This window comes from Ictidomys tridecemlineatus, unplaced genomic scaffold (genome assembly GCF_052094955.1).
Source record: "Ictidomys tridecemlineatus isolate mIctTri1 unplaced genomic scaffold, mIctTri1.hap1 Scaffold_93, whole genome shotgun sequence".
NCBI classification, from domain to species: Eukaryota; Metazoa; Chordata; class Mammalia; order Rodentia; family Sciuridae; genus Ictidomys; species Ictidomys tridecemlineatus.
In genome coordinates this window covers 648307-720395 of record NW_027526152.1, presented here as the reverse complement: position 1 = coordinate 720395, position 72089 = coordinate 648307, and positions in this window count along the sequence as shown.

The following is a 72089-nucleotide window of genomic DNA, read 5'->3' as shown; positions in this document are numbered from 1 at the left end:
AGAAAGGACCCAAGGGCAAAATGAGCTGAAATTAGTTCCCTCCAGCCCTTTAATGAGGCATTCATCCATTTTTGAAGCCATAGCCCTCACGACAATCACTTCCCTAAAAGCCCCACCTCTTAATATCACCCCAGTGGGTATTAAATTTCAATATGAATTGTGGAGGGGACATAAACATTAAGCCATAACAATGAGCTCCAGCAAAGTGGGGTGGTTAGCATGAATGCTGAAGCAAGACCACCTGAGTTCAATCCCATTTTTACCATTTACTAGCAGGATGTGCCGGTGATTGTCTATTGTTCACCGCACTAAAGGCATCCTTCTATGGGGTACCACAAAATCAGGGCTAGTCATCTTTAAACTACATGTTTCCAACTTCTGAATTTTTTTGACACTCAGGCATTAACCTCAGCAGCCATGCAAGTGGCTCCATTTCACACCTGTGATTTCAGTACCACTGGATTTGCCTTTTTTGGTATCACCTAAGGCTTTCTGCTTGCATGATTCTGTCTACCTAAAACTGAGAGCAACAAATAGTTGTGCCTCCCCCAGAGATATGAACAGCAGGTCCCCAAAACTCTCTTCCAAAAATTAACCACTTGGTCCAGCATTTCAGGAGGCTGAGGCAGGAGGATCGCAAGTTTGAAAGCCAGCCTCAGCAATAGTAAGGCACTGAGCAACTCAGTGAGACCCTGTCTCTAAATAAAATACAAAAAAGGGACGAGGATGTAGCTCAGTAGTTGAGTGTCCTTGAGTTCTATCCCCAGTACCAAAAAAAATTTTTTTTTAAAAAATTAACCACTTGGCCTGAAGAGGTTTTCTCTCCAAGCTCCCAGCTACTGGTAATATTCCCTCTCTTTTCCCCAAGCAATTTTGGAGTCTCATCCTCAGAACATCTTAATTAGTAGGTCTTGGGTATGGCTTGAGCATCAGGATTTTTCAGCACACTTTTTGTAGCCAAAGTGAAAACCCATTGCAATGAGGCATTCGACAAATAATGAGAAAAGTTTTATGCAGATGCATCCACATCTTATCCAACTGGCTCTGTAAGCCCATCAGCACATTTGCAAAAATGTTGATCACAAGTAAGGTGGAAGCAAGGGTGGCTGTGTAATCAATCCTTGAAATCAGAAGGTAGCTATCAAAATTCCACCAGCACAGCACTAAGTTCAGTACAATACTGTGGTGAGCCGTTTCTTTGAACTGTGGCCGCCATTACAAGATGGCGCAAGTTTCCGCTGTAGTCTGTGACAAACAACTCCTTATCAGAATGAGTTGGCGAGCTGTGACTTGGCACCTGATGAGAAAAGTCCACGTGGCAGTTGTGCATTGGGTCTTGATGTGCTTTATCAAGGCTGGGGCGCTCGGGTGAAGGAGGAGTAGTAATAGTAGTAGTAGTAGTAGTAGTAGTAGTAGTAGTAGTAGTAGTAATAGTAGTAGTAGTAGTAGTAATAGTAGTAGTAGAAGCTAGAAGACATGTCAAAATAAAGGCCTGAATAAACTGCTGAAGGAAGAATCCTGTGTCGCGTCTTCCTTTGCCGGCTGGGGGTCGCGGCACAATGCAAGACACAGAGAAGTAGAAGATATGGTCCCTGGTCATTAGGTCACTTTAATTTCATAAGGGAAATTAAGGTTAATACTCCTGGGAAAAAATTAAGGAACTATGCAGAGACAATAAGGGGATAATTGGCATAAAAACACAAAATGCAACAAGATAATTTGATTTAGTGTTAAAAACAGTTCTCTCTGCTCTTCAGACCTCTCTGCAACAGGTGAACACATCTGTCTCCACCTACACGTCTCAAATTAGACTGCAGATACTCTGCAAACAATCACCAGGTTTATTTTTTACCTTGGGATTCTCAAGCCCACCCCTGAGTCAGGGGGACCCAGCCACCCATACTTCAACACACTCTCCAAGCAATGATACAAGTAGTTTTCAATAATACATAAGGGTGGGGGAGTCTTAAAAATTTACTCCAACCCATTTTTTCTTTAGCAAGCAGTACCCTGTAATCTGGGGTCCAGGTATTGTGGACTCATTTCATTATCCCACAGCTCCTTGCCTGAGCTCCTTGGGTCCTGGTCACAAACTATCATAATGGCTTTAGCACAAAATTGCTCCTTCAGGATTGACCAAGAACACTGCATCAATCTGGGCCCTAATGTGTGCCCTCACCTGATTATTGCTGGCCCTGGATTCTACCACACATCCTTCAGGCCTCTTATCTGTCTACACTCAGCCTGGCCTGTGTGTACTAGTCTTGCCTCTGAAGCTCACAGCAAGTCTCCCTAGTGACATATGGGCTAATGTCATCTGAGCTGGCCTGTCTGAGAAGTGGGCTTTGTGTGTAACTTGCAATGAAGCTAACCACCCCTCCCAGAAAACAAACCCTTTAGGCTTAGACTCATCAGTCTAGAGTTCTGAGATAAGAAGCTAAAGGCAGGAAGGTATCCTCAATCATAAAAATGACCAAGTTTTTATGCCTTCTCCCTGTTGGGAAGAAAAGTTCAAGTAGCTCACGGGCTTCATGCCATTCTAAATAACATCACACAGGTGTGGCCCTCAGTGCTTCACCAAACCTCTCATGAATCTTACCTCTGTTTTAAGGGAGGCTATGCACCTATTAGGGAAACTGAGACTCTAAAGGTAAGTTTGGAAGATTTAAGACCCTCTAAAGCACTGTGGTCATCAACTAGCATCCATCTGTTTCCACACAGCCCTGCAGCAGGAATAAGAGTACCAAGCATGTGCAGGGCATTTTAATCATAGTATCCTTCTCCTACCTTCTCAAAGCATTCCTGCCAGCCACGTTGACGTCCCTGCTGTTCCTCTGATGCAACAGGCACCTGCCCCTGTAGGACTGTTACTGTTGCAAGTCTCCATGTTTTAGATGCTCTTCCGCTAGCTATCTGCAAGGCTGGCTTCCTCCCTCCCTGCCTTCTTCCTTTCCCTCTTTCCTCTCTGTCAAGTCAAATATCATCTCTTCCCTGCTATCTTCCCCCCTCTTTAGTATGCATCACCATTTGGCACACTTACCTATGTTCCTTATTGTCTATCTCCTCCACAATGACCTATAAACTTCATGAGCGCTGATTTTTGTCTATTTTGTTCACTGCACAAAGTAGGTAATCAATAACGTGTTGAATCGATTATATCCTCTAGGTCTTCAGTGTCCCTGCAAGGTAAGTGTCATTGTTTCACTTTAGAGACAAAGAAAACTAAAAAGAAGAGAGTATAAGTAACTTCACCACACATCTAGAGCTGCCAGACTAAGCAAATGAATTTACAGGATGCTCAACCAAATTTGAATATCAGATAAACAACAAAGAAAAATATTTAGTATAATGATATCTGGTGCAGTATTGGGGATATAACTTTTACTAAGAAAACTATTTTGTCATTTCCTTGAAACTCAAATTTAACTGGGCAATCTTATATTTGATCGGGCAGCCCTACTTAAACCACACTACAAGTAAGAGACAGAGCTGAGACTGTAATCCAGGTTTCTAGGATGCCAAAGCACTGCCACAGTCTCTCATTCTGTAAAAAGAGGTCATTCAAGACAGGTCCGTGCATTGTCAAAAAAAAAAAAAAAAAAAAAAAAAAACACCAATGAAGAAACTGGCTTGACAGGCCTTGCCAAAAGTTTGGGTAGCAGTCTCTGATACAACACTACCATGCCATCAGAGGCGGGGGGAAAAGCCCACTTTTTCCTCCTAGGTTGTAAGTCTTCTTGCTTTCATAAGCATTAAATTAATTTAAAAATCTAGAGCCTCTCAATAGAATTACAGTCCTCTAATTCAGTTGCCAGTTACTTATTCTGTATTAATAATTCCATTCTATGACCGGCCATTGGATATAGAGGAGTTGATCTCATAAAATTTTAAAGTAAACCTGTTTCATTCCCAGGAGGGCTCACTGTGACAGAACGTATTACAGAAGATTGACAAGAAAATATTTGGGTAGCCAGGACATTCTCTGGAGCAGCATAAGATATTTAAATGATTTATTGGAGTGAGTTGATACTTCTAAGAAAAGAATAGGCTGACATAAAGGAACTTTTTTCTGTGAATAAGATATTCCTCAACCAATAATGTAGGAAAACTAACCAAATCTAATGGTGTTTAGCTTCATCATCCCTCATTTAGATTTTCATTAGTGAATATTTTTCCTCACCATTACCAGATAGCATCATTTCCTAAGGATGAAGCTTATTATAATCGTGAGGCCAAATCTTAGAAACAGCAGAGTTTAGATTTCATAATTTTTTTTTTTTAGGAACTCCAGGGCCTCAGAGTTTCTGGGTCTTTCCTATGTAGAGTTGCTCTCACCAGCGTGTTTAATAAATCACCAAGCTCTGCACAGACCCAACTGAGCTAAAAATGATGCACAGAGGACCTTGGGAAGTCATTCTGCTAGTGAAGCAGAGGGTAGGGGACCCATAAGGCACCTCCTGTAGAATTAATCACATCTTGCTCTTTTTATGAGCCCAAGAATTAGTTCCACAGATGCTGGTTTATTGTGAAGACATTTGAGTTATTCCTCAAGGTAAATTGCAAGTTCAGAACCTCTCCTGAACTATATTTTATTAATTCTTAGAATATTCCCATAGCATATAGTAAATGCAGAAGCCTTCATTGTCTTCCTCAGTTTTACTCAAGTTCTAAAAGCACTTGTACACATGCACACACACACATACCACATGGTTATGCACAAAACCCTGACTGACCCATCGAAGCTCCCATCCCACTTGTTCAGAGATGAGCATTTGACCAGAGACAGACCAATCAGAGACTCTCCCTGAGATAATTCTAACTGAAGCTAGTCGGGAGATCTTTTATCTCTTATTTCTCAGAGCTGAAAGGGGATGAATGCAAAGCTAATGGAAACCATAATTTTTTGCCATGTGAAGATAGCTGACTGCCACAGGAGATAATGAAACCAAGCAAAGACAAGCTGGAGAGAGACAGAGAAAAAGAAAGAAAGAGAGAGAGAAAAAAAAAAACCTTCCAGAACTGTGCCCCCTGGTCTAGTCCCAGACTCCATAGCAGCCACCCCTACCCCAATCTCTTGCTTCAGACTATGAACTGACCCATATATCCCTCTAATACTAATACCTGGACCTTGCTTCTCCTATAGCAGTGACTTTCAGATACTTTTACAATTCACTGCAAGAAATGCATTTTTACACTGCAAACTGGTCTATGTGTGTATGTATGAAACAAAAATTTCACATAATATTTGCCCTTATTAAGTGTGATGCACTCTTTTATTCTTTATTCTATTTCATTCCTTTAATTCTGTTTGTTACCCACTAAATTGATTTCACATCTCACTAAACTGATTTCATAACCCACTAGTGGGTTAAGAATTGTAACTGTTTAAAAAATTGTACTATAGCCCTTTTCACAATATATTACTAATTAAATAATCTTTCTCCCCACTATAAATTTCCCTTAGGTGAAACTCGAGAATATGTAGATTTACTTCTGTATTCATTTTGGCTGGGACATATGTAAATTCCAAGTTGTTACTACTAGGAATGGTTAGAAAAGGAGAGAACTGAGAGATAGAGAAGAGAAAGAGTAGTAAAATCCAAGAGCAGGATTTTCCCATCAAACTATCAAAAAGATAAATTGAATATGTTTCTGTAGCACTGACTTGGTCTGACCTCACCTCCCAGGTCTATCCATTTCTACTCATGGGCCTAAATTTAACTTAGATAGTATGTTAAAACAGATATTAAAACCACTTAGGTATTAAGTTTAAAAGGCACACAAGTTTAACATGTTGAAATCAACATTTTTGGTTTTCCCTCCTGCTTCTTCTCCTCTTCTCATCTTCTGAACTCCATCATGGAACAGAATATTCAGCCCAAAAGACCATTCTCCAAACCAAGTTCTGACTTCAAAACATATCTCATGCTAATTCACAACAAGGCGGCAGGGAGAGGGAGGCGCTAGGGAAGAACAGCATTACCTTAGATTAGGTAGAAGGAAGTGATGGGAGAAGAGGAGAGGGGAGGTGGGGATAGAAAAGATAGTAGAATGAAACAGACATTATTACTGTATGTATATATGTGACTACATGACCAATATGATTCTATAATATGTACACTCAAAAAAATGAGAAATTATATCCCATCTATGTATGATAATGAATAAATGCATTCTACTGTCAGGTATAACTAATTAAAGCAAATAAAATAATTAGAAAAAAAATATCTCTACTCTTACTGGCACTTCCACAGAGCACACCCAAGTTGACCAGCATCGTCTCCCTCTGACTTCTACGGTAGACTCCTATGCTGATCCCAACTCCAGTTAGGCTCCTCCCATCTAGTCTTTAAGGAGCTTCCAGAATAATCATTTGAAAATCTAAATCAAAGTGTGTCACCCCCACCCCCACCTTGAATTCCTCTAAAGTCTTCCCCTTCACATTTGGAACAAAATCCAGCCATCTCACCACAGCTCCCTCTGGTGTCTTCCAAATGGTATTCCTCAGTTCTTCTCCTCATCATGCTCCAACCTTCTTGCTCTCTATGGAGTGAAACGCAGTCATTCCTACCTCCCACATTTTACCTGTGCTGTTCATTTCAGTTAGAACATCCTTTCCCCAGATTTTCCCCGTTGGCAAAGATCTTGGCTCAAATGTCCTGTCCTCTGTGAAGCCATTCTGAGAGCCTAACCTAAAGAAGCCCCTTACCACTCAGAGTTCTCTTTCCCCTGTTTCATCATCCTTAATTGTATTTACCACCATCTTAAACTATGTATGTTTTGCTTATGGTCTGTCTTCCTCAGTAGAATGGAACTTCCATGAATATAGGCATTGACTGTAACTCCCTGAAGAGGTCATCCAATTTTGTTGTTTATCAACAAAAGCCAAGCTTATTGCTTATTAGAGCAAGGGAGTCCAGGGTCTTGGCAAAGTCCCAGTAGCATCTCAGAAGGGAGAGGTGAGAACAGGATATTTTAAGACTTGGGAGTTCAACTTACACCAGGTATTTTTTTTTTAAATTCTAAATTGTATAACCACAGATATTTTGACTAATTGGAATTGAATAAAGTTGGTGATAGAATAGTTTAGAATTAGTGGATACAATAGATGAAAGTATTGAAGTGAGCCTTGGGGAGTAAATAGTCATCCTACAATCTAGTCAAATATTGTTCCAAAAAGGTCTAACACTGCTCTGGTCAGATGTAGTTTACTAGCTTATTTTGAGGGGTAAGGCAGATTTTGAGATTTTCGAGAAACAAATTTACTTGAAAATTTACCTATCTAGACAAAAAAAAAAAATCTCAAATAACAAAGTCATACTAATGCAGTCTTAGTTGTTAATACTGTTAACTGTGTGACTATATAGGGTATCAAGTCTTAGCTGAACCTTGTTTGTCTGAGCTAATAAAGTGCTTTGAGTCATTCCTGTCACATAGTGGGCCCTCAATTGATATTTGCTATTTCTCTGTAGTTGTTATTTCAAATACCTTAGTAGAAAGTGCCTGTCAGGCACACAATAAATGTTTGGTGAATTAGTTAATTAATTATTATAGTCAAAAAGACAGAAGGCAGCTAAATCAAACATGAGAGAGAGAACTTTGATCATAGTGTCCTACAGTCTCCCTACATGTTCTGACATGGAGTCATTATGAGCAGGGATGATAGGAAGAATGTCAGATAAATCCTTCTCAACCAAAGCAAGCTGAGTGGATTAATGGAAAACTCCCCAGCACTTTATGGAATATGAGGGGGCTGAATGAAGGAATCAAAAGTTAAAAATATAAAAATGTGAACTGAAGATGTAGCTCAGTGTTAAAGCACTTATGTAGTTTGTGTGAGTCCTGGGTTTGATTCTCCAGTACCAAAAAAATAAAACCACAATCTTTTAAAAAGTAGTAATACAAAAAGTCAAAAGTGCTCAACATCATGGACTATGAGACAGCAGATAACTGGGCCCTTGGTTGTCTCTACCACAAAGCAAACAACTTTCTACATGTCTCATTAAAACTGCAGGACAGTGAGATCCTGGAAGTTTGCTATTAAGCAAGGATGGTGAATGGAAATTGATTTTGTCCTGATAATAATGTAAGATGTGTAAAATGTTATACATACTGTCAAAGTATAATTTTTATAGTTGAAAACATGACTCTCATACAAATATAAAATGAGTGCCTGTCAAAGATTTATTAACTCATTAATGAGGGAGGCAGTAAGGAAAATCTAGTTCAGAAAGCATTTTGAGGACCAGAGTATTTATAGGCATTTAAAGAGAAATGTTAGAATTATATTGCAAGGTTAGATACAAAACTGATTAATGTTCTACAGGGCAATAAAAGCCATAACCTTTGGAGTTATCTTTGCTACTGGACAGAAATTATTTGCATCTCTGTTGTACAAGATTGACTAGTTAACGTGGAACGTCACAGAATTTGAGCTCTTAATTAATAGTAAATACCAAAGTCAAGCCAAGGTACATTTCCGAAGATAATTAATTGTCCCTCAGTGGCCTTGTTAAGCAATGACTTTGACACTGAAAGGACATACCATATTTCCAACCTTTGAAGATTTTTTTTAAACAATACTCTTTTTAAACGTGTGCTCTCTTTTTTTTCTTTGGGAATGTACTGTGAGATGGTCTTATTGATCCTCTCTCTTTGATCCCATGCTCTGTAATTCCCATATGTTTGTCCACCACAAATTCTATCATGAGAGAGAAGGAATTTTTTTTTTTGCTTTGTTTTATTTTTTGGTTTGGTTTCATTGTCATTTTTCATTTTGTGTTCTTTTCCAGAAGTATCACCCTTGAGACTGAAAAGGACTGCATGCTTATATGTACTGGACTCCTTCCCCAGAGTGCAAGCTCCTTAAGGTTAAGCCTAGGTCAGTTCCTAAACCTCAATGTTTACTTCCTCGGCTACATATTTGAACTATCTAGAGATGCCTGCTACATACTTGGAGCATGATAATCATACCTAAATAAGTACATGAATATAAATATTTTTTTAAATGTTATTCATAAGCAAGAAAGAGTTTTGAACTAGAGACCTAGGTATAGACCATGGCAGTGACACAGCAAACCTGGTGTAGCCCCAGGGCTGCAGGAGGACACCATCATTCTAGAATGATCTGAAATCAGCCTATGAGGAGCAGGCTTTATGGTAAGGCAAAGACTGCTCCAATTAGCTCTTAGCCCAGAAGACCCTTTCTTCTTCTACCTAAAATAACTGAGGTTTATAAAATCCAAACCACTAACTTACCAAAGGATCTGAAAGAGAGCGGCCCTGGAGAGTGGATCTTCCTAAGGTTTAGTTTTTTATCATGAAAGAATTAGCCCAGTAACCATGAGGAAGTAAAATTATTACAGACTCTATTAGTTTGTTCATCTTACTTTTACAAGGCTTTTTAGAAGGACTGAAGTTGGCACCTGTATCATAAACCTAGCCCCGAGCATCCAGGTAGCCAATGCTAGGAAGAAAATTTTTACAGCTTACCCAAATCCCATTTACTAATACAAAAATTACCAGAAGAGGGAAATTTTCACTAGCATTAAATTTTATGAAGAATTTATTTTACAAACTCTTTTATAGGGTCACTAGATATTACAGTGAAAGCCTTCAACACAAGTATTACAAAAATTGAAATTACACTCTTTATATTTCTATGATTTTAATATTACTGCTTGCTAAAAGCTAAGGCCATTCAATTATATAATTCTATATTCAGACATCTAGCATATGAGTGGTCGTACCATATACCTTAGAGAATCTACAGACATGAAATTAGCAAATCATTTGGTTTATCTACTTTAAACATCGATTTTTTTATCTGTACTGTGAGTAAAGAGGCGAATTCAAGACAGATATGTTTTTATGTCACTAATATTTTGTTTTCTCTGAGTGAGAAACACACTCTGCTTTGCCTCCTCCTACCCCACCTTTTTCTCATGGTGCCTGGGACATAATAGATGCCTAGTAACTACGTGACAAAGCACCAGTTCTTAGTAATAGAGTTGCCAGAGAACCATGGTGTAACAACTGGATAAGAGGTGTGTCGCTCTCCTCAGCCTGTAGCTGGTGTATCTAGGATATCAGTGTAACTTCTCTTCTGGTTCAGACTTAGCACAATCATACAATAAAACTTTATCCAACTTGTAGCACTATAAGGAAGCTAACGGTTCAAAATCCACTTGCAGTCTATTCTTTAACTGGGGTTTAGTTCTTGCCTCCTCAGGTCCTCACCACTGAGGGCTTGAGACCCAACTCAGGGACCTGCATGTGCTAGGAAAGTGCTCTGCCACTGAGCTAAATCCCCAATCCCAAAATCATTATTGTTGACTGTATCTGGGTGACCAGGGGATGCTCCTCAAGTACCTGGCACCCTCATTGGTGGAACAGGGAATGAGGGCTGACAGCATTGGGGTCCTCATGCAGGCACCCGTATGACACCAAGATCCAAGTGAAACACATGATCTACTGGATGGTTAAAACAGCAAGCACGGGCATCTCTCGTGCTTCACTAGTTGATCCATTTTTTACATGGTGCACAAGACTGAACCTCCAAAATATCACTTTGGGCACACTCTCCCTTTGTTCCAAAACATTCCACAAGGGAGAGATGCAAAACAAACAAAACAAGAGAGTTGGACCATAGGGCAATGAGGAGGATATCCTTTAGGGATCAGTCCTTGTGACTGCCTATGCCCAGGTGAAGTGTCCACCAAACCCCTGGACTGCAGATGGGTCAGAGCCCTTTGGGATTGGAATGGGGACTTTGAAAACACACACTCTGCTTTGCCTCCTCCTGCCCCACCTTTTTCTCAAACAATCTGGAAGGCAGAAAAGGCAGGGTCTTCCCAGAAGTGTAGCAGCATGATAAATGCACCAACAGCAAGACCACTTCTATTTGTAGAACAATTTATAGTATCATGTATAATTACCTCTTGATTCTCACAGCAAATCTCAGATCTCATGGGTCAGAAGGCACTAATCAAAGCAGTGCTTCCAAAACCGTCTTAATGACAGACCACTTTATTTTTCTGTTTCTAATATATTGCAATCAATACTTTGGTAAAATAGCATCAGAATGAATTTTTAATTTTTATTTTTATGATAAAGACATACAAAATGTAAGCCCACATTTCCATTACTACATTCAACAGAGAAAAATATGCTCTTTTTTTTTTTTAGTTTCTGAATGTTTACTGGCAGTTTCTAGACTTGTCACACATCAGTAACATTCAAGGACTGGCACTGGTCAGGGAACAATACTTTGAATAACACTGGTCTAAAACAGTGTGCAGGAAACTCCCATACAAACGTTCCCCTTTTTCTCAATATAAGAGACAAGCATCAGCAGATGTCTTTTACTGGCTTTGAAGAAACAGTCACTCTGTACAGAGGGCACAATGGCAAAGGATGGTGGGCAGTCTCTATTCTTCTAACAACTACAAAGCTAGGATGATGACTTTGAATCTCAGGTGGAATTTTATCCTTGGCCAATACTCTGATTACAACCTAGGAGATCCCAAAAAAAAAAAGAACTCAACCAAACAGTTCCCAAGCTTCCCACCCATATAAATTATTAAATAATAAGTGCATTTGTAAGCTGCTAAAAAAAAGAATAAATAAAACAAACTCCCTCCTCTCCCTTTCTCTCCTGGCACTTGGCTGGAAAACAAGTTTTACATGAAGAAAACATAAATTGCTTATTTGTCTATTGTTTGAGATTCATTGACAATCTCATGTGTGTGTGTGTGTGTGTGTGTGTGTGTGTGTGTGTGTGTGTGTATAAAATCAAGAAAAGGTCAGTCTTGGGATACAGACACTTTTGTTTCTTGGGATATATTAACAGATAATTCCAACTACTGCATTATTGATCATCATAGAGAGTGTGAACTTATATAAAACTTATTTAAAGCATCACCTGCTTAGGTCCAAGGCAAGTCCCAAAACAAAAGCAACACCTTCCACCCTCACAGCCAATTCCAAAAGAGCTCTCACCCTCCAGTGCTCCCTCCTACTTTGAATCTGAGGCACTGTGGTCATTTCCAACTTCATACCATCAACAGAAAACATTTTATATTACCATCTATAACAAACAGTTTAGCATGTTTTCCTTCAGTAGGTAGAAGAACAAGGGCCTGCTTCCTAAACCGACAGTTATTTGTAACCCATATTTGAATAATTTTTTATTCACCAAAATTGTTAAAGTGGTTTATATTCCTGGCTTCTGGACTCCTCCTATGCCTGGTCATAAATTCTATCTCCCCTCCTCAAAGCAACCTTGGATACTATGAGTTAAAGATAAGATAATTGGAAGACCCAGAGTCCCTGAATCAGCACTTAGAAGTGTCTCTCTCCAATCAGGAACACTCATTCTAGACATTGAGATTGAAATCTGTTATGGAAAATGCTGGAGAGGCTGTGGAGAGAAAGGAACAATTTTACACTGTTGGTGGAACTATAAATTAGTACTACCACTGCTAGGAAATTGGTATGGAGTTTCCACAAAAGACTAAGTATGGAACCACCATATATATGACCCAGCTATTCCACTCCTCAGTATTTACCCTGAAGAACTAAAGTTAGCATACTATATTGATAAATGCATACCCATGTTTATTTATAGCAACACAATTCACAACAGCCAAACTATGGAACCAGCCTAGGTGTCCATCAATATATGAATAGATAAAGAAAATGTGGTATATATATATACACACAATGGATTTTTATTCAGCCATAAAGAAAAATGAAATCATGTCATTTGGATAGAACTTGAGAATATTATGTTAAGCAAAATAAGCCAAACTCAGAAGGTCAAGGGTCATATGTTTTCTCTCATATGTGGAAGCTAGAGAGGAAATGGGAGAAGAAACGTATGGCATGATTGCATGAAAACCAAAGGAAAATCAGTAGAAGAAAGGGACCAGGGGTGCAAGAAGGGAAGGGAGAAAGGCAGTGTTAGGGAGTAATGTTGACCAAATTATAGTATTATTTTGCGTGCATATACTAATATTTAAAAACAAATTCCACTATTATATAAAAATATAATGCACCAATAAAAATGTGGAGGAACAAAAAAATTTTAAAGGTTAAAAAATGTGATATGAGTTAGTACATTGAATTTCGGGATTTGCCTGTTATAGCTAGCAGCTAATGTTATTTTATGCTAATGTTATTTTATCTACTAAAGTTATGGAACTACCCTACCTTCCTGATCAAGGATGTTATTTACTTTTCCCCATCATTGTGTAAGTTTGGCCAGTGAATCAGATCTTCTTCATGTATGAACTCTCCTCCCGATGCATTCTGTGGGCTCGCTCTATATCTCTATTCACTCATTCAAAAATTATATATTAAGCTCCCACCATGTATCTTCACCGGGCACAAGTATAATATCTCAGAGTCCCCGAAAAAGGATCTCAACAGGGACAATTCTTGCTTCAAATTTGAGTCTAGTCAGGTTTATAGTTATCATTATAAAACAGAATACACCTGTTGCCTCTCTACTGCCCACCCCGTCCCTCTATTCTCCCTACCACTTAAGGATCTCTATATCCCTAAGCAACAAAGTAGAGAAGCTGTTTCTGGCTGCATGCTTTTGAAGAAAGAAAAAAGAAAGAAAGAAAAAAGATTTTCCTGCTCCTCCTCAGTTCAGATCCACGGTTTTACAGGGACTGCAATCAGGAAGGACACCATTGTCATGGTGCTGGTAACAATAGAGTCATCAAGAAGGGAAATGGTTGGCCCTTCTAAAATTAGATATTTAGATTCTTTTATTATTTTTTTTAATGTAATGCACCATGTAACCCCCTCCTCTCATTTCTCAAAAGCATTTCACTAAACACCAGAATTATTTTTTTAAGGCTTTTCAAAATCTGGTTTATTTCTCAACTCTCGTGTCATAGCACTGAGATAGGACTTGGTGGGGGGAGCAAGTGAGCCCAGGCTCTTACAATATATCTGAACATCTTAAATACAAAATTGACCTGTGCACCTTACTCAAGATCCAACCCCTGAGGAGGCCTGCTCTGCTTCTGTCAAGCTTCTTAGCTGGGTGTTTTGCAATCTTTGCAGAAAGTTACCATCTCACATGAACCTTCCCATACAGCCCAGGCAGCTCCCCAGTGCACTATCAGATTTGTTTACTTGAAAAGGAAAGTTGGGATTTGCAAACCTATTTTGATTTGATTTTTTTTTGTAAGTTAAAAGAATGAAGCTTAGATGAACATAACTTTATATATTTTATTCTTTCCTGCTCCTCAAATCCAATCTGTGGTCCTATTTCTCTAAGAAAAGATTCTTTTATGATCCCTTTGTCCCTCCCATACTTCTCCCTTCTTCACTGTTTATAAAAACACTGCTGGGAAATTAAAACAAGAAATGCTATTTTCCAAAGAAACTAAAACATATCTGAGATTAGGTAAACAATGCTGTTTTAAATGACATTAGAAACTCAGAACCTAGTACAGAGCTTTGCAAACATTGTGCAAATGGTTAATTATGATGATGGAGATGGATAAATCCACCTAACCCATCAGAAAAATATGCAAAGGAAAGAAAACCATCGGTTTACAGACCGCAGACCCAGCTTAGCCAGCAGTGCTCTGTGAATTCGGATTTGAGGAAACTTCAAATCACCCTTCATCTGCAGGATTTATGCCCCCAAGTCTAGGAACATCTATTTTTCACATTGATTTGGGCTGGGACCCAGGGCTGACATCAGGTATCATTACCCCTGCTCCTCACCACACTCCCCTGTGCCTCTACAACACTGTTATTTCTCCTATTAATATTTCATCAGCATCAGGCAGGTGCTTCCTGTAGGGAGGTTCTTCATTAACAAGTTGTCAGTGGGACAAAGAGGCAGATTCCCACTGCCAAAAAAAAAAAAACTGGCATGAAACCCTGCAGGAGAAGGCAGAAGAGCATTCCACAAAATGATTGCGCTTTCTATTGGGTCTGTTTTCCTCTCAAAACTTAAATTTGGACTCACCTATCTGACTTCCAAAAACTTTCCTGTAACTTCCTCCTTAAGCAAACATTTGTTCTCAAATTAAATCTATTTTTATGCTCAATGTAATATCTGAATCAGCAGTTTTTAAATACTCAATATATCTTTAAATGCCAACAGACAACAAGTATAGCAGGTGTTTAATTGTGGTTTAAAGATCCACATTGTTCACATTTTACAATCACAATTAAAATTAAGCAATAACACCAAAGGAGTTCCGGTATACAGCAATAATACTTACCCGTATAGTGAAATTGATAAGCATCCAGATATAATGATGCCCATTGTAGTAACCCTGTGGTGACTGATTGCTATTCTGCTTTTAGCAAACAACCAAGAAATACTTTATTTTTTCAGAATTATCAATTTTTTTCTAGGGTATGTGAACAATGGAAACCTTAAGGGAGAATGCAATAGTTAGTGAGGTATTAAAACAGATATATAACTAATAAAAACACTAAATCAACTTAGATATGCAGCAGTGTGTCATTTTCATTTTAATAAAAAAGTACATTATTCTCTTCCCGAAATTACAAAATTTTATTTTTTTTACTCCATGCCAACATATTTGGAAACTAAAAAAGTCATAAATATATGGTTTCTGGAATTGTCATTTATGTGATTCTCTGGTCCTTAAAAAAGATAGAATAAAAACAGGCATTTTCATAAAACGATCGATTTGAAAAATTATTTGCATTTGCTGCTCGCAATTTTTTTTCTTTGGGAGGTTGTGGGGTGGGAGCACAGGGACTTATAAATAAAACACATTTGATTTTCATAGCATCCCTGTATGCTGAGCGTTAAGATCTCTGAATGTGCCTGCTCAGAAAGGCAGTGTGAGGGGGGGATGCTTTGTTTAGGGAAGCTCTCCATCCTTTGCTGTGCAGGCTGCATGGTAACAAAAGCCCAGGCAGAGGGTCAGACTCCTGTTCAATTAAATCCAGGCATGGGCCAGATGGGAGAGTGTTGGGAAATGGAGCCAAAGGGCTGCAGCAGGCTCTCATGTCTGTGGGCCTGAGCTGCCTTGGAACTTGTGTTTCCAAATCTGGGCAGAGCTACCCAGATCTTACATCAAGAAATTGAGATGCACACAGTTTTCTTCTCTTAATACATGGCAACGGGTTTATTGACAGAAGCCATGGGCTGGTTCCCAGGCCTCCTTTACAATTCTTACAGATTTATCGCCTGAATTGCTAGTGAAAGTCCTCCCATGGGAAAAAGCCAAAAGTAACTCTTGAAAGACCTAGACCTAGAATTTTAGAACTGCTAGAATAAACATGAATAAAGAGTCAAGAGGAAGGTCAGAGCTAGATAGGACCTGTGAATTCATCCATGGAACTGAGTCTAATTATTCCGCCCAAATATCCCAGAACGTTAATGTCCCATGGAGAGAGTTTAAATACCTACATGTATTGATGCTCTGCTCCAGGATAGTTGAAACCAACTTCCTGGAAACAGGACCTAGTCCCCTCTGGGTGATGCTGACATATGAATGCATACCACCAAGAAACTTGGAGGTGGGCTCCCTATTTGTCAAATTTGTGCACGTTTTATAATTTGGTTCAATAAAACATTTTGCTTTATTAATGATATGGGTTGAGATGGGTTTCCTTCCCCACCAAATATTCAAGTAAAAATATATCAATAAACCAGGATAAGACGCCACTCACCCTGTGGTTTACCTGATTCCTAAGGGTGTTATGAATGCCAGGGAAGCAAGAAACTAACGCAGTGTAAATGAAGAAACTGAGGCTAAGAGAAGTAAAGTCCCTTGGGACTTCTGCCTACACCCCACCATCTGCTATTTTGTAGCATATGTAAAGGGCAACAATGATGAAATACACTGGATTCTTTTCAAGGGAACATAAGGAAATATGAAATGGCTGGAAAGTCTGATAAGAGAATGCTACAGCAATGGCAACAGCCACCGCTTAGTAAGCCCCTGCTAAATATCAGAGATTTGCATATTCATGCATTCATTCATCAAATTTCATTGAATAATAGTATAGAAAAAAATGCTGTTTGAGCCACTTGGGGGTGAAACAGATATCAACCAAGACATGATCCCTGATTTCTTAAAATACTATTACTGGGAGTGAACAACATTAATGAAAAATCATACTAAGAAAAAAATAATAATCAGGCCCAGTGATGAATGTTCTGAAGGGATTGTGGTTATAAGAAGCAACAAAGAAAGCTGATCTATGCAATGGACTCAGGAAAGAAGAGATACCTGATTTGAGAGCTTTGCAGGATGAATAGGAGTTTACCAAATGGTAGAAGAATCGAAAAAGAACATGTGCAGAAAGAAGAGCAGGTACCAAAGTGCTGTGGTGAGAGAAGACCAAGAACTTTGGAAGAATTGAGAGAGAGAGTTCGAGTGACTGAAATACAGAGCGAGCACAGCAAGAGCAGACCAGATAACAAGCAAAAGCCAGATATTTATTAGATCTAATCTTTATTCATCTTATAGGGAGGATGTTTGGTTCCCATTTTATAGATGAAAAACCAAGGCCTGGAGATTAAATAACATAACCCAAGATCATATCACTATTCAGTAGAAATCAAGCAGATCGGCTTCCCTGGGTTATGCCTCTTAATGCCCACTCATAAATACTCAGTGTGAACAGACGAGCTTTAGAGTTTGTCTAGTACCTCCACATAGGTCATGTGTCCCCTCTGCATTGCACCAATGCATCATGCCCAGGGGCTTGGATTGCAAAGTCTACCAGTGCTGAATGGAGTACAAGGGAAGATCATTCAACAAGAATGAATTGGCCTCTCAATGACCAAATATAAAAGAGCAGCAAAACTAGAAGGGAAGGAAAAGAGGAACTATAGAACGGACAGGGCATCCCTAAAATATGCATAGAATATTCATATTCTTATAAACAACTTTTAATTGCACCATGATGTTTTTATTTATACCTAACAGAAAACTCAACTCAAAATGGTTTTTGAGCAGCTGGGTGCAATGGCACGTGCCTGTTATCCCAGTGGCTCAGGAGGCTGAGGCAGGAGGATCGAAAGTTCAAAACCAGCCTCAACAACTTAATGTGACCCTAGGTAACTTAGCAAGACTCTTTCTTCAACATAAAAAAGTCAAAAGGCCTGGGGATGTGTCTCATTTGTTAAGCACCCCTGGGTTCAATTCCCAGTACCCTAAAAAAGAGTTTGAACAATGAAGATATTTTATTTTTTCAAATAGCACAAGTTACCCAGGAGAATTAACTCCAGAGCTGGTTCATGCAGAAGCTCAGTGAAATTTCTAAAGACCATTTTTTTTTCTATTTCATCATCCTTATCTGGTTTGCTTTGTCCTCAATGAGCTTCCATCACGGTCATAAGAAAGACATTGCCACATTTAGGTGCCACATGCAGACAGGACAACAAAAACCAAAGGAGAAGGGGCTATTTCTTTCTTGTGTTTTTTTCTTTCTATCTATCTTTCTTTCTTTTTTTAAGAGCAGGGATACTTTTACTCATATATCTCTGCACCCGTAGGCTTATCCTAAGATCCTGGTAGCTATAACTGGGTTGCATGCCCACCCAACCCCAATAACTGCCTTTGGCAATGAGAAGACCACACTTGGCTTAAACTAATCAGGACTTACCACTGAGCCAGGGCCAATGTCCCCTGAATGGTGATTATCTGAACACAGTTGGACTTCTGTCAGCAAAGAGTTAGAGGGATTTATCTGAGGGAAGTAATCAATAGCATTGTTTTTCTCTTATTCAATTTGCTCAGAAAAAGTCTCACTTTCTGGGCAGCAGGAATTGATGATGTTCCTGATAAGCTCAAAGTGGTGTAAATAAAGCAAAAAACAACTGATAGAAAGAAGACAGTCTAACTTTGTGTACTGATTTCTTCATGCTGGGAGGAAGAAAAGAGGACCATATCTTAGGCAAGCCCTAGTGACAACCAGGAAGAAGTTATCAGACCTTTATGCACATTCCTGCCCTTCAGTGCCTGAGTAAATGTGCCCACCAAAGGGTCACAAGCCCTTTCAGGCTGGCCAGCCCTAAACCCAAGATTGGAATTTAGATTATGCTGAGTCCCTTATCAATCACCGGGATGAAAATCACAATGCAATTGTTTTGCACATCTCCCCTCAGGGGACCAGGGTAAGCTATAAACATTAATTAGGAAAGACCTATGACAGTCCTGATAGGATGGCAGCACTGGAATCACATCTGCCCATTTCAATTAGCTCAGAGGACAAACAGGCAAACCACCTAGCATCTTTCCTGGGCTTGGTAATAAATGTCATTGAGACTCAACACTAGTGGGCAAACAGGACCAGCCTCCAACCTGTGGTCAGGGCTTTTTGGTAGCATTGCAAACCGTGTCTCTAGAGATGATATCCTTCTGCTCAAGATCCCTTCATAATTCCTAGAGAATAACTGCATGTTTTTTTCTATAAACATTTAATAAAAAGCTACAGTATAGTATGAAATAGAGGTTGAAAATAAGGCTTTAGGAGTCTGTTATGGGATAGAATATCAGCTCTGCTACTTGCCAGCTGTGTGACCTACTTGTATCTCCAAGTTCCCATTTTTTAATCTGTAAAATGCAAATTTTAATGGGGTTGTAAAAATTGAATGAGAAAATGACAGAGTGTCTGACACATAGTAAGTACTCAATGCCCACCAGGTCTTAAGATAGAGTAGTCATGACAGATAATACCACATAGGCCATGTAGGAAGAAATAAATTCTCAGGAAACAAGGATCCAAGAGCCAGCAGACTATGGTATCACAGCTGTGAAAAAGGTCTCAGAGAAAATGTACAGCCCCTTCCTCATACTACACTCTAGGCAGAGCAGAATCTTCCAGCTCCACAGAAATTCAGAGAGGTTCACACCCCTAGAAAACTTATAAAGGTCCAATCCACAGTTACAACTTTGGAAATTAGTTTTTAAATCTCAAAATGTGACATATCTCACCAGACTCCATTCACACACCCAACACACAGTTATCTAGTACCTGCTGAGGACCAACAATGTAGACAGGACTTTAAGACCCCATTCTCAGCATTCTACATATATAATTGCTTGTCTTGATGATGTTAGAGACTACTGACCCCATTTTAAATGTGAGAAAACTATTCCAAAGGATCAGTGTAGGTCAGAAACACAGGTGGTGAGTTTTAGAGATCAGATGTGAACCCTAGTCAGCCTTTGTATTAAAATGAAAAACAACAACGAGCACCTATCAGTGGATTAAACCTATATTCATCTATTCCCTGTGATCTGCAGATAAGTTCATGGCCATTCAATCTACACTGGGCTTGATTAAGAGTGACTTCACTTCAAATGTCCTTATCTTTATGGAAGCATCAGGCTCTCCTAGGCAAGCTATTCCATCTTGACTAAATAATAAAATTCTATCTGTGCAAGCACCTTTCAAATTTTCAGTCACATCATTTGTGCTAACTGAAAAAACTGGCCAAAAAGCAGTTACATGGACAAATAGCTTAGATAGGGAGACTGTGCTCCATCACTCTTAGTTGAGGAACATCAAAGTCATGCAGTAAAGAGACAAAGAATTGGTACATTCAGGCAATCCACTACAGTGTGACTTCAAAGCATGCATACCTTCTTGTAACACAGCAGCCTCCAAGAAAAATAAAGAAATACAATGTCCTGTACAGATTTAATAGAAATATAATCTCAGACGTCAGGGAAATATGGTAGAAGGAATCCAAAGAGTAAGGGAATATAAATTATAAAGAAATGTCTCCTGATTGAAAGCAAGGAGAGGAACAGGCAGGTAAAACCAGAAGTCAAGCAACAATTGGAATTGAAACTCTAGGTGGTTTGCCTAACTTGGGCATTAGCTCGCTGGAGAGAAGAATGTTGTAACAGTTAACAATTTCACCAAACTTCACCTTTGGGCAAAGCTAGGCGTAATAATTCACTGGTAGGACTTTAGCAGAGAGAGGTGGACAAAGAAAAACTGACAGAAGAGTGGCATCCAGTGGCCAGGGGTTCAGTTGCAAGGAGTCACAGCTGCAGGCACCCAGATACAGCTGTTGCTGGCTAACCACATGCCAGGGGAGCTTCAGTAGACCACAAGAAAGGGTGGAAACCAGCCTGGGGCCTGCAGAGGGAGAGAACTCAGCCAAAAGGGAAAGGAACTGATATTGCCATGTTCCTCCTGGAAAAACCCAGGATCCTCCTGAGTCTGCCTCATTTCTGGTCCTCCCTTCTGATCAGTTCTACCAGGTTGTTAGTAGTTCTGTGCCAATAACTCTGAGAGAAGTCCAGGGCCTCCGTTGTTAAGTTGGAGAGAAACACATCTAATTAATGTGACACAATTAAGGAATGACAAGAGCACTATATAAAGAGTTATGTGAGGGCTGGGGATGTGGCTCGAGCGGTAGCGCGCTCGCCTGGTATGTGTGCGACCCGGGTTCGATCCTCAGCACCACATACCAACAAAGATATTGTGTCCTCCGAGAACTGAAAAATAAATATTAAAAATTCTCTCTCTCCTCTCTCACTCTCTCTTTAAAAAAAAATAAAGAGTTGTGTGATACTGATGGAACTGCTTGCTGTGAGGCTTCAGAGCAGTGGTTCTCAAAGTAGAACAGCCCATCAGCATCCCCTGGGAACTTAGAAATGCAAATCCTCAGGCCTCAGTCCAGACCTCTGGAATCAGAAACTCTGAGGATAGAGCGCAGCTGTCTGTTTTCACAAATCCTCCAGGTGATTCTGAGAGCCACTGTTCCAGAAGTCACTGAGAACAGAGAGGTCCAGTGGGTCCCTAGAGGAAGTATACCTTCAGCAGGGACTTCAGAAAAACTGGAGAATGGGAGAGGCCTGGTCCACTGTCATCTTTGGAGGCAGAGAAGCAGGGAAGAAATTTCCTCAAGTCAGGATCAGGGAGAGGAGCTCCTGGAGGGAGGAAAGGCTAGATAGAAATAAGGTCAGCTAGGCTAGGAGCCTTGAAAATTAGGCACACACACACACAAAAAAAATATCTGGACTGGTTGCAATACAAGACTGGCAATTTTTACCCAGAAGAATGAAAAGAGCAAGGGGATAGGAGAAATAAGGGGAACAACCACTGCCCCAAATGTGTCTTCAAAAAATGTATGAAAGTGAAAGCCAGCTGTCCAATAAGCAGTTGAAACAACAGAGGTCAGATGTTGGGAACCAAAAGGATCAAGGGTGTCATTTTGCTAAGCACCTAAGTACTTCCCTCAGCCACTGGCCCCACCCCATGCTCTGTCCCAAGACACCCCCAACCACAGTAGAAAAATATAGTTAAAAGGTCAAAGAAAATTAGGAAAGCAATAATATGAAGCCTGGACTGAGAACATGAGAGATATTCAGTTCTGGAGGAAGCTTCTAAACTCCCCTTTGAGAAACTGCTGAAAGTAGTCAAAGAAAAGAAATAATAAATTTTAAATTAAACCAAACCAAAAACTATATTTATGGGTGTTGATAGATTAAATTCCTGTTCCCTTCCCAAACTCAAAATCAATTGAAAAATAGATATAAACATCAGGTAGACAGAAAAAAAATATCTACCTTATTAGTAACATAACATTCATATAATATACATGCAGTCATATATTCAACATTAAATTATGGAATAGAAGAGTGTGGTAGGATAGGGTATCAGAGAAGAATAGAGGGAAGAGAAAGAGGAAAGAGAGAGGAAGAGGAGAGTCTGAGATTCTCCTATCAAGATTAGTGATCACAGCAATCTCCTGTCTTCCCTTCTCTCCTCTTCCTGAACAGTTTGGACCTAGAGCCACTAGGATCAGGTTGGCAGGGCAAAGTAGGTTCCCACATTAGGGACAGGATTATTGGTTCACAGCAGGGTATTAGAGGTCAAGCAGAGTGAATTAGTAATCATGTGCAAGTGCTGCCCAGCACAGGGGGTCAGAACCTACTGGGGGTGGGAAGGTAGCCTAATGTGCTGGCAGATCTCACAGAGAATGGAAAAAAAGCAAGCACACAGAGAGTGGCTGTAATAGGCAGGGTTCTCTAGAGGAACAGAGTCAAGAGGAAGTATCATTATAAAAAGTAGATTTATTAGGTTGGCCTACCAACCACAATGGCCATCTGCAAGCTGGAGAGCTAGAAGAACCAGTAGCTGTCCTGTCCAAGAGGTCAAAGCCCCAGAACAAGAGGGATCGATGGTGCTAACCTCGTCTGAGACTGAAGGCTTCTGGAGCATCATTGAATCCACTGGGGAAGAGTGAAGAAGCGAGAGTCCAATATCCTCAGACAATCACAGCAGCAATCAAAGACCCCTTTCAAGAAGAATGCACCTTGCATTTGATGCTGCTTCCTTGTTCTTCCAACTTTTATTCCATAAAAATCTTAATCCTATTGGGCCAGGCTGCCCATGCCTGGAGAGGGTATCTACTTCAGTTGGCTATCCCACATGCCAATCATCCCTAGATACACCCTCATTGACACAGCCAGAAGCCTTAATCATCAGACCTCTTAATTCAATCAAGTTGACAATTCAAACTAACCATTTTTGTCAAGCAGGAGAAGTCAGAGCCCAAGCAAGGTGAGGAGGGCATCACCAAAAAGGGTGTTCTGGTGCAAAGTCTCTGAGCTATGCTGGCAGAAGGGAGAAGAGACAAACTGAAATGAGAGACAGAACCCAAGTGGTCCCACATGGGGAAAGAGGTGGCATTAGAGTGGGAGATTGGTTATATACCAAAGATGCATAACTGAATCAAATCAAAGGAAAACATCACACAAGTCCAAAATGAGGAACAGTTCACAGAATAACTCCCCCTCCATCTTCAAAAGTTTTAAGGTCAAGAGAATTCAAGAAATACTGCAAAATTGTGGGAGGCCAACCTTACACATGACTGAGTTACACTTCCCGGCTGCGTGCTGAGGCTCTCAGTCACAGAAATGTGGCACCCTTCATGGGTGCGAGGGTCAGTGTCTTGTGCCTGGCCATGTCTTGCTACAGCCCCATGGGTGAAGCTATGCTCACTTGTTTCTTTGTGATATAACCCATTGCCCTGTTTAGGATAGAATCTTGCATGGAAGTGCCTTGTGTGTGTCTCCTTCTCTTACTGTGCCCTTGAGTGTGGCCTACCCAGGTGTCAGTCAACCTGCTGACAGTGAACATCATGAATATAGACTCAGCCCCCTGAAACCTGACCCCTTGCCTCATTTGAATAGCTTCTCCTCAATAAAAGGGGTCAGCACTACTCTTGCTCTCTCTCTTTCTGCAGACCCTTAAGGTCAGAGGAGCCATCACAGCAACCCCCCCCAAAAAAAGGTATTTGTGTCTCTTTTGTGGTTATTTTGTGCAGCCCAGTTAGCACAGTTTAACTAGAGTGACCCCTGAGCCTTTTAGTCTCGAGAACAGAAACCCGACACAAAATTATCCTGGATTACAGGATACTTTACAACACATGTCATTTAAATGCAGCTATATAAAGTATAAGAATCTGAACTAAATCATTTTTCAGAAAAAAGACATTATTGCCACAACTAATGAAACTTGGACAGAGTCTTGAGGATTAGCTGGTAGTAATACATTAGTATTAACTTTGGATGATTATATTGTGGTTAAGTTGGAAAATGTCCTTGCTAGTAGGTAAAACACTAAAATATCTGTTAGTGTTGGGGCATTAGGTGACTAACTTACTGTAATGTGTTTAAATTTTTTTAAATGTCATTTGAAATTATACCTTCATTTTTTTCCACCAGTTAGTAATTGTTTCAAAAATTTTAAATCCAACTATGTTATACTAATATTAAGTAATGGTATTATATGTTTGGAATAGATTAAATAGCTTTGGATAAAGAAATTTTTATAGAAATCTCTAGGGTATAAAGCACTGTTTTCTTCATTTAAAAGGTTTACATTTTATTCAAGGACAAAGATAGTGAAGGAAGCCCACTAGCATATCTAACTACTTCCCTTTTACAGTTCTACTGCCCTCAATGCAGATTGGATGATAAAATGGTGTTACAGCTTTTAGTAAAAATATATAAATTATATAAATATATAATATATAATTATATATATATAATAAATATATAATCTATTTGCTACTTTAAATATTCTTGAGCAGCCCTATCTAGTAGAACTTTCTGCAGTGATAGAAATATTCAATATTTCTTATATCCAATATGGTAGCCACTAGCCACATGTAGCTATTGAACTCTTGAAAAACAACTAGTGCAACTTAGCAACTGTTTTAGTCAGCTCTTCTGCCAATGTGACTAAAAGATCTGACCGGAACAATTTTAGGGAAAGAAAAGTTTATTTAAGGGCTCATGGTTTCAGAGGTCTCAGTCCATAGACAGCAGGCTCCATTCCTCCAGGCTCAAGGTGAGGCAGAACATCATGGTGGAAGGATGTGGCAGAAAGAAGCAGCTCACATAATGATCAGAGAGGAGAGAGAGAGAGAGAGAGAGATCTCCACTTGCCAAATATAAATATATACCCCAAACTATGCCCCTAATGCCCCACCTCCTCTAGCCAAACCCTACCTGCCTTCAGTTATCACTCAATTAATCCCATCAGGTGATTAATTCACTGATTAATCATAATTTATAGAATCCTGATGGTTAAGGCTCTTGTAGCCCAATCATTTCTTCTCTGAACTTTCTTGCATTATCTCACATGTAAGCTTTTGGGAGACATCTCACATACAAACCATTACAGCAACTGAATTTTCAATTTTAAGTGTAAACTAAGTAGTCATGTGAGGCTACATACTGGACAGTTACAGTTGTAAATTACAGAGAAATCATGAAAGTTTCCTAATTCCCATTTTAAGGTTAACGTACCCTTGACACCAAAACATAATAATTTGAACCCAAAAAGTTTAGAAGCCAATCTCACTTATGATGTAAATTTAAAAATCATAAATGTAATTTTAATTTATAGAATCCAGATGGTTATTTTAAACATACACACACACACAATGTAACTAACTTGGAATTATTCCATTTGCAGAAAAGTTTTTTAATGTGACCTGTTACATTAATAAGAAAACAGAATACATATCTTGATAAATGCCAATAAGATATGTGATAAAGGGGCTAGGATTGTGGCTCAGTGGTAGAGTGCTTGCCTACCATGCTTGAGGTACTGGGTTCGATCCTTAGCACCACATAAAATGTAAAATAAAGATATTGGGTCCACCTAAAACTAAAAAATAAATATTTTTTTAAAATATGATAAAATTCAAGATTAATGGCTGATTTAAAAAAAACTCTTAATAAATCAAAAATTTAAGACTTTACCTATGTAGTACTATTAGCTATCAAAAATAAACCATAAGCCATTTATACCTAATGATGAAACACTAGAAGTTGCCCATTAAAGAACAAGAAAAACACAATTGTTCTGGCAGTGTTTGCCAATGTTATATAACAAGAAAATAAAATTATGTAGACGTTAAAAAGGAACAAATAAAATGATCATCATTTGTAGATTTTATTGATACTCAGGAAACCCAAGAAAATTGACCACTAGAAATAACATGAAAAATCAGCATAATTTCCAAATAAGACAGATATAGAATTACCCATCTGTCACCAATCTGAGTCTTCAGAGCCTGAAAGATATGGCCAAGCCTGTTTCATTTGTAGTTTCATTTTTAGCACCTAATAAAATCCCTAGAATATAGAAAATGCAAGTATTTGTTGAATTAACTAGTTAATTTGTTGACTAAAAAATATCCACAAATTCTATTAGTTGAGCTTTATTATTTCCCCCAAATAACCAGTTTTCAAAATTTTTAGCAATATATGCAGAAAAAAAATTACAAAATTTAACACTATTCACAAATTTTAGTGAACTAGGAATAAAAAGAAAGCTTCCCAAAACAATAAATTTATTTGTAAAAATAAACTGGGTTAACATCAAACTTAATAAAATTGAATGCCTGGCTTTAAGTCCACAGGATATGTTATGTTCACCCGCAAACTACTTGTTATCTATAAGAGAAATGCAGGCCCCAAAAGGCCAATAAGAAAAACACAACTTACCCTGAATGGGAACTTTTGTGACCCTTACACAGACCAAATCCCAGAACTCAGGGAAATGAGGATAATTCCTCTTAACTATAAAATCTGTAAGAACAGGTTCTAATTAAAACCAGTCAACAGGGGCCAAAGTAACCTAGAGTTTTTGTGGCAGTGGGAACTTGAAAGTCTAATTTCATGTTACTGTTGGTCAAAAAAAATGTAGACCTGGGTGGGATTTTCTGGAATCTTCCCCAGTAATCCCTAGTAAAACTGGAGGCCAGTGGAAGCAATGCTGTTTCTCTCCTCCTTGAGGGTACCCATTCTCTCCCTTGAGAGTGATCCCTTTTCCCTTTTGAGCAGCATGTCAGAAATCTTTTCTGGAGTGATTGCAATAATTGGGGTGAAAAGGGACTTCATGCTGCCTCAGTTTTGCAGAAAGCTTGTGTTCTATAACATCACTACACCTACTCAATATTGTCCTGAAAATCTGTATAACCGATGTGATTCTGCACTCTGTATATGGGTAAAAATGGGAGTTCATAACCCACTTGAATCAAATGTATGAAATATGATATGTCAAGAACTATGTAATGTTTTGAACAATCAATAATAAATATTAAAAAAAAATCCTAGCCAGGGCAATAAGGATAGAAACATAAACAAACAAACAAAAAAATTCGACAGGTAAGAAACAGTCCCATTTGCCAACAACATGATCATGTACGAAATGCCAAGAAACCTAATAATTTTTTTAAAGCTCCTAGAATTAATGTGAACTCAGGAGGATTAAGTTATGTAAAGTCAACATAAGAAAATTATACTTCGTTTTCTGTAAGCCTCAGCTTCCTCATCTGTAACAAAGGGAAAGTAATTGAATTTTCCCAAAGAGTTTACTATAAGAGATCCACAGTGATTGTGTGCAACCTGTTCAGCCGAGTTCCTTGCAAGTGTAAGTCAGTCCTTGGTGAAAGTTAGTAGTCACTTCACTCGTTAAGTATCGAAAGCTATGTGAAGCTGGGCTTGGTGGTGCACAACTGTAATGCCAGCACTTGGGAGGATGAGGCAGGAGGATCATGAGTTCAAAGCCAGCTTTAGCAATAGGAAGGCGCTAAGCAACTCAGTGAGACCTTCTCTCTAAATAAAATACAATAGAGCTGGGGATGTGGCTCAGTGGTCAAGTACCCCTAAGTTCAATCCCGGGTACCCACCTCCAGCTAAAAAAGAAAGCTGACGTGGATGCATATGAAGTTGATGTAAAAGAGAACTATGAATTTTATGAACTAAAATCTTGATATGAGGTCAGTGGATCTAGATGCCAAAAATAGCTAAGGCCAGCTTGGGACTAACTTCTGAAGTCTACATAAAAAGGATCTATTAGATGTGTATCCAACCCCCAATTTGAGTTCTGTGTTTAGTTTTGAATGCCATATCTCAACAGGTACATTGAGAAATCCAGCCACCTCTAAGAAGATATGAAGCAGAAGGATAACAGTTTGGAAAAGGGTGACAGCAGAGTTTCCATTGTAATCATGCCAGAGTCACATGACAGCAGTCCACAAATATGTAGAGGTCTGTCATGTGATATGGAGATAGATGTGCTCCAGGGGACAAATGAAAGACCAGAAACTAGGAAGTATATATTTATTTAAACTTCATATTAGAAATAGCAATGAAAATTTCTCTCAAGTGGGGTTCTTATCTTGTGGAATACATAAGGCTTCAAATATGAGTCCCCTTTTTATAGATAAGAAAAACAAAGGCTAAAATTAAAGTCCTTGACCAAGATTTTATAGTTAGCCAATTCAGAATCATGATTTAGATCTTGGTCTTTTGACTCTGCATGATGAGCTGCCATGGTTCTTTAGCAAGTCAGAAAGAGGCTAGGACTAGGGTCCACAGCCTTTGGCTAGTAATTTGGTCAAGCAGGCTGGGCCTCAGGAGTGAGGCTGAAGCCTTTTGGCCACTGTTTTGAAGTGATTCTGCTGGAGTTAGTCTACAGGGCTGAGTTGATGTACAAAAACGTGCAGAAATCTAACCATCCAGTCAGCTAGAGCTATCAGCTGAAAGTGGGGTAGGGTGACAGGGTGTGAGCAGATGCTATTGATGTTTTCTGCCGTGTGTTTGAAAACCCAGTATAAATACTGATGCCAAGAGCTTGTTGGTAGCTTTTAGAAACAAGCAGAAGATGGAACAGCCATTTCCCCCTCCATTCAGGATACTGTTAGCCAAATATAGAATTTCAGTTTGGTTAAGAAATGAGTCCATCACACACTTGCTCCCATTGTTCAAATGTGGTTGTTGATGCTTCAGAGAGTGGACGCTCCCAAAAAGGTGACACTAACCACGACATATGGCACTCCAGGCATCCAGACCACATGTGTGAGGATCCTTGTCCTGACAGCCAGTGGATGGATTTTTAAATGATTATTTAATCTCTTCCAACAGAACCTCATTAGCTAACGGCCATTGTCACCTTCTATCCTGCCAGTGAATTGGGTTTTCAGTTCAGTAGATGCTTAGAATTTTCCTACTCATGCGGGCAGATTAAAGTGCTCAACTAACTCATGTGTAACCTATTTAATTCACCACCCAATTAATTACTGCAGATGCAGATAAACCAGGCTAACAGGAAAGAATCCACTTCCCAAAACAAAACAAAGAGCAAATAAGCATGTTTTTCAATACCCAGCAAAGGATGTGTCAGATGGCAGACATCTTAAAAAAGCAAACAAATGCTCCAATGACTCTGAAAATCAGTGAGTTTCAAGAGGAAAAAAAATTAAAACGAGTTCTTTGTGTATGTGGGGTCTACTTGGTTCGACTTTGAATGCCATTTAACAACAGAAGTCGAATCAACTGTTTCAGTCATGTGAAATTCGAATTTAGCAGGTTCTCACACAATTTCACTTTAAATACTAAGGGTTTTTTTTATTAGAACTGAATAAACTATGGAGACTGGAATTAAGGACATTATTGTAAAGTGAACTCTCTGTTCTTCAAAGAGGTTAACTTTTAAATATGAACTTAATTACAAGTCTTTTGCTCTAAAGAACATTAATTGGATGTATCTTATTGTGGCAAAAAATTATGTTTCAAAGGTAAATAAATAAAAAATATCAGATTTTTGTTTTGACAGGTCATTTTTCTCAAAAGGCATATTCAAGAAATCAGTTATTTGAGCATATAGCTTGAAAAGAATAAAGAATTAATCTTAAACATCCTCTTAATTCATTTTTTCATTTACAAAATTATGAACTAAATAAAAGGTTTTTTTTTATATTAGCAGAAAATATATATTTACCTATGGAAGGAAACCTCCATACAATATTTTTCTAAGTGACTATTACATTGTAATATCAAGTATTCAATACCCCTACTAACCCATTATCGTGAGATATTTTTGGAAATATTTCATGGCCTCATCATGCAATCTTTACAACCCATGCTGAGAAGTATGACCTAAGAGGATGAGCCTGGGCATTAGAGAAAAAAGTTCACTAATGGCACCCCATTCATTCTCTGTAACCTAAGTAAATCCCTCACTCTCAGGTACCCTCATCTAGAAACTGAACAGAAATTAGCCTTGACAAGCTAATTCCACAAAAATGACCAGAGTGTAGGAGCAAGACTTGCCATGAAAATCTTGATTCATTATCAGTAACCCATTCCGTCTGGATGTCTATGCAATGTGTAACAAAACACAAGGGCATGCTTGAAATTAGAAAAGATGTTAAACTGAGTTTTCTTTTGTTTCTGTGGGGAGAACTACAGATTGCATCACAACCAATGAACCAGTTGACCTTCAATTCTTCCCCTCCACCCCCGACCCCATCCACACACCCCCATCTGCCCCCCCACATTCCCCCCGTTCCTCCTCACCCCTGTCCCTCCCATCTGCCCCACCATCTGCTCCCCCTCTCCATGCTCCCCATCCCCCCTTGTCCCCCTCTCCCTCTTATAAAATCTATAAGTTTCCTAGTCACAAAAGAGAGGAATAAATGTTGTAAAACTCTTTGGTACAAATTTATAGCCAGCTTGAAGAAGAAATCAACCATCAAAAATTTGTTGGCCTGGAACACAGATGCCATGAAAATTTTCCTGAGCAACCCTAACTCAGGACATCTCCAGAAATTTATTCTTCAGAACCAAATCCTAACAGGTTCATGAAAAAAAAGAAAAAAAATAGGCAATGGGCTATACAGTTCAATACCTGGGAAATTTTACATACTTTATACTCCTTTTGGAAATTCTTAATTCCTCTTAGTTTAAAGGAACTTATATTTGCAGGAAATAACTGTTTAACTTTGAAATAACCTGGCATTTCACAAGCATATGTGACCTTGTGTTCATAGTAGCTATTTTAAAAATCTCACTTTAGTATTCCTCTTAACACACCTGAAAAATTATTGTTCCATCGATTGGTGCCCAGTATCACAAGGGCCACCTTTACGTAGACTTTAAAGAGATCAAATGAGAGATTCTAAGGGAAACATATTTTTTCAAAGTTGTAGTCCTTATTCATTTTACCCATATTGTGTTTTTGTGATGGTTCATAGCAATTTAAAAAAGGAAAGACAAGCAAAAAGAAAAGAAATCTATACCAAAATATGAAGACTCTTAACCGTTGTGTATGTTGGAATTTTTTCCATTACAAGCAATAGTGAAACCAGAGTTTCAAGATGAAACCCTCAGTTCACTGCTTCTGCTGGCAGGTGGGGTCTGTACAAGTTGTGGCAGCTCTCAATGGCTGTATGCCCTCCAGTGTTGCAGCTGACCCCAGGAGCTCACCATCAATTTCTTCTTCCTTCAGGGTTCTTGTCTCATGAATTTGAAGAATGAAATTCACGAACCAGAATGAATAAATATAAGAATAGGATTTAACAAATATATTTTGAGTACCTAAGAAGTGCCAAGTTAAGTGCTAGGAAGTGATATTTGCCAAATTATATTGTTATATTGTGTGCATGTAAGAATATGTAACAACAAATCCCTTATTGTATACAATTATAATGCATCAATTAAAAAAATTAATTTCAAAAAAGGGGCTAGGGTGGTGGCTCGGTAGTAGAGTACTTGTCTTGCACATGTGAGGCACTGGGTTTGATCCTGAACACATAAAAATAAATAAATAAAGGTATTGTGTTCATCTACAACTAAAAAAAATGTTCTTAAAAATGCATAAAAAAGAGGCACCAGGTATTATTCCATGTGCTAAACATATGTCAGTAGACAAAATACAAAAGTCCCTGCCCTCGTTTAGCTTACACTTCAGCACAATTTGCATTCAACTTTTAGGTCAACAATTTACTAGCTGCATAAACTCGAAATTTTGTCATCTGTAAGGAGATGACAACCCTTTCCTTAGAGGCATGTAGACATGCGATGAAGTGTGGCATCTAGGACACAGCCGACAGGCACTAAAGGCTGCTGTTGTTGCTATTATTCCTGTTTATACAAATGTTTGAATATCCACAAAAGAAATAATGTGTTTGCAATAAAATAGTAAGTGTAAAATTAGATATAAGAAATTATAAATGGCCTGCATTGTGGCCCACCCCTGTAATCCCAGCAGTTCAGGAGGCTACGGTAGGAGGATTGCAAGTTTGAAGTCAGCATCAGCAATTTAGTGAGGCCCTAAGCAACTTAGCAAGACCCTGTCTCAAAATTAAAAAAATAATAATAAAATAAAAAAGGCTGGGGAAGTGGCTCGGTGGCTGAGCAAATCTGGGTTCAATTCCCAGTACCAAAAAGAGAAAAGAAAGAAATGAATTCTCCCAGTAGAACAACAACAACAACAACAAGCCATTATGTTTCCTTATATTAGCAAGAATCATTATCTGATGGTGACATCCACTCTTGAGGACAATTCTCAAACCTGTACCCAGTCCCAGCACTGTGCTCTGCAATTTCCAGATAATAAATACTGTGCGATTTTGGTTCTAAGTTGCTGTTCAAGAGTAAATTACCAGAGAACTCTAACTTCAAAAAAGATATCTACTCAAAAAAAAAAAAAAAGAAGAAATGATACTCTAAGGAAACTGTTTTTCACAGCCGCATAACCCTAGCAATAGAGCAGTAAGAGCAGTTAAATACTAGCCTAATCCTACAAGTGAACAGATTATTAAAAATTTCAAAGTGACAGCTTTGATTTGAAGATTCACCTCATTGACTATCTAATTCATTCCTAATGACATAATCATTGGTGAACAGTAAACGCAATTCAGAGGGTCAGAGCTCTCCTATTAGTCAGCTTTTATATCCAGAGTGCTGTTTTACTACTGAGCCTCGTATTTTATTATTTAAAAGGAGAAGAAAGTATCCCTATTTCCAAGGTGATGATTATTAACGTGCTACCACAAACAGCACGTGGTTATTACAGCACAAATAGAGAGCCTTTTGAAACACTCACAAAATATATTTAAATTTGTATCACCCCCAAAAAATTCACAAATAAAACTCAGCTAGAGATAAATTAATTACCTTATTATGTTCCACAACTAAAACAAGTTTTAGGTACCCTGCTGCATTGTTTGTGGTACAAAATCAATATTTTACTGTCTAACCATATTTAACTTTACGTGTATATCTAAATCTCTTTACTACTAGGAATTCTAATACAATACTCTAAGCATAACTCATGGCCATATTCAGGTGAATTAAAGATTCCCTGAAATACATCACACTAAGGAAGTCATATTTCATCTGCATCTGTTTCCCTTATTCATTACCTAATCTTTCAACCCCCAATTCTCTCTACAGTTCTTTATTAATTTAAACAAAACATGTTCGATTTGGACTTTTCTAGTAAGGTATAAATCTGTACATTTACCCTATCACAGTCCATTAATAAATACAAAAATTTTTGATAGAATGTGTACTTATATCAAAATAAATTTCTAAAATCATATATTATTAATTAAAGAATTGTTCTTGCTTTTACTAGACTCCTTTGAAAGGTTTGCCTGGAGCTCATATATTGTTCTGCTTCCTATATTCTGAAGATAGATGAGACAGGACTCTAGTGTTCGGGTTTGCAATAGTTAACCTGAAAGCCTTTTTAAAATGTGCCTAAGAAATTGTTGAGTGGTAAATTCAAGACCTCTTTAACCATGGGGCGAGGAATCTCCATGCCTACTATGTGTGGGTTGCTTTTTTTTTTATGCTATCAATGTCTCTATATTTCAAGTCTCAGCAAAGGGGCTCATACTTAAGAAAGAATTCTGATGAATGAAGGAAAACTACATAATGATGATAGATTTATTTCTGTATGTATACTAATGTAATGCATACTAGGGAAAAATATGGTAAAAAAAAAACCCTAACTTTTGGGGTTATCCTGAAATACTGGACTTGATTTATTTTGTTTTACAGTTCACAGGATTAAAGAGTAATCCTCACTTTATGTGACACCTAAGGTTTAAACTTAAAAAACATTTTCATCTCCATGTCCATATGACTGCTATTTCCCTTTCTCAAAATTTCAAAGTTGAATATTCTCTTAGAGCTTAATTCTCAGTAAACTCTAAAACCTGGACCAATTTTGGGCATTCTCAGGAGTCACTAACAAAGTCTCAGAGAAAATCAGTGAGTTAATATCCTTTGCTACATCCATCCAAACTATGCACAGAACTCCTCCCCATCTCATCTGGAGAGATGCCAAAAAAGTAAAAGGCAGTGTTTCCATCTAATGGAACCAAGTGGACTTGGTACCCCAATATAAAAGCATTCATTAACCCAGACAGATTAGTAAAAACAAACAAGTTATTTGATAGGTAAGATATAATATTAATGATACTCTTTTGTAAACCTCAGAAACAAGGACTGGTCCATTTATCAATGGGAAACTTTTTTTCAGGTTTTCACCAAAGGCATAACATTCTCAATGTACTGTTTTTAAAAAAATTTTATATCAAGGTGCTTTTATTGGAGAGGTTAGGGACAAATGCAGAAAATGCCAGAGCAGGAAATCACTGCTTCTTTTTACCCGTTTATAAAAAAAAATACAAGTACAGATTATGCAAAAAAAAAAAGCCTTCAGGAATAATTCAACCTCAATCCAACTAGGGAATACCAGATTTCATAATTGAAAAATAATTGTAACATGTGAAACTGAATTCTTCTGAAATATCAACTGTTGAAAGTTCTTAGAAGAGAAGTGACTTACCAGCACTATCTCATGCCATTGGAGATGAGTATTTGGCCCTTTATCTATTGTGTGTGTGTATGTATGTGTGTGTGCGTGCGTGCACACACACATATGCAGGTGCATACTTGTACACATGTGTGGTGTTGGGAGTCAAACCCAGGGTCTTGCACATGCTAGACAAGTGATCTACCACTGAACCACACCCCCAGTCACATCTTCATCTTTTATTTATAGAAAGCAATTGTTTAGTCACTTTGGCAATGAAGATCATAAATAAGGGGAAATGCATGGGTTAAATTGAAGCCTTTCCTCATTCTATTCCAAAAATGTCTCAAAAGTTGACCATATTCTATGGACTTCTCATACAAACCACATATATCACCATAACTCTACTTTTTTTTTAGGCTCCTACTCCATGTATAGCAGTATTTCCTAGTATTTCCTTACTGCCCAATTTAATGGCAATTAACTTCATCCCTTTGTTCTGCCCTGTCTGGTTTCATCCCACCTTGCCATTAAGTAAGGCCCAGAGAATGCCTGAGAAGTCACAATGAACTCCCCAAAAATGTCCAGGTAAAATCAGATGCATCTCATTTTAATAATTTTCACAGGGCTCAATAAAATAATGTTACACCACTGTCAAAATTATATCTCTGAGATACAACTTTGGTGCTCCATCCATATTCCCACAGATTTTTCAGGATTTTTCTTGAAGAAAAAATGTCCTCAAGCTACTAATACACATTTGTGTATTCTAATGGTTGGGAGGTTCAGTAGTAGGAAAGTCCAGCTTCTTGGTCAAAGGTTATATAAAAGGTGCTTTTGTAAAGCGAGAATGAATTGTCATAAAAAGGAACAGAGAGAAAGAGATTTGGTCTATTAAAAGTATGATTGCCAGGCTGGGTGCAGTGGGGCACACCTAATCCCAGTAACTTGGGAGGCTGAGGCAGGAGGATCACAACTGAGGTCAGTTTTGGCAATTCAGCTCAATCCTGTCTCAAAAAAATAAAAATGAATCATAATGTAGATCAATGGTAAAGGGCTCCTGGTACCAAATGTTAGAATATGTATGACTGCCATAAAAACACTAAGAAAAATTACAAAGAAATGGAAAATATGCAGAGAACTAATTGAAAAGTTCCATGAATGCAATATAAGAAGAAATTAAGAAAAGGGAGGAAAGAAAAAAACTCTCAATCTAATTATACCCAATGGACATAAAACATAAATTAGTTGAACATATTATGCATTATGGGTCAATTCAATTTGGACTATTTGATGATGGGAGATCCTACTCAGTGACAGCTTTTTATTGGCAAAATGGTAAGTTCCTATCAAAAGGAAGTCATTTGGCCTTATTAAGACTCATTTCTCTTCTTCCAGTTGCTGTGGACAAACCTCTTGGAATCATCCTTGATTTCCCTCTTGCACATCCCACATCCAACCATTAGCAAACCCTGACAGCCCTCGTTTAATATAACCAGAATTCAGCACCTCTCTACCTCAACAGCCAGATCCTACAGTCTCAAAGCTGGTCTCCCAGTTTTCTTCTTACCTTCTCCATTATCTGTTCTCCACCCAAAAGGCCAAATGATGCTGTAGAAACATCACCATATCACCTCACTCCTCTATCTCCAGCTTTTTAATGGTTTCCAACCCTCTAAAAGTCAAAGACCTTGTCATGGTCTAGAAAAACCCTTCCTGGCCTAGGTCCCTACAACCTTTCTGGCCTAATCTTCTTCTATCTTTTCCCTCATTTATTCTATTCTAACCACACTGGCTTTCTTTCTACTCTTCAGATACTCCAGGCTTCCACCTCCTGTTCTTGCCTTAAGGTCTTTGCACTTAATGTAATTTTTGTCTAGAATAAAGTTCCATAGGGTAGCCACATAGATGGTTCTCTCACTTCACATTTCTGCTCAAATGACACCTGAGCTGACCTCATATAAAAAAGCATATATACAGGACTGGGGTTGTAGCTCAGTGGTGGAGTGTTTTCCTCAGACATGTGAGGCACTGGGTTGGATCCTCAGCACCCCATAAAAACAATAAATAAAATAAAAGTATTGTGTCCATCTATAACTAAAAAAAATTAAACACATATACTAAATCCAGTTTATGTGTCTCCTCAGTTTCCATTTTGTCCTGTATGTCTTCAGGCATCAGGCACTTTACATCCCAGATGCAGTAGCAATTAAAGCCCTGCAGTTCTTAGGATCAGGCCCTGGTGGTCACCATCATTTCCTCATCTCTTACCTGTGTTGGCTGAGTTGACTTTCCTGGAAGGGAAAGGGCCATCCCTCTTCACCCCAAAGTCTAGATCCACCCTAATTGTATCTGAGAAGCTTCTGGCCCAGTAGCTATCCAGAGAGACCAGAAGTGGAAAACCCTGTTAGATGACCTTTGGCCAGTGAGAAACAAGAGATGGCAAGAAACCAAAACAAATTGTTCTCCCTTCCTCCCTCCAACACAGTTTTGAAGTACAAATTCCATATGGTCCCTCTGGAAATGTATTTAGTGACCAAGAATTATGGTTTGTTAAAGTTCTGGTTGCCATCCTGAGGTGTTGTGGGGAAGGGGTAGAAATTTTAGGATGTGGGATCTATTGCAAGGAATTTAGGCCCTGGGTCATGTCTCTGAAAAAGATATTTGTGATCCCAGCCCATTCCCCACCTCATCTCTTTGCTTCTGGGCCACACAGGGTGCAGTTTCCTGCATCCCACATTCCACACCAGGATGTACTACCTTGCCACAGGCCCAAAGACAATGGAGCCAACTGAAAATAGACTGAATCCTCTGAATCCTTGAGCCAAAATAAATCTTTTCCCCTTTTCAGTTGTTTAGCACACAGTAATGGAAAACTAACACACCAAGCAAATGCCTGTTTTTTTTCGTAGGCTATGACCAGTTCAAAACTGTATCACCTTTTCTTTGCTTTTTTGATTTCCCTTCTTTATAGTCTTTATAAAGTCTTTAGACTTCTTTATAGTCCCTTTTCCTTCCCTTTTGATGATCTGGAATTGCACCTTCCAAAATGTATTAGAATGTAAACTGTCTCTGGGCTCTGTGTTCTAGGGAATCTAATGCTTACACACACACACACAAAAAAAAAAAATACTTCAAACCCTGATCCTACTTTCTCTTCTTTATCCCTTATTATTTTTTTTTTGTAGCTGTATATGGGCAGAGTGCCTTTATTTTATTTGTTTATTTCTATGTGGTACTGAGGATCAAACCCAGTGCCTCACATATGCAAGACAACCACTTGGCCACTAAGCTTTAGCCCCAGCCCTTATTTTAACCTTTTAAATTTAAATTTATATTTAACTGATACATAAAAAATGTACATGTTTATGTGTAAGACATGATGTTTCAATTCTGGCATCTACATTGTGTAGTGTATCTTTGTGTCTATCACCAACCATAGAACATAAACCCCATAAACCTGTAACGATTTCTTTTGTTTGTTGCTGTTTCTCAATGCCTGGAAAACTTACTAACATGTATTAGGTCTTTAATAAATGTATGTTTAAAAAATGAATAAATGAGAAGTTTCTATGCAAATATAGAGTTAAATACCATTTATGTTTTGGATGTGAGGTATCTCCCAAAAGCTCATGTGTGAGACAATGCAAAAAAGTTTAGAGAAGAAATGATTGGGTTATGAGAGTCTTAACCCAATCATTGAATTAATCTTCTGATGGGATTGAGTGGGAACTAAAGACAGGTAGAATGTGGCTGGAGGAGGTGGGTACTTGAGGATATGCCTTTAGGGCATATATTTTTTATTTGGTTAGTAGAGTCTCTCTCTCTCTCTCTCTCTCTCTCTCTCTCTCTCTCTCTCTCTCTCTCTCTCTCTCTTCTCTCTCTCTCCTTTCTGATGATCATGTGAGCTACTTTCTTACCCCTATACTCTTCCACTATGATATTCTGCCTCACTTTGAACCCCAAGGAATGGAGTCTGCTGTCTATGGTTGAGACCTCTGAAGCTGTGAGCCCCCAAATAAACCTTTCCTCCTCTAAAATTGTTCTTGTCAGATCTTTTAGTTACAGCAGAGAAAAATCTAACTAAAACATAACCATTTTATGTTTGAAAAAGAAACACAGAAACTAGAGAAGCTTAGGTCTTCATGCATTACCTGTCTTTTGATATCCACGTTCCCACCTGGAATTTTTTCCTGTTCTCACTCTCCTTAATTTAACCAAATTCATATCTCTTAACTCAAATTCAAAACCCAAACCTTCAACTCTTCTCAAAATCCCCTTCTCCGGGTTATGCTTACTAGGATATAACTATTTCTTACCATTCCAGTCATTTTCCTCCAATTCCCCTAGACAGGACCCATACATACTGAGAATATATTTTATGCATTTTGTTCATTATCATAGAATTACACAACATCCTAAAATAGGTTAAGGATGTCATTAACCCTTATCCCACCACAGATGTTTTATAGCTACACACAGGAGGAATGGCATGTAGCTCAATAGTAAGCACTTGCCTAATACTTGCAAGGTCCTGAGTTCAATCCACAGTACCAGAAAAAAAATTTAAAAATAGAAATAAAAAACAAGATACAACAGGGATGTTCCTTCCCCTCATCCAAACTTGTTCTGCTAATCCTCTCATTAATACTAGTCACTGATTGCTGAACAAATACAATGTGCCTGGCACTGTGTTATGCATTTAATTCTCACAACCCTGAAAAGAGTAAAACCCTCTTAAGACCCATCTATACTAAAGTTCTTGGGACTCACCATATTCTCCTCAGAGTTATTTGCCTGGATGAAGCTGACTTCATCAATAGAAATGAATCACTCTGGCACAACTTCATGCATCAAGGAGCAAGAGATTCCATGGGGAAGGCAAGGCTACTTCCTTCCCTGTGCTCCTCAATTTACAGTCCTTCCCAAATCATTGATTCATGGCTGTATAAGTATCCTGGAATTGCTTCGTGAGAATACGTTCTGTCTCTGTGTAATTTAAAGCTCCTTGAAATCAGGCTGGTCTTTTATTTCTTAGATATTCCTAGAAAACTGATTGTTTCTTAACTTGACTCCAATCTCCAATCTCTCTCTCCCCTCTAACCTGTCTGTACCTCTACAGACCTGGTCTCTCAGAGCAGTGGTATTCAAAGCAGGGATGCACGTGACCAAGAAAAGTGCAAGACAATTTCTTGGGGGTGAAGAAAAACATGAAAGTTCAATTACATTTAATATATGGATTCATACTGGCATCAAAACTTGCTTTTAAGTAAGAATGTCAATGGTGGCATCCAAACACAGAGATGGCAGGATCCCTTCACCTCCTCTTTTAGTCAGTTTTTTCATTGCTGCAACTAAAAGATCCAAACAGAACAATTTTAGAGGAGGAAAAGTTTTTTGGGGGGCTCACGGTTTCAGAGGTCTCAATCCATAAACAGCAGGCTCCATTCCTCCAGGCTCAAGATGAGGCTGAACATTATGGCAGAAGAGTGTGGCAGAGGGAAGCAGCTCACATGATGATCAGAAAGCAGAGAGACTCCACTGGTCAAGTACAAATATAAACCCCAAAGCCATACCCTCAATGCTCACTTCTTCCAGCCACACCCAATCTGCCTTCAGTTACCACTCAATTAATCCTTTTAGGTGATTAATCCACTGATTAGGCTAAGGCTCTGGTAACCCAATGATTTCCTCTCTGAACCTTCTTGCATTGTCTCACATGTAAGCTTATGGGGACACCTTACATCGAAACCTTAACACCTCTCTTGCACAGTCAGTGAATTGCAGTTTAGAATATCCAGGTAAAAGCGAAATTACAAACTGTAGAACTGAGTTTTAACTAAACTAACCCTGGCAAAGGGACTCCTGGCTTAAAGATTTCTGAAAAAAAAAAAAACATTAATGAAAGATAATAGCAATTTTGCAAGCTCAAGTAAAAAAGAAAATGAACACCTTTGTCAGCAAATAAAGATTTTTTAACCAGTTTAAAACTTTTCCAAAGAAATTCAGTAGAATTTTAACCCATTTTCTAAAGATACCTGGAAAAACATCAATAATTGTGACTTTTGTCTGATGAAAACTGGGCTGCCATATGTAGCATGCTACTTCTCAAGTATTTTTTTAAATAAAAATAATGTGAATAAATACAATCTGTCCTTTCAAGGTGAAAGCAATATTTCAATAGTGAATAAGAAGGAAACGTATATGAGAGAAAGAGCATTTTGAAAAGATAACTTAAGAGATTTTTATTGTTATATGATTTAGATGCCAAAATAAGATAAGTGTGTCCATCATCTATTGAAATAGATTTTTTTAAAAATCTCATATCAGCACACTCCATTTTTTTAAAAAAAAAAAACAGGTTTAAAACTCTTCCAAAGGATTTTAGTGGAATTTGAACTCATTTTGATAACAATGAAAAATAGTAACATTGTATTTGGTTTGCAAGAAATATTGATTGACGTCAGAAAAGATGGAAATCTACAAGTCAATTTTTAACAAAAGACTTTCCATATGTAGAAGAGGGACCTCAAGGGAAGGAGAAGGGAACTGGGGTATAGGGGAGTGGGCAAGAAAAAGCAGAAGAGAAGATGAATATGATCAAGGCATGATACTTGCATATATATATATACACATATATATATATATATATATAAAGGTCAAAATGAAACCCATTAATTTGTAAAATTAATATAATAATTATAAATTATTAACACATAATATTAAATCATTTATTGATTAATTATATTAATAATTATAATTTGTAAAAATTCTAAAGATAATAATTACAATAATTATTATTCCTAAAAATAATGATAATAATTTTAAAATAAATAAATAAGTTTTAGAACCTTTCCATAATTAGTTCAGATAGCCAGTAAGAAAATTTTTCTATCTGGATCTCTATGTCTTTGTGGGATATATTTTTTTCAGTTGTGAAAGCCATTACACCAAAGTATTAGAAACAAGTAGTTAAATGACTATATTACAATTTTTTAAACCAAAGTTTCCAAAATCAGTGAAGCATAGTCTAATGTAAAAATAATTTTAATGAGAACACAAAGAATTTTGTACTATTAATAATTAAAACAAAACAGTGATTGTTTATTTCATCATTAGCTCAGTCTTTGGGGGGTTATGATTGGTTTTATTTAGGTTTATGATACATGTAATATAGTGACATGGTAGTTTTCTATAATTTGCAAATAAATGGATATATGTAGAGTGAGCGTGTGCATGAAAAATATTTTCACTAATAGGATCATGCACACAAAACATTTTGGAAATCCATGTGCCACAAGACTGCTAAACAGAGTGTATTCTGTGAACACAAACCATCAGTGTGACATGTGGGATCCTTGGTTCTAGGGCTCCACCCCACACCTTGTAAATCAGATTATCTCAGAGAAGGGAACAGGCCTGATAGTTAGCTGCAGAACTGAAATAGACCAAGCTTGCCCACTTAGTATATTTCACCCTATTGAAGATGTTACCTTGTCATGGAAAACCTGAATTCCCCTTGGACCTTTCACACACTTCTCTGCACATTGCATTTCTGTATAAACTCTGCTTCTTACTTAGTCATGGATAAAGTGTTCAGCATTAGAAAACAAATGATCAAAAATAAATAGCTCCTATATTTGAGGGCTTACCAGTGCCAGACTCTGTGCAAAGTGCTATATATGATTATTCTACTCAATCCTAACCAAAGTGTTAAGAATGTGGTGGGCATATTACTATTTGCCTCTTACCAGACGAGGAAACTAAGGTACAGAAAGGGCTAGAGTGGTAGAAGAAGATAAGAATTCAGGCTGGCTGACTACAGAGCCTGTAGGACTTGCTAATGACACAAGATAATAATACTCCAGAACCAGCTTTATATTAAATCCAAGTTACTAGCTCTCATATGCCCATGAAAAAGCACATGCATTAGAGTCTGTCTTGAGGGCAATATAAAACTATGCTTTTACTCTGTATGCTCAATTTAAATCTAGATCAAAGAAATCTAAATTACTCTTCATTTGGACTATAATCTTATATTCCAAAGCTTAAATGTTTATAAGAAAGCTTTATCTAATTTAAGATTACTAGCTCAAATATAAGCACACAATTAATACTACTTTTCCTCTAAAGTAATCAGTACAAAGTGTTCTATTCTCCCATAGTAAAATGTCATAGAACTTGAGCTAGTAAGCAATCACTATATTTTCTTTATAAGAAAAATAGCCTTTGAAATATGTACCATAACCTCTGAAAAATACAATTATCCTCCCCAAGAAATGAGGCACATTTTTCTGACAAAAAAACAAAATAGATGGGCAATTGATCTATAGTTCTTTCCTTTCTCAAAAAAATTATTGTATATTGTGTAATTATCATTATAATTAAAAATTAAGATGGCTTGCAATAATTTCACCATTATTTGATTCAAAATCTTTATAAAATATTGGCATTTTCCAACATTTATTTTTCCTGTCTATGTTCCATTTAAGGCCAAATTTTCAAACCCAGCTGCCAAATTACACATATAATTACTGCATTTGCGCACAAAAATGTGATAATTGATTACACAATTTCAGAGGCCAGCTTGAGGCTCCTTTCCAAATTTGTTTTACATGTATAGTGCGGTGTATGTAGTTTTATATAAAAATGGGGGGAGTAGAATTCATGGTTCATCTGGGTGATGTTTGAGAAAGGGTACAAAATAAAGTCTTTTCGTAAATGCTTGTCTCAATATTTTCTCCCAATAGACCTTTATCAAAGTCTTATAGAACAGCTCAAACTTCAGCTCATGTTGCAGTAACAGCCATGGAAAGGATCATGCCTGGCCCAATGCCATAAATAATATAGGTGGTGATCTTGTTGGTGGACAGGCTATGAGTCTTTCTCCTGTCCATGAACTGCTTCTGTCAACCTGGGTAAGAAAGGACAAATGTTACAGAAGGCCCACTATCATACATGAGCCAATGTGACACAAGCCTCGGTGGGGTAGAGTGGCTGAGCACTAGGTAGCTAGGAATTTACCTTTCCAACCTTGCCTGACAGTAGTAACACAATTTGGCAAATATCCAAAATGGACATAGCTCACAATGGTATTCCTGATGAAAGGTTTTGTTCCCAAAAGAGACAAATAAACAGGAACTATCATTCACAGTAGTGACACAATCTAAGGTAATCTTATTTCTGCACAGTAAGGATAGAAAACTGTGGCCAGTTCCATATAAGCCAATACCTATTCTATTCCTTAAAATCAAGGATCCCATCTCTGATTGTAGCCAGATATTAGACTATGGGACTGCCTAGAAGCAATTAGGTTAGAAGCCCATTAAATATTAAAGGAGGCTCTATTAAAGAATGTTCTGTGCATACAAGTGAAAACATGTCACTTAAACTAGGTTCTTAGGTGATATCACTCAACTAGATTAACCAATAACTAGCTCACCCAACCCGTGGACTTCCAACCACATGAACCAGTAAGTTTCCTTTTACACTTAAGACAATCTGAGTTTTGCTTTTTGTGAATTAATATACCATCTAGGGTATTTATAATAATAGGTATTTTGTTTTGTTTTATTATATATTGGGAAATAATAACTTGGGAAAGCTTTAATTTCTATAAAGTCTCCCAAGAACTTTGAGTTGGTACAAAGAATACTCATCCCCATTCCAGCCATGGGTGCTTCTTGTCCTATAAAATCCAGCACTGACTTGTGAGGCTCTAAGGCAGCGTGGACTAGTGAGAAGAATGAAGGATTTGGCCAAGCTCAATCCCCAGCTCTTTCACTAACTAGTTGGATAAGGTGACCATATAATGTATTGTCTAAATCAGGATATTTATGAGTCAAAGGAAGGTGATAAATACTCTTCCCAGGACAATTGTCATAAACTGTAACAGTGCCAGGAAAATCAGCATATATCTATAGTTGGATTGCTTTGGACACATCTTTGAGTGCTAGTTCACATATGAATAAAATGGAGCTTACAGGGCTTGTTTTAGTTGGTTGTTAGAGAATTCAAGTAGATAGTCAATGCATAGCAAGACACATAATAGGAGCTCAGTGCAGGAAGCATTGGTTTTTATGAAGGAAAGCCCTGTCACTTCTTGAATCTAAATGCTTCTATACTGATAATTCTTAGTAATACTTTCACATATTTAAATGATTTTTCTTTTAAATATAAATTAATTAAATAAATAAAAACAAGAAACTACTTAAAACACATACATTTTAATAATCTATTAAAACAACATGTGTATATGGTAGACCACCAACAACAGGCAATTTTCAAGGGTGAAGGAAATGTTTCTTTACTCCCCATAAACTGCCTTCTTGATGTACGAATTCAGTTTGACATGACTGCAGCCATCTTGGGTTATAACCAAGATTATGCCAAGTGACCCTGGTCAGGTTTTCCTACATAGATTCCCAGCACAGTATACATAGGGGAAAAAAACCATTAGAGTGCTATGTGAAGATTTAAGACTGGACCTTAGCACCAGGACTGTGCCTGACTCTTTGATGTTAGCTTGAAATAAACCAGGTACATTCCAGCTCAAAGCATAACTGTGGTTTGCAGCATCTCCATATCAGTATCTTTGTCCTAACCACTTTATAAGACCCCATCTTCTGACCAAAATCATGAGTCTCCAACTGGTCTTGCTGCCATTGGTTACCATATACTGTCAGTAAGTCCCCAGTACATTGCATTCTATACATTCAGATCCACCTGCCTATAATCTTTAGTCTCACACAACCTGGGAGCTGGTTCTGATGTACAGGGATATTTGATGATACCTAAAATTCTCCAACTCTTGAAAGTAGTTGCCATTGACATTTCTATAGCACTTTAGAGTTTATTACAATATAAATTTGAAATATCATGAACCATGCTCATAGCAGTGACCTTTGAGCTGGAGGAAACTTCAGGTCATGCTGCCTTGAGTTCTTCTACTCCCCTCCCAACATGCCCAACCTTGAACTTGGTATCCCTGTAGACCTCTCATTCTTATCACCAAACTCTCTCTTCCCAGCATGTGATTGGATCTTGTAATGTCAAAAGAATTCTTTCTCAGCCCTCACATTTGATCTTTACAACATAAGTTTGAAATCACATCAATACTATCAAGTACTTTTCTGGCACAGGAATATGGAACATCTATCAGTCAGGGTCCACTCAGAAGATAAAAATGCATTGGTGGGGTGTCTTTCACAGGAACAGACAGCAAAACTAGAAGACGATGAAGCAAGTCCCTTTTTTTTTTCTTTTTTTTTATTGTTGGTTGTTCAAAACATTACATAGTTCTTTATATATCATATTTCACACTTTGATTCAAGTGGGTTATGAACTCCCATTTTTACCCATATACAGATTGCAGATTCACATCAGTTACACTTCCATTGATTTACATATTGACATACTCAAGTCTGTTGTATTCTGCTGCCTTTCCTATCCTCTACTATCCCCCCTCCCCTCCCCTCCTCTCTCCTCTTCTCTGCAGTCACCCTTTAGTCCCTTTAATTGGCAAAATATAACTGGGATCGGTCACAAAGCAGAAATGTGGTTTGCAGAATCTCCATCCCAGTACCAAAAGCAAAGGGCAGGTTTGGTGCTTAGAGATGATAATAACTGTCCCAGAGAAGTACATCTTTACTGTAGGGAGGAGGAATTCACAGTCCCACTCTTAGAGAGGATAAAAATAATTCAGTTCCTACAAGACATCTCTAATGCTTCCTACACCACCACCAATAAAAGTATTTTGAAAATTGTGATGTATCCATTTAAGGAAAGGTTCTATGAATATTATATCTTCTGGAAGACAGACTTAAATATGCAAGCCCTCTTGGCTGTGATATTAAGAGCTGACTTGCTGACATCCTAGCAGCCATATTTGTAGATAGTTACCTGCCAGAAACATCGTAGTATTTCTGTTTCTACAAAAAAAAATGTGAATATGCTTTTTACTCAAGAAATATCTTAGGCATTGTGATTTTTCCCTCATGGTTATTTATAGAACCATCATTTGAATATCTCTATCTCCTCAGTGTGCTGAAAGAGAAAATATTGATTATGGGATATTCTGAAAATCATCTAGTGTGTATAAAGCTAATAAAAAGGCATACTGTGGTCATGGTAGAATTTTCAAAGAGGTAATGATTGTGGCTTCACGGTGCCTATGTGTTTGGCAGTTTTTCTTTTGTATAAAATGTCTATTCATTATATTACCCACATCTTTGTTGACTGAGTCCTTAGAAGGTAACTTAATTTAAGATGAGATGGAAATTTCCACCTAATTTGTCAGTTTCTGTGACCAGGATAGTACTAAAACCAGTTTTGAGTTTTCTGAATTTCAAATTTGTGTAAAACAGGGAAACTTGTTATTTATAAAAATTATAAGAAAGTAAAGATAGTCCCTTTTCCATAAAAATTGGGTATCATTTTTATCAAGAAGTCTAGACATAGCTGTGTAGCATTTGAGAGAACTGAAATGTATCTCTCACGGATTTGAGTAGTCATTTACAAAGAGGTCTACTTCTGGTCTTTCTGTGTTTTTCTCTATGTAGAAACTAGATGGTAGAGATCATGTATAGAAGTCAAAGTTTGTAATACAAATTGAAGATGTAATGGATCATTAAAACTCGAAGTTTTTGTTAATTTTAGAGTGATTATTTTTAAAACTAAAGACTTTCATTTTTGTATGAATTGTTATCAAATATTTTCATATAGTATGATAAAGGTATTGAATTTAAATGTAAGAAATATTAAAATAAGTACAGAGACATATTTTCTTGTGGTATATTTATGAAAGAAACTGAGAATTTCTTAAAAGTATTTCACAATTTAAAGCCATGTTTTATTCTGATTTTTATAAGGTAATCAGCATAGCAATAACTGACACATTTGAGTATTTTTGTGTATTCTAAAATGCCAAAATATCCCTTTCTATTAAAATCAAACAACAAAAGTGCCAACTTTTAATAAGTTACCTTTGAATTAGATCATTATTTAAGATTATAATTAAAAGAAAACAGAATATTTTTCACACTTTTTCTCTTCCACAGATTGCTTGAAATAACTCATTATTAATAGTCATCAGGTTTACTTTTATTAATTATAAAAACATTTCAGTATCTCAGTCAAAACTATAGGCATAATAAATTTGGAGAAAGTGGATTCCTGATTATATAGAATGATTATAGATTAATGTATTCCAGTTTGGGGGGTGGGGTTACCATATACTTGCCAAGTACTGAAGATTTATAATTATAACTAAATCCATTGAAACATTAGTGAGCTTAATTTCCTTTAAGTTGTTGAAAAGATCTTTAAGTATCTTGTAATACGTTGAATGAATATATAAACATCATCCTATTGTAGTATATCTTAATTTAATAATAAAATATAAAAAGACATTTTTCTTTTTTTTAAAAAGAGAGAGAGAGAGAATTTTTAATATTTATTTTTTAGTTTTCGGTGGACACAACATCTTTGTTTGTATGTGGTGATTGTGGTGATGAGTCTCGAACCCGGGACACAGGCATGCCAGGTGAGCGCGCTACTGCTTGAGCCACATCCCCAGCCCAAAAAGACATTTTTTCTTTGTTTTCAGGGTCTGGGGCTTGAACCACAGCCCCTGCAAAGGAAGCACTCTACCTCTGAGCTGCAAGTCTTTTTTTTTTTTTTTTTTTAATTTGAGATAAGGTCTTTCTGCTTTGTCCTAGCTGGCCTCAAACTTTTGTATTCCTCTTCCACTAGCCTTTCAAGTAACTGAGATTACAGGCATTTGTCACTAAATGTGGTAACAGTTTTTTTTTTTTTAAATCCCCCCCCAATGCCTCCTTGAGTAGGGGATCTTCTATGTTGCCTTTACTGGTCTTAAACCCCTGAGCTCCAGAGAGCCTCCTGTCTCAGCTTCTGAATAGTTTGAACTATAGAAACATGCCACAACACCTGGCTTGTTGTTCCTTTATAAAATAGACTTTGATATCAATTTGCTTGTCAGTTGTCTGTAATTTATAAAGTTTAAAATTCATACAAATCATTTTAGGTATGTGAAATCTATAATACAAAAAGAAATTTAGATAATGAAGTTATAAAAACATGGTTTAGGATATTAAAGAAATTTTAAGGTAAATCTAGCTGTTAACTTGGAATAAGTCATTTAAAAATTTTTAATTTCGTATTTTTAAGATGTAGCAACATGGAAGAGGATATGAATATTACATTAAAAAATAGTTGCCCAGATACAATTTCAGAATCTGTTTAATCTGTTCTGCACAGTATTTATTTCTAAATTTGAATTATTTGCCACAATTACAAGTAAGGGGAGTTCACAGAAAATTCTGTATATCTATTTTGTCTTGAAAGAGCTGAAGCAGAATTAAGGGTGTTTCATTATTCACAGACTTGGTCTGTGTGCCTCATTGACTTATTGAGATCCCCTTGCAGTATATGAGAAAAAATATAAGCTCTGGATCTAGACAGAATGTGTTCAAATTCTGGCTTCGGTACTTTCTAATTGTGTTACTCTAGACAAATTTAATTAGTTTTCTCTTAAACTAATTTGAAAACAAAGATAATGAAGACACATCATCACCAAGTTGTAAGAAAGATGAAATGATAAGTGTACATGAAGAATTTAGAGTGTTTTCACAACAGTATTCATTGTTTGCAAATGTACACTGTAATTAATAATGCTTTTTGCCTGAATATAATAGGCATTTAAATTTGGTTAGCCTTATTGTTCTAGAAGAATTTCTTTTAATTAATTTGTTCAACAGGATTATCAGATTTTTTAATAACTTCTATATTATCTGATTATCTATTATCTTCTATATTAACTTCTATATTATCTGATTATATTTTTCTATCCTCTAGTAGATAATTTCCCAGAGTTCCTTTTATAGATGTGTATTGATTTGCATACATATGAAGCAAATAGTGACAACTATTTTAACTCTATGGATTTAGGGTTTTCTGGCTTTAGAAATTTTTTATTTTATCTCCACAATATAAGTTTTCTATTTTCCTTAAGCCTTTGATTCTGTTGTTTTAGCCACAATCCCAGGGCATAGGACTTGTTAACATCATACTGTGATTTGTGGGTGGGTGAGGAGTTGGAGGATTCTAATAAAAATGGAGGAAGTGAACAGGAAAGGCGTGTTTTACAAGGTGAGGATTTTAGAGAAAAAGTGAATGGAACGGAGGAACATTTTGTATTGGGGAAAGTTGATCAAGGATTTGTGTATTCGTGAGTATCACTGAGACCTTTTCTCCATAGCTAAGGACTATATCTTATAAAATTAAGTATTCATTTTTTTTGGACTTGCTTTTCCCATTTATTTTTTCTCATTTTTTTCTTTCATGTCTTCTCTGACATAGAAATTTAAAATATTATTTTACTTGCATTATTTTGGATAAAATTGATGAGCCTCATTTAATTTTTGTTAGAATTCTGATTTGAAAAGTTAATTTGTACCCCATGGCTATAGAAAAATTACAAGAAGTTAACATGTGAGTTTTCCATTGTTGTGTCAAAGTACCTGTGAAATCAACTTAAAGGAGGTAAGGTTTATATTGGCTCACAGTTCTAGAGGTTTTGGTGCATAATTGGTTGGTTCAATTGCTTTTGGGTGGGTAGAATATTATGATAGGAGTTGCATGGTGGAGGGAGCAAAGCTGCCTACCTTATGTCTACTGGGAGGTAAAGACAGAGAGGAAGGGGCCAGGGCCACTATAGTGGCCTATAGAAGGCTATAGCCTTCTAGGGCATGCCCTCCAATAACCTAACTTCCTTCAACTATAGCTGTTCTCAAGTTACTGCCCCTTTCCAATAGTGCCATCAGCTGGGGACCAAGCCTTTTACACATGAGCTTTGGGGGGCACATTTAGGATCTTAACCACAATAGTTAAGGTACCTTAGAAACTCAAGTTTTTTTTTTTTAATGTTTTCAATTTGGAATAATGTAGAACAAAAATATTTGGAATAAGAATTGAGGGGAAGCTCTGTCAAAATCATAAAATATATAGGTGGTTACTTATGTAATTGTGCCTTTGTAAGATAACACAAGAAATAAACCCATGATGGAAATACAGTCATATTTTGATGCATAAAAATGAAAAATGTATACTTTCTGTCACAAAATACCCTTATGTCATAACAACTTAAAGATGGACACCCTTTGAGAAAAATGTATGTGTCATACGCCAGAGACTTAATATACTTAATATTTAAAGCATGTTTTCAAATCATAACAACAAATAATTGTCAAGGAAACAGAAAATCTTTAGTAATCACATTGCATTTTCTTGATACTCAATGAATCTCTGTTGTGTCAGTTCAAAAAGATCCACACAAGCCTAAGGGAAATGAATTTTTTTTATTATATTCAAATCTTGCTAAAGCACAATTTACCAAAAAGTTATATAATCTTAATTTACAAATATATTTTACAATCCAGCAAGTATACTTACAGGAATGTATCTTAAGGAAATGGTCATGGGTTTTGACACAGAGATATTTACTGTGAGGTTGTTTATGGTATTGAACAACTGAGAGCATCCTAATTGTTTACTAATAAGATATTGGTTGCATAAATTGTTATAGCTACATGATGGGATGCTAGGGATCCATTAGATATGGTAACTTATACATATTTTTATTGTACTAGGAAGAAAGACACTCATGATAAATCATTGTGTTTATCATGATGGATCACATTAAAAACATATATGTTTTAAATATGCACAACAAAGACAAGAAAAGTATGTATGGTACATGGAAATTGTAACAGTGCTGTTTCTAGCTAGTATAGTTGTATAAATGATTATCATTTGCTGAATTTTTTGTACTTTGAAGGTTTCTATTGTGAATGTATTCTTTTTGTAGTAAAAGATGCCATAAATTTAAAAACAGGGCTTGTTTTTTAACTTCCAGTTCAGCTGTTTGTGCAAAATTTTACTGAAAATGAATGTGATTCAACATTGAAATAAAGGATATAAGTGAAGTTCAAATTTTGGGAGAATGTGTTTAAATAGAAATTTTTTTGCCACCTTTTTTTGCTTTTTTGCATAAGCCTCCTAAGGTGTAGTAACAGTCCCTGGAGCCTGTGGAAAACTTGTTAATGTCTGTAATGCTCATTTAATCATTTCAGTCTTATATTTCTTCCTTTTCATAAGTGAAAGAAAGAAAAAATATTTTTTGTTTATTTTTATTTTCTAGGAAGTTCCTTTTGGTGATGCTGTCCAGTTTCTACAGTGTATCATTCCTTATCTGAAACTAGAAGTCCTCTGCAGCCAGAAGAACAAGAAGTCGGCATTGACCCCTTGTCCAGTTATTCAAACAAGTCTGGAGGTGAGTTTTGTATGCAATTGCTGTCTAGGAATGCTAGGAAACCTAGCATAGGGGTTCCAGTTAGCTTGGTCCTCCTTGTTGGTTCAGTTTTCACCAGGAAACTTCAAGAACTTTAAGAACTTTTTCCTGGATATTTACAGAACACTATTGACACTAATGAATGCTACAAAAAGTCTACTTTGAATTACAGACAGAAGCATTAGTCAAATGTTTAATACACTGTCATTCTCAGGGTGGGGCAGGAAAGAGAATAAACTATGAAGTCAGCATACAAATGCAGAGTCCTTTCTCAAACATATTTTAAAGGTATTGTTTTTTACAGGGATTTTTCACTGCTTTAGCAAGGTTATTTCAGGATTAAAAAATAATTGCCTGAGTTTTTTTTGTTTGTTTATTTTTCTCTTCCTTTTGCAAATAATTGAAAATTTGACATACTTCTAAAGATCTATACTCAAATTATTCAGTTGTAAACTGTTAAAAAGTATAGTCAGCGTCTGTCCTATTAAAACCTAACAAATGTGTCAAAAATCTACCTTAGTGTTTACTCAATGATAGTAATAACATACTTAAAAGGAAGGAATGAATGTGTGAGAATTTTTGAAGCTTTATCCTTAGTTTTAGGTAGATCATTAAATATTTGATTAAACTCATTGACTCAGTGACTACTTGTAATTTTGAACTCATGAAATGTATATATCAGGTTTAAAAAAATTTAATGATTTTTTTTACACAAATGGAGCACAACTTTTCATTCTCTGATGGTACATGCTGTAGAGTTGCAACATTCTGGCAATCATATCCCTTATATCAGGTTTTGAGGTCTATTTTAAAATATCTTAAATTAGTAAAAGTAATATGTGTTTTATGCTTAAAATAAAATTATTATTTTGTGTGTGTTCATATTAATGTCAAGGGCTGTCATTAGCTCGTGTTTTGAGAATTTGAAGAATTGGTTGACTACTATATTGGCTATATCTTTAGAATGTAAGCCTTTTTATGGAGTTTATTATTATTTTTTGTGTGTATATGTTTAACATCTGCATCATGCAAATGCCATTGTTGTTTTGAATGAAAATAGTAGAATTTCAAAATGACTTTGTGATACTTTTATTTTCATATTTTCTTACATAAAGACTCAACAGCCTGATGTTTAAGAATTTGATAATATGAAAATGTGACCATTTTATTTTCAGTATTTTAATAGTAAGCATGAAAGCTTTCCCAGTAGTAAAGATGAAAGCAAGCATGAAAGCTTTTAAAGTGAGGATTTGTCTTCAATGTAATTAATACCTATAAGCAGTACTCACCATTAAATAAGTTAAATAAATTTGCTCATACTTCTATAAGTATTTTACATGTACATAAAATACTTTAATACAGTTTTCATACTATTTATGGCTTTTACGCCTAGTGGAGAATACAGTTTTCTGTTTTTTAAGTGAATATTTTTCTTTAGTCTATTTCATTAAATATTAAAAAAAATTAAATTAATTTTATCCTTTATTGTTTACAGAATGAGTAGTTACCTTTACTGAAAAGGCTTTTCATTTTTATCCTAACCTAACATTTCTATGGCATACTGAGTTATTAGGAGTGAATTAATGTTTAAAAGTGCCATTAATTCATTTACCCCAAACGTTCATTAACAATGTAAATGTATGCTGATGTTCTATGAGACAAGGAAGTGACTAATGACTCTTCCAACTAACAACACTTAAAATGAATAGAAACTTTAGATAGCTAATCTTGAAGTAATGAAGACCCTCATTCAGCTTGGCATCTCTGTATGCCCTAAAACAGCTGTCAACTGTTAAAAATATATACAAAACACACATACACACATACACACAGATGCAGAAAGAGAGATATGTAAATATCTAGTTCTTCAAATCATAAAGGCTACTAACCATAGTGGATTTTTTTCATTGTATATGTAAATATTTTATATAAAGTATCTATTTCATCTTCTTATATTTTCTTTTTGAAGAAAAACATATATTGCATTTCAATAAGATTGTCATGTTTACTTGAAGAATCATCACCTTTGTAGTATGTTTGTTTATTTTAATTTGTCTTCCATGGGATTTTTTTTAAGTATTTTGAAGCCTTTTACACATTTCTGCTACAATCTTTAGGGAATTTGTGGCTACCAGATAACTTGTTTTCTAAGTAAACACTGGACTTCAGTCAGTGGTTTGCCTGTGTATGAGTCATGAATAATTGAAAAAAAATTGTTATATACACTATTAGTAAACAAAAGTCTTTATTTTCTTAGTTCTGGATTTTAACATTCATATGGAAAGAGTATAGCTGAATGTTTCTGAGAATTTATGAAGTAATTAGTAAAAATTACCAGGTAATGGGGTGTGAGGAGGAGGGAGGGAGAGAACTGCGAATTACTGTTTATTTTCATGGCTAGTTGAGGAAAAAATGTAAGAGCAGAAGAAAGTACTATTTATACCTACATATAAATATTAGGGGGTATGTTCCAGGTGAATTAAAATTTTTCTTGACATCCTTTTTCAAATAAAGAACAGCACAGAAAATATGATATTTTCTCTGTACCCTGTTAGATTTGGTTATATATATATATATAAATTGCTACCTTAAATGCTAAGATCTTTGATCATAGGGAAATAATAACTGATCAGATACCTATAATTCAAAGAATTTTTTTAAAAAGGAAAATATTTGTTATATGTCATGATTGTTTTTGGCATGTGACTTTTAATCATTAATTAAATGGAAAAGTAATTTATTTTTAACTTAAAATATCAATATCAAGATTTAGTGCAGTTTAAACTAATTAAATAATATTATTGGAATAAATAGTTATTTTCCCAAGTTTATAAGTTGTTGGAATGTTGCTTATGAGAAAAGGACATTTTCCTTCATTAGATTCCTTTGAAAATAGCCTTTTGTTACATACTACCAAAATTTTTAACTTCAATTCTAAATACCACAGTACTCACCTTCTTACAGCTTGTATAATAATTACTTGACATCTTTACCTTTTTTATAATCTGTCTCAAAGCTTCCTACCTTTATGTATAAAATATTTATTAACCTACTTTTAAAAATACAAGATATTCACAATTCTGCCACTCCATTTTTTTGCCTCCTTTAAAATTTTGTCCTAAATTTGTTTTTTTTTTTTTCATTACAGTGCCATACAGTTTTAGAACTAAAAGGGAATGTCCTGAATTTATTGATGAAGAAATTGGTAGTAATTAAAATACTTAAGTTGATATGGTAAAATGATGTTGTTATGTCATTGCCTTTAGTTTAAAATCTTTGTCCTTGGTACTCTTCTTGTACTCCATACTACACTCCACCCCACAATCCAGGAGTGGTGAATTTAGATTTGAGTGAAAGATGAATTTGTTCTGCCAAGTATAGATATCTGACCAAGGTACCAACCTGTCTGAGGCAGTTTATATTTCTGTCCTGCTCTATCTAATTAGCTAGAGTCATTTTTAGGAAGGAGAAAAATTCTTTCAATTTCTTAACTGATTCACAGCTTGGCATTTGTCTTGTTTTTTTCATATTACTCCACAGAATATGTAATCTTACATTAATTTGTTTTCTCGATTATTATTTTGTCTCAAATGTAGCCTTTATGAAGGCAGGAACCATGCTGGAATTGTTTGTATATCTAGCCCCGGCACATGAGCTTCGTTGAATAATTTGTCGAATGAAGTCGTTGTTACCAGTTTGAGCAGTATATTAATCAATAATTGTTTAATATCTATATTCCATCTACTTTTCTCCTATATTTTCTAAATTATAATGTATGAAATCTGTTTTATTGTCCCTGGTTATTCTAGTATTTGAATTTTTATTAAAGTGTCAAAAGTCAGTGTACTCTCCTCTTTGGTCTTTTTGACCTCTCTTCCTTTCAAGTCCTTCTTAAAAATCACTTTTTTGGGCTGGGGATATAGCTCAGTTGGTAGAGTACTTGCCTTGCATGCACAAGATACTGGGTTCAATCCTCAGCTCCATAATAATAATAATAATAAATAATAATAATAATAATCACTTTTTCCATGTTTTCCTTTAATGATGTCATATATCTAAATTTCCACAAGGACAAGGTAGAGTTTTCTGCTTAGTAAATGTCAATTTATTACACCCTAATTAACCCACAGCAGTAATTACTTTGCAAAAGAAAGCTAAGGAAATAAATGACTTTTTCCAACTTTTTGGGTGTATAGAATATGTTTAGTATGCTTACATAAATTTAATATGTACTTTTTGCAGCTTTTTTTTTTTTTGATGGTGCTGGGGATTGAACCCAGGGCTTTGTGCATGCCAAGCAAGTATTCTGCCACTGAGCTACACTCCCATCCCATATATAGCTCTTAATAAAATTTTTGTAAACATAATGCTACAAATTGTCCTATGGAGCAAATGTACTTTATTTTGCAAATGAAATACTGTAGAATCAACAGACTGTATGTGATGGCAGCTTTTAAGTTTACAATACTTTTTGTAAGGGTCCAGCGAACGTCGGAGGAAGACACCACCAAGAGACCGATTCATGCAACAGCAAAAGGGGTTTATTGCAGATCCAGCATGCTGGGCCTCCGCACTCACTCAAGAAGGGAGAGCAGCCCAGAGCCATGAGCAGGGGTTGAGCAGTGCTTAAGTACACTTTTTTAGGGAGGGCATGGACTTTGCATACATCAGAGCAAATCATCATGAGGCGCGGGAAAATTGAACAACAATTCCTGAATATGATTAGTACTTTCATTGGCGAGAACAGGTCGGGCAGGAGTGATAGGTCAATCCTAAAGACGGGATACATTTAAACTGATTGGTTTGGGCCCTGAATGCCTACATGCCAAGCTGCACAGGGTCCTAGGTTATTAAACAACTAAATGGTTAGGGGGAATATCTACTGGGCAGTCCTGGGAATTGTCCTAACAGCTATAGGAATTTCAGGTTTTGAGTGTAGCATAGGAACTTAACAATACCTGGTCCTTTACATATTAACTCAGGCTTTGCAGCTTAGAAGCAGCTTTACAATGCCTGGTCCTTTACATTTTAACTCAGGCTTTGCAGCTTAGAAACTTTACCCTTTCATTTTAATGTGTTTTATTATTCAGTAAATACTTGAGTGCCTTCTGTGTACTACATATATTTATTTATTTATTTATTTATTTATTTAAAATATTTAGTTTTCAGCAGACACAACATCTTTGTATGTGGTTCTGAGGATCGGACCCGGGCCGCACGCATGCCAAGCAAGCACACTACCACTTGAGCCATATCTCCAGCCCATATTTATTTATTTTTATATGGTGCTGAGGACTGAACCCTATGCCTCACATGTGCTAGGGTGCTAAGCACGTGCTCTACCACTGAACCACAACCCCAGCCCTCTACACATTGCTTTAAATGCTGGAAATGAAAAAAAGATAAAAATAGTTCTGAATGCTCTGTTGTCAAGTTTCATTGCAGGATTTGGGGGTACCATACAGAAAAGCAAAGGGCCAATTAAGATATAGAATAGTGAATACTTTCCCAGAGGAATTTATAGTATGCTTAGCTCTTATATTAATGGGTAGAGAGAACAACTTAAACTTGGAGAAGTGGTAGATTGAGTAAGGTGTGGTTTCTTCCTAAGCCACAACCTAGATGATGAGTACATGTTAGCTAAGTGAGATTACATAAATAGTATGTGCATTGGATTTGCCCTTGATTGAACATGAGGATTTTGAGAGTAGAATTAAAGACTAAAGTTTAAATGAGACTGAAAACTAGGATCATGAAGCCTACTTATACTAAGAATAGTGGGCAGTTCATCAAAGGAATGTTATAGCCTGATTTCCATTTTAGAAAAATTATCTGGCTATCATAAGGTGAGTAAACTGTAGTGGTAGGGTAAGACTGCCAGTTGAATAATCAATTAAGAAGCTGTTAGTCTAGGTGAGAAATGATAGGGGCTTACACTGGAAATGTAGTGAAGTGGAAACATCTGAGAAGTATTTAGGAGGCAGAGTTGACAGTACTCAATATTTGACTTGATATGAGATGTAGGGGAGAGAATTTTGAAGGCACAGCTAGTTTTCTGAGTACCAGTTAAGACTGTGATAATGCTTGCATTGAGATGGGCAATTTAGAGAAAAAATTTTGCTTGGTGCAGCAGGGACAGTAGGCATCAGAAAAGATTCTAAGAAGTTCAGTTTCAGATACAAGTTGGAATTGCCTAATAGCATTCAAATGAAGATATACATCCATGGATCTGGGTAAAGATAAAGATTTGTCAGCCTAGGGAATGGTGTAATCACTCCATAACAGCATGCAGTGCAAGAAGAGTATGAAGATTTTTAAAAAGCCACTTGATGGTCTTGTAGCAAATGGCCTTTTGCAGGCTCCTGCAGAGGAGACTAAGAAGTAGTGATTGAGGAGCAGAAAGAAAACCAGGAGAGGCTGGAGTCATACAAGTCAAGGTGTCAAAAAAGAATGAGCAAAAACTTTCAGATGTTTGTTGAAAGTTAAGAAATGGAGGCATTCAATGGACTAAGTCATTGTGACTCTGATAAATGCAGTGGTTTTTGTAATCTTAAGAGTCCATAGTCTAATACTCTTTCATATAAATCATTTTCTATTCTAAGCTGGCATGAGGAATAGAGAAAGAAGGTATAATAATACTTGAAAAATTAAAAAAGGAAGAGGAGTTCTGGGAGCTTGGAAGTCTAGAGGAGATGTAATGTAGAGCAAAGATGGAAGAGCATATAGAAATGAAGAAGAATGTTATTTTTGGTAGAAAATGGGAAGGAAGAAGAAGATAATGGTGTTTAGGTACTGTAAGTTCATCAGGTTGGTGGCAGAGAATTCAATGAAGTATCACTGATACTTTAATCTATTTGGATAAGTTAGGACTACGTTATTTGCTGAGAGTGAATAACAATATGGAGCAGTTGAAGATTTGTGAAGAGGGAAAAAGATTAGAATGAGTTGATAAAGAAGGTAGAACCTTAGGCATCATTTTAACAGGTGGTAATAGCTTATAAACTTGTGTGATTATGTCCAGATTTCAGTAGCTAGTATTTGGTGACAAAAGCAGGCAGGGATTTAATGTCAGATAACAGGTAGACAGTAGTTAAGAAAATCAGTGGTCGGGCCTGGGGATGTGGCTCAAGCGGTAGCGCGCTCGCCTGGCATGCGTGCAGCCCAGGTTCGATCCTCAGCACCACATACAATGATGTTGTGTCTGCTGAAAACTAAAAAATAAATATTAAAAGATTCTCTCTCTCTCTCTCTCTCTCTCTCTCTCTCTCTCTCTCTCTCTCTCTCTCACTCTGTCTTAAAAAAAAACAAACAGAAAATCACTGGTCTAAGATTTCATTGATGGATTGAGAATATAAGGAAGTTTGCTCAAAAGAAGGGATTCTTAGAAGGCAGAGTAGAAAATTTTAAGGATAGAGTCAGGGGGAACGAAACAGTAGTGATGATGGGAGTCCAACAGGGAACATGGAAGCAGTAGGGCTAAAGTTTTGCTTGATGACTAAGAGTCAGTGATGGTTAGAGAGTAGCAAGCTTTTCACAGTGATTTTTAATAATCTGAAATGTTGTATATTATATTTTATGCCTTGCTATTTAATGTTTGCTCACAATTCCCTCAAATTAGTAATATGGTCTCAAATCACATCTTTTTATTATTATGTGTTAGATAAATACATGAATTCAGTGAAACATTGCTTAGTGTTAGTAAACTAGCTTAACATCATGTTGACTCTTTATAATACTTTAGATCTATATTAATCTGAATACATCTTGGTTTGAATTTTATTTTCAATAAAAAACAATTCTCCCTAGATATTAAGGAAAAAGGCAGTGTAGTTAGATGAAAGTTGTTAGGATAGAAAGTCATCAAGGAAAATAGCTTTATTGAAGGTAAAGATTGTGATATAAATGGAAGAGTATTTAAATGTGGTAACAAGGATTTTTAAAAAGTGGATTATTTTAAAAGATTTGTTTAATTCCTAGTAACAAAACCAAAAATCAACCAAAAGAATAAGAAAACCAGGTATGTCAAGTGGAATGACAATAAGAAGTGACATCAGAGAGTGATGAACATACCATGCTATTTCCTCTAAATTAAAGTGCTCCTAAAAAAAAAAAAAAAAAAAGTTGAAAATGAGAGACCTCACTTGAAAGACCATGAATTGGAAATCTGCCAGTAATCCCCCAGAGATGTTAGTTTTATGTTTAAGCATAATAAAAAGTACAAGGAGAAAAAAAAGGTTAAGAGCAGAGGAATTCTCCATGATTAAACATATTTTAGAAGAAATAGAACCTGTATTTAAAAAAAATATTGGAAAAATAATTAGGGGAAACATAGAAAAGCAGCATAATAGAATTCATAGGTACAAGAACTTGCAAAGAAGCTAGAAAGTGAGTAGTGTTTAAAAACATTGTGTTTGATAAAGATATTATAAAGCGAAAATATGTAATTTTGTTATCGGAAGTGTATTTATCATATGTAGTTAGTGGTTAAGCTCTTTTCACTATACTACTAATTGACTTGAGTGGATGAAGGCAAAGATATTAAACCAAAATGGGACTCAAAATTAACATTTAAAGGTAAGGGTCAAATATTGATAGCACTACGATAGCAAAGAATGTTAGACTTATTCTTTAATATTTGAATTGGCTGATTATATGTGGATTTTTAAGTTTGTTCTCAAAGTGAGTTGATATTTAGGAAGTTTGGCATTTTAATAACAATAGTGAAGTTCACTCTTGGTAAAAGTGTATTTTTTTTATAAAAAGGTCTTCCAGTCTGATTTTTTTTCATCAATTTGTTCATTCCTCAGTAATTGGATCTGATTTTTCATTTTATTTCAAATATTTTGTTGGTGTGGCATTTCCTTTTGTTTCTTTGAGAAGGGCTTCTTGGAAGTTGGATGTGACCAACCTTGAAAATACCTTGGTATTATGTTTTTTTTGTTTTTTTTTTTTTTTTTTAGGGTTCTGGGAGCAAAGGACATCTACCTGCTTGTCAATGAACAGAAAAACAACCCTCAGCCATCTTCTCCTTGGGCAAAGATATTTTCCCTGCAATGCTCAGCCAAGCAGAGAGGCGTTTTGAACTCCCAAGCATGGAAGGTTGTGTGATGGTGTCTTTTGTGGGTTAATCTAGGTGTCACTAGAACAAACAGAGCAGAAGATTCAGGTGAAGTGACCAATAATGGAGTTATTATCAAAGAATTATGTTAGTAGTTTTGTTGTTGATTCCGTAGTGGTGCCAGGAAAGACAGTAAATCGAGACTTTGGGAGTATTTAAATAATGAAATAACCAGCTCTGAACTCACATAGTTAAGGAAAGTATATCAGAGTTTTCACCTAGCTTTTCACATGTTATAGCTTCTTTTCATTTATTTACATGTGAAAACAGATTCCCCTCTTCCCCATGGCTTAATAGTGAAAAGGATAATTAGTTCCTTTTAAGTATAATTCTCCACTTCTCCCATGCTTTTCCTGACTCTTTTCATAGTATGCACCAATTTTTACAACTGTATCTACGTCAACTATTAGTTTTAAAGATAATAGGCTTTCTTACTTTGATCTTACCCAGTGAGAGAGAAGGAATGGATATCAAAGGAAGATGAGGAGAATGTAAGAAAAAAAAAATTAAACCTGACTTTAGGAAAACACTCTAAGACCATTCAGACATCTATTATGTCTACATCCACCCCACTGCCCAAATAGAAATTCCCAGATACCTTCAAATTTCAAATCTTAAAATTATCTGCTACCTTGCTGTATCATGGTCAGCTATGTAATAAAATATCTAGGAGTATTTTTAAATATCACTGATATATTTTGGTAAATTTCTCTCTACATATAGTTGCGAGTTTAAAAAAATGTTTTACTCTCATTGTATTGGGATATTGATGAATTTTTTTTTGTAGGTGGAAGCCAGGGCCCTTGTACTTCTCTTTCAGAGAGGTAAGAGAATTGATATTTTGAATTCCAATAACTTTTTTGGGGGGGGGGTGGTGCTGGGGATTGAACCCATGGCCTGTGCATATGAGGCAAGCACTCTACCAACTGAGCTATATCCCCAGCCCAATAATCATTTTTAACACAGTAGTCAATTTACTGTATGGAGTTTTTAATTTGTGTTATATTTGTGGTGTTTACATCTACTTTAGTGTTTTATAGCAAGTTAGGAAGTATACATGCCATTTATATAAGAAGCAGACGTGTTTTATTGTGGTATTCGTATTTGTATTTGAATTATTTCCTTTCTTTAAGTATTTAAATGTAGGTTTCCCCCATTACTATTTACTTACATTGATGTTATTAAGTGATGTCTTTGCCAAAAACTTTGATAACCTCTTGGCCCTGTTAATTTGTCATTTATCTAAAGTTCACATTTTTATTTTTAACTTGCATTCTGTAGGTATTAAAAATAAGTTAATTTGCTATCACTATACTTTTGCTGGAAGAAGGAATTGCTTGTCACTCAAATAGTGGTCTTGAAATCTTTTTCTCAAGAAACACTTGTATTGAGCCAGGCATGGTGGCACACACCTGTAATCCCAGCTGCTTGGGAGGCTGAGGCAGGATTGCGAGTTCAAAGCCAACCTCAGCAATGGCGAGATGCTGAGCAACTCAGTGAGACCCTGTCTCTAAATAAAATACAAAATAGGAATGGGGATGTGGCTCAATGGTTGAGTACTCCTGAGTTCAGTCCTCAACCAAAACAAAACTTGTATTGTTTTGGAATTCATACTATGTAAAATTTCCTGAGAAAGAGTCTCCTTTGAAGAATATAGGAAAACACAAAGGAAAATAAAAATGTTAGTTTCAAGCTGTTGTTTTTCCTATTTTAGGAAACTCTTAAGTATTTTAAATAGAAGAAATAAAGATAATAATAATAAAATTACAAAATTTAATTACATGATCATTTTATTATGTGCCCAGTACCAAGAATATAATTTACTTGAGTCTTTAGACAACAATCTGATGTTCTTTTGCTGACATATATTGTATTTCTCTAAATCCTGCCAAAATTTAAATAACTTTAATTTTAGTCAGAAAAACCCAACTAGCTTTGATTGAGATATATTGTGACAATTTATCTGAAGTCAGAATCGAGGCAATTCATGAACCAACTAATCTTTTATATTATGGGATCAAAATAATTCTTGTATTTCACTTACTGCCTTTTTTCTTCTCCCAAATGTAGAGAGATTTTAACAGCAGTTGATTTCATAGGATTTTTGTTTAGGGAAAATTTTAATAGAATGTGAGTGATTTGACCAAGTTTACATGTATTTTATATAATGATGAGGGTCTCCTTCCACCATCCATGCTATTTCCCTTCTCCCTCCCTTTCCCTCCCACTCCTCTTCCCTATCTACAAGTAATCCTCTTCCTCTGCTCTTCTTCTCTACCCCATTTTGAGTCACCCCCCTTATAGCAGAGAAGACATTTGGCATTTGTTTTTTGGGGATTGGCTAACTTCACTTAGCATAATCTGCTCTAATGCCATCCATTTCCCTGCAAATGCCATGATCTTATTATTTTTTAGTGCTGAGTAATATTCCATTGTGTATAAATGCCACATTTTTTAATTCATTCATCCATTGAAGGACATCTAGGTTGGTTCCACAGTCTAGCTATTGTGAATTGTGCTGCTATAAACATTGATGTGGCTATGTCTCTGTAGTATGCTGTTTTTAGGTCCTACGGGTATAGTCCAAGAAAAGAAATAGCTAGGTCAAATGGTGGTTCCATTCCCAGTTTTCCAAGGAATCTCCATACTGCTTTCCAAATTGGCTGCATCAATTTGCAGTCCCACCAGCAATGTATGAGTGTACCTTTTTTCCGAATCCTCGCTAGCACTTGTTGTTGTTTGTTTTCATAATGACTGCTACTCTTACTGGAGTGAGACGATATCTTAGAGTAGTTTTAATTTGCATTTCTCTGATTTCTAGAGATGATGAGCATTTTTTCCTATATTTGATTGATTGATTGTATATCCTCTTCTGAGAAGTGTCTGTTCAGGTCCTTGGCCTATTTGTTGATTGGGTTATTTGGTTTTTTTGTTGTTGTTGTTTGTTTGTTTGTTTGGTTTTTTTTGGTGTTTAACTTTTTGAGTTCTTTGTATACCCTAGAGATTAGAGCTCTATCTCATGTGTGAGGGGTAAAAATTTGTTCCCAGGATTTAGGCTCCCTATTTACCTCACTTAGTAGTTCTCTTGCTGAGAAAAAACTTTTAGTTTGAATTCATCCCATTTGTTGATTCTTGATTTTAATTCTTGTGCTATAGGCATCTTATTAAGGAAATTGGGGACTAGCCCCACGTGATGGAGATTAGGGCCTACTTTTTCTTCTATTAGACATAGAGTCTCTGGTTTAATTCCTAGATCCTTGATCCATTTGAGTTAGCTTTTGTGCATGGTGAGAGATAGGGATTCAATTTCATTTTGTTGCATATGGATTTTCAGTTTTCCCAGCACCATTTGTTGAAGATGCTACCCTTTCCTGGGGAGAGAATATTGAACAAGTAGACTGCTTGATTTCCATGGATTTCACATTTAAGCATGAGAGATAGATAGTAAAACGGTGAAAGATTAAGTACAGAAATAAAAAATCAGTTATAAATACTAGACAAAAAATTAAAATAGAGTGATGTAATCATCAAGTGACTGGGTGAGTGATGCAGATTCTCAGGAAATGCTTTTGAGAAGGCGATGCTTTGGCTAGATGTGAATGACAGACAAGGAGCAGCCAGGTGTGTAAAGATGCTATTTGTGTGTATGGTGGGGGGATATATTTTAGTATATATCCTTTGACAGTAGGCATTTCATAATAGTTGTAATATCTTCGGAATTTGTTTTTATGTTGTGGTCCTACATATCAGTTGGTTTATGTTCTCTCATTCTTAACAGCAGTTTAATGAAGTACTTTTTACTTAACTACTTTTTACTTAAGATAAAAGGATGCCCTGAAATTTTCCATTTACCTAAAGTTCATTTTTTTCCATGTGGTCCATTTTTTACTATGCTACTGGTATTATGGTAGTGACAGTGTATGCATTCTAGTGACACCTTTTCTTTGACCCATTGAGTATGCACATGTGTGCACCCACACATATGAACATACATACATAGGAGTTTTATTTGGGGTGAGGAGGCCATGTAATCATTATTTTCCATCTGCTGATGTAATGGAGAATTTGTTCCTTTAGGGCATATTAGAACAATGTGTTTAATGCTCTTCAGTATAATTTACTAGTATCACAATTAATACAATTAGGGTCACTTAAAATGAAACTATTAACAAATTGACTAATTTACTTTAACAATATCAATGTGTTCTCACAATTACATTTGCTTTAATGAGTGTACAATCTATTATTTACTAGCATATTTCACATAGGAAAATGTAATACTCTATGTTTCTTTCTCTATAAAAGAAAGAAACTTTTAATGGATTCTGATTTTGTGGAAGAGCTGCTAGTTATAAACCGATGGGGGAGAAAGTAGAAAGTTAGAAAGCAAAGCTTTCAAAAATGTAAAACATTTCTTGGTATTTACAAACACATATCATATTTATCATTGTGTAAGTAGTATTTGAAACTTTTAGTGGTAGTTAGAAAAAGGAGCATAGATCCTGAAAATTTTCAATTGTGTTCAGTTTTATCTTGTTTTGACTTAATACTGCAGTAATATTCCTTCTTATTGCAGTAATTGTTCCTAATATTCCTAATATTAGATCATTTTTAATTGCTTGTCTTGATGGAGGTGTATGTAATGGTTGTAGACTATTTAAAAAATCTAGGAAGCAAAAGTAAATTGAATATCAAATGAGTTTTTGTTTTATCTTTTAATATGAGTATTCCTGACCTAAGAAGTACCTCTATTAGCCAGTGAAAACACTCCGGACATAGTGAGAAAGTTTTTCCACTCCTGTGATCACTTTCACCCAGCCTACTTTTGCTGTGATCAGAAACCTAGGAGGAATACATGATTACAGTGCTACTTGTAAATGTGTAAAGTAAGCAGAAGAAGATGAATTGTCAACCAAGCCATGCTTAATAAAATCTGCTTTTCTTTTTAAACACAGCAAGAATTATTATCATGTAATGAAGTTGGTGATTTTGTGTGGAAGGGAAATGAATGCAATCCAGATAAGATAAAATTTAAAAATTGTAGATGGGCATGGTGATGCATGCCTGTAATCCCAGCAGTTTGGGAGGCTGAGGCAAGAGGATGGCGAGTTTAAAGCCAGTCTCAGTAAAAAGCTAGGCACTAAGTAACTCAGTGAGACCCAGTCCCTAAATAAAATACAAAATAGGGCTGGGGATGTGGCTCAGTGGTCCAGTGTCCCTAAGTTTAATCCCTGGTACAAAAAAACAAAAAAGTGAATCTTTGTGCCTAATTTGATTGATTTAATAAGTTTCTGTTACTTTTATATTCTTTCCTTTTTAGGAATTGGTCTTAGGTATTGGTCAATGACAAATAAAATTGCAAATAACAAAAAGCAGGCATAAGTAATTAGGCAATAAATATTTAAATGTTAACTGCAACAAGTTTAATCTACAGACTTTATAAATTAGTTGTATCTCTCATTTCAGGAAGACTCAGGAATAAATTTACTTTTTCAACATTTGTGAATGTTTATGCAACAGTTCCACACTGTATTTATTGTTTATTCCAGATTCTAAGCTCAGTTTACCTAGTTGCTCATTGATGAGTCAAGATATATTTATTACTGGAAGAACAATCTACTGAACAACTGCAGGAAATTAGGTAATTTTTAAAATAGCACTTTGATTTTAGCCTCAGTAAAGTACCACTTAGTTAGTTGCTACAGGTACTACAATAAACATCCTCATTTGTTCCTTAATTGACTTTCATTGTACTTGGTTTCAAAATTTCTCTTTAATTTAAAAATGATATATCTAATGACTTTTAAACACCATTGTTAGACTAATAGAATAAATTGAATCTGATTCTATAAATACCCCATCTTTAAAACATAAAATATATACAATAGAGACATTGATTCATTTTATTAAGAATGCCACATGTAAGAAGTTAATTGGCTTTCTTCCAAAACTGGCTTACGTGGTCTTTTTTCTTAATGCTTTGTCTTGTGAGTAAGAAATCACCTAAATGTTTTTTTTTAAATAAAATAATATGCCCTTAAAGTACTTATTGCATTTTAGGATCGAGAATTGATCCAGTTCATGTCAGTGTTAACAGCATTTCAGAAATATCTTCCCTAGCCTATAGAGCAGCCCTTTTTTGCTGGATTAATTGAAGTTTAAAATAAATCTCATGAAGGCTTTAACATCTTGTTTTACACATTTGTTCAATCACTTTTCACTGTAACTAGACAAGATTTTCTCTTTGCTATTCTAAGAGGATGTTAGATTTTCCAATAACAACATCAAAGGAAAACAAAATTGGAGAACTGACCTTAACTGACTTTAGAATAGAGAGCCTAGAAATAGATGCACACAGTCAATGTATTTTTATTTTGTAGTTGTAGATGGACAGAATGCCTTTATCTTATTTATTTTTATGTCTAGTCAGTTGATTTTGAAAAAGATCAAAGACAATGTATTGGAGAAAGGATAAGCTTCAGAACAATTGGACACTGGAACATTTGGGCATTCACATGCACATATGCTTATGCAAAAATGAAATTTAAAATAGAAAAGTTGTGTCAATAGATTATAAATCTAAATGTAAACTGAAGAATGATAAACTCTCAGAAGATGACATGAGAGAAAATGTTAGGAGACCATGGATTTGATGATAACTTTTGAGATTAAGAAAAAAAATTCCCCAAAACATGGTGTGCATGAAAGAAAACAATGGTAAGTTGGACTTCACTGAAATTATAACCTTTTTTTTAACAAAGCTGTTATTAAGAGAATGAACAGACAAGTCATAGAGTGGGAGAAAACATTTTGAGAACATTCCTCTTATACTCAAATTTGTTGTTGAACTCATCTAGAGAATTTTTATTTCAGCTATTATACTCCTGATTTTTTGGGGTCTCTTTCTGTATCTTTTATTAGTATTTTCTATTTGTTGAGACTGTTCTACTTGTCTTGTTCAGTTCTTTGCCCATGGTTTTCTCTAGTTTGAACATATTTATGACAGTTAATTTAATTGTCCTCCACAACCCCCAATAAAACTAATGCCTGGGTTTCCTCAAGGCCATTTACTGTTCATTTTATTTTTTCTATGCATAGACTATGCATTGTTTCTTTATGTACTCCTTATATTTATTCTTTTGAAAACTGTGTATTTTGAGGATTATAATGTGGCTCCCCTGGAAATCAGATTCTACTCTCTTCTCTGGGTTTGTTATTAATTTTGGTTTGTGAGTATTTGTTGTTTTAGCTACTTTTATAATCTGGGTTTGCAAAATCTTTTTGTCATGTGTGAACACTGTAGTCTGTTCTATTACCTTACTGGTCAGCTAATGCTTTGATAGAATTTTCATAAATGCCTGAAGCAAAAAAAAAAAATACGCTCTTCAGTAGCTCGTAGTTGAGGCAGGCACTCATTCACTGCTTAGACCAGCCTTTTACAACACAGTTTTGACTTAACTTTCACTTCCTGTTTTCCTTGAGCCAGAGTTGTATGTTCATAGCTTTTTCAGGCCTTTTTTGGGCAGGAGTCCAGCACAGGGTATGAGTGTGATGCTCATAATTCCTTGTTGACATGGAAGCTTTTAAAAGTCTTCATTTCCCAGCATTCTCCTTTTACAACCCCTTCCTTCCAAGGTGATTTCCCTTGTCTATTGCTTGTCTGATCCTTATTTCTAGTCCTAGTCTGCTGAGGTCAGTACTTTTTGGACTTGCAGTGCTTTCAGGAAACACCAGTAGGGAAGCTTCAGCTCTGAAAACACTGAGTTGGGCAAAACAAAGACATACACTGCATCACCATGTGAATAGCTGTCTCTGGTACCATGAGTATGAGCTGCCCTCATCATGCTACCTTACATCCAGGGGTTGGAGAATGCTGTGGGGGCAAATTAAAATGTCACAGTGTGTGGTCACCTCAGAACAGCACCTCTGTCTTTACTAATCTTTTCTATGTAAGTGTAGACTAGATCTTTAGAGTTCTACAGAAGTTGATTCTGATAGTTTTGACCAATTTATTAGTCATTTTAGCGGACAGCAGAACCTTGAAGTTCCCTGCTTTGTCATTTGGGTGTTACTCCTACTGATAAACTGATTCAAAAAAAAAAAAGACTTTTAAAATTACACTTAAAAAACAAAAATAAAAACCTTGGGGCTAGTGTTGTGGCCCAGTGGTAGAGTGCCTGCCTAGCACGTGCGAGGTGCTAGGTTTGATTCTCAGCACTGCATAAAAATAAATAAATAAAATAAAGGCATTGTGTCCATCTACAACCAAAAAATAAATAAATAAATAAAAATAACTCTTACCTTTTGAAATAATTGAATATAGAGAGCAGAAAAACTGACAGTAACATTTTCAAACATATGTATAGAGGTTTCCCAAGTCTCAGTACCTTAAAAACAAACAAAATTCAAACATACTTCTTCAGCACCAAAAGCACTTAGTAAATCCCAAATACATGTTTTTCTTTGCCTTCATTATTAAAAGGTGGTAAGGATAATACAACACTTTAATAAAATTGCTCAGTGTTGATGTTGTATTCTCTAATATAAATTTCATTTCTTAATGTTGATCACATTTCTGTTAAGTAATTTGGTATTATCCAAAGACACTTTAAAAATATAAGACACTGAATATATTACTGTCTTTGATATTGTTAAGAAGATACAGATTTTGAGGTATGTCTTGGGCAATGGCTCCTGTTTTTCCTTCCTTGTTTCTCACGGAAGTATAGACACCTTATTCTTGGGCCCTGGAAGTTCACTGAAGAGAGGGCAGGTTTAGCCTAGCAGAGTTTTTATATCTGGTACAAGTTACCTCAGAGCGATTTTGATGATGGTCATTATTTAAACCCAGGGTTCAAAACCTGTCAGTTTTCAAGTTTCTGATTATTTTATTCCTGAAGTTTTGTTTTTACCCACATCATAGAAACTGTTTTGTTATTTTTAAATAGAATCTTAATCATAAGGTATCTTATGATATTTATGATATTAGGAATATGACCTCTTTTATTGTGAGAAACAATATTACACATGATTTTGTGTTAAAGTAGTATTGCATGTCATTTTCTGTTCATGTTTTTGAGGATAAACCATGAAATATTCACAATTTAGGAATGAATAGAAGACCCTTTGTTGGGATTATTTGATTGCTTTATATCCAGTGAATGATGGTATAGATGAGATCTTAATGAAGCATTTTTTTATCAGTTGTCTAGTGGTTTTCACAAGCTGCACATCTTCTTTTTAGTTATAGGAGATCTCCGCAATTCTGACAGTTAGTTGTTCTGACAAGAAAAGCAGACAGACAGAAACAGAAGGAGATCATTTGTATCAATCTGAGAAACAGAGCAAGTAATGAAACAAAATAGCCACACCAAATAGTCTTTTATTTTAAAATTCTTTTCTCCAGATAGATATAGGCTGTAAAACAAATGTTTCTTTTATTTTGTTTGCAAATAAAGACGATGCATTTTTTTTTTTTAAGGAAAGACTTTCTGGACATTCAAACGAATTTTAATCTTGATAACTTGCCAGCTTTCTAAAAACACTGTATATAGAGTTTTCTTTCATGAAAAACCTTTACAAAGTATAGCAGTTCAGCTTTGAAAACTTGAATACATTAATGATGACAAAAAGCTCCAGAATGAGCCAACATTTGTTTTTTAAAATAATATTTCTTGATAAATTGCATACACAAAGTGTTGTAGGATTATTTTAATTTCTCAGTTGCTAATGAACATCTCTGTTTACTATTATAGATAAAATGTCTTATTATTAATCACTTTATTTAAAAATGACTTTAAGAAGTTCTTTAAAAAATATGCAATAAAGATACCTATCACAGTGAATATTTAAATGTTGCCTTTGATGTATGTAACAAACATCCAAATATATTACTTATTTTTAGTTTTTGGATATTTTTCTTTAAAAGCAAGCTTTTTTGGCTCTCAGGCAATGTGTTCTGAAGGTATGTAATTAAGAATCATTTTCTTTCTTTCTTTTTTTCAACTTTTTTAGATGTTAATGAACCTTTATTTTATTCATTTATTTATATGTAGTGCTGAGAATCCAACACAGTGCCTCACACATGCTAGGCAAGTGCTCTGCCACTGAGCTACAACCCCAGCCCAAGAAATCATTTTCTTTATATCTTAAGTTATAAATAAGATGAATTACTTGTCAAAAAAGGGAATATTGAAATATTTTAATGTCATAATATTTTGAAGGTCACAGTATATGTATTCTTGTAATTATGAAAAATGACAGTGTTAATTTTTCTGAACAAACTGTTTTCTTTGTGAAAAATTTTTATTTTTAAATATTTTCGTATACATGCCATGCCTTATTTCCATAAGATTAGAGTCATAATTTGATTAGTCTCAAATTAGCTTTTCTTTTTTGATTTCTAGAAAAGAATAATTTTTTTCTAGTCTGCTTATGAAATACTGTTCAGTAAAAGTGTGTCATTAAACTCTTGCAATTTTA